The sequence below is a fragment of the Watersipora subatra genome, chromosome 7 (assembly GCF_963576615.1).
Source record: "Watersipora subatra chromosome 7, tzWatSuba1.1, whole genome shotgun sequence".
NCBI classification, from domain to species: Eukaryota; Metazoa; Bryozoa; class Gymnolaemata; order Cheilostomatida; family Watersiporidae; genus Watersipora; species Watersipora subatra.
The window spans coordinates 42,247,504-42,312,793 of NC_088714.1; the positions used below are offsets into that span (position 1 = coordinate 42,247,504).

The window sequence follows — 65,290 nt, forward strand, 5'->3', positions numbered from 1 at the left end:
CAAATCAGAGTAAATGCTTTGGTGAGTAATAATAATAACAATAATAATAATATAAATAATAACAAACTACTAATGACAACTCTATTATCTTCACTACACTAATGACAACTCTATTATCTTCACTACACTAATGACAACTCTATTATCTTCACTACACTAATGACAACTCTATTATCTTCACTACACTAATGACAACTCTATTATCTTCACTACACTAATGACAACTCTATTATCTTCACTACACTAATGACAACTCTATTATCTTCACTACACTAATGACAACTCTATTATCTTCACTACACTAATGACAACTCTATTATCTTCGCTACACTAATGACAACTCTATTATCTTCGCTACACTAATGACAACTCTATTATCTTCGCTACACTAATGACAACTCTATTATCTTCGCTACACTAATGACAACTCTATTATCTTCGCTACACTAATGACAACTCTATTATCTTCACTACACTAATGACAACTCTATTATCTTCACTACACTAATGACAACTCTATTATCTTCACTACACTAATGACAACTCTATTATCTTCACTACACTAATGACAACTCTATTATCTTCGCTACACTAATGACAACTCTATTATCTTCACTACACTAATGACAGCAAAAATAATTTAAAAATAAAGAGGGTAAACAGTATAGTGATCTCTTCATTTTCTGTGACCTTCCAACATCGAAGACTTTTCCAAAGCTACATTTCTATCACGCGTATCACGAAGGGCGGGGACAAAGTTAACATGCATTTGACAATTCTGTAGTTCGCGAGAATTAGCTGTTAGCCTAAATCCCATTTAAACTTAAAGCAGGATTTGTGAAATGAACATTACCTGAGTGGGAGATCAATGTACATCAGTAATAAGTGAGGTATCATTGTAAATTAGCAACAAATTAGACATCGGTGTATATCCGTAGTATGTAAGAGATCACTGTATATCAGTAATAAGTGAGAGATCAGTGTATATCAGTAATAAGTGAGAGGTCACTGTATATCAGTAATAAGTGAGAGACCATGTACATAAACAATAAGTGAGAGATCAAGGTATGTCAGTAATAAGTGCGAGATCACTGTTTATCGGTAATAAGTGAGAGATCAATGTATATCAGTAATAAGTAAGAGATCATTATTACTACAATATATAATAATAGTATTAAAGATTTAGCCATGATACAGTTAAAGAAATAAATAAAAACCCTGCAGTTTGTAAGATTAAACTTGGATAAAATCCAATGCACTTGGAAGACGTGATATTATTTTCACAGTAACTTTTATTGTGAAGCACTTACGTCAAATAGCCTACATTTGGAATATTTTCATCCCTGATAGCCTGTTGTCTTTATAATCAGGAGTAATCACATTTCTATTTGTATATGACATGTACTAATAAAAATGATGCTTGTCATCATAGAAAGGTCTTTACTGCAGGGTTCGTCAGCTTTGACAATTCCGCTAGTGCTCAGGCAGCAATTCAAGCCATGAATGGATTTCAGATCGGGATGAAAAGGTTGAAAGTTCAGTTAAAAAGACCAAAGGATACAGGAAAGCCTTACTGAGTGATTCACCAATACTGCGAAATATACACAGCCTACTCGTTTTTCTAATCTACTAGGTGACCTGACTAGTCAACCTGTGCATCCATGCCAACAACCTGTCTGGCAAAGGCAATGACCTATGCATCTATGCCAACAACCTGTCTATCAACGGCAATGACCTGTGCATTCATGCCAATGACCTGTCGGTCCATGCTAATAATATCTATCTCCTTGTCAACGACCTTAAGTCTAGGCAAACGACCTGCGTATCAAGGTCAACAGCTCGTGCATCTAATACAATAACATTTGAGCCTACTCTGATCGTATATCGTCATAAGTTGGATTTCGAATCTCCTTTCATTCATTTTTTCTAAAAATCCTTCCAATTTAGAATCTCTAACAATATTTGCTACTTTATGCTCGTATTCTGAATTCTGTCACCAGCAGAACTTGATAGGCTTGGCTCCTAATGTAACAAGACACATTATTGCGCTACAGCTTGTAACAAAGTTTTTTCTTCGGGTGATTCATATTCTCTAAGTGAATGTCTACTTTATATTTTTTTCAAGATTCAATATCAGTCCATTGATATCTTTTCTACTCGCACCAGAAGTTTGTGAATTTATGTCATGTTCTTTGCTGTTCTTTGTGTCTATGTCAGTACTTTTTGTAGAGTAGCACAAAGCATATGTAATGAAATAGGACTTGATATAGCGGAGTAGCAAGATCGGTAGGCTGCTTGACCTCCACTGCAGGCTAGCGAGGTTATCACTATTAATATTCCACCAAGAGATGTCTATAAATATTTTTATCAATTAAAGCAGTGAGAGTCAATTTGAAGACTCGGAAAGTTTTTAGATAGCTACCGCGTGTATAATGGGATCACAATGATAAAATTGTAATTTGTCAAGATCTTCAATTCTATTTATAGTATCAATTTATTATTGATTAGATAGATACAATTTATTTTATAATGTTACATTACTTTAATTTGATTCATTCATTACCTTATATAAGTTATTTAATATTTATTGCAGTTTATTCAATACAATTTGAAAACCAATTGAAATCATTCACTTTTGTTAATTGTGCAAAATTTATTTTCAAAGCTTGTTGCCAAAGGTTGATGTTAAAGCTTGATATGAGAGTTTGAAAGAATAATGAGAGCTACTTACATGACTTTGCAGTTTGTAGCAAAAAACAACGAAAACAGTGGACAGGTTATGTTGAAGAGTATACCTGTGTATACATGTAGAACTTGTATGATATGCAGTACTAAAAATGCACCAATTGTAACACAAAGAGCGATGTCCGCAGAAATCACCAAAAAGAATATTAATTATACATGACCAGCATTAACTCTGCACACAATATTTCCCTTAAGAGAAAGTTGAGCCGTGCGATGATCACTCCCCCACCCCGTGATGCTCCTGACCATATCCACAAGCACTCCATTCTGTACTGCTACTGACTATATCTACAATTACTCCACTCTATACTACTACTCCCTGTATCTACAAGCACTCCACTCTGTACTGCTACTGACTATATCTACAAATACTCTACTCTGTACTGCTACTGACTATATCTACAAGTCCTCCACTCTATACTGCTACTGACTATATCTACAAGTACTACACTCTATACTGCTACTGCCTGTACCTACAAGTACTCCACTCTGTACTGCTACCGACTGTATCCACAAGCACTCCACTCTGTACTGCTACTGCCTGTATCTACAAGCAGTCCACTCTGTACTGCTACCGACTGTATCCACAAGCACTCCACTCTGTACCACTACTGACTATATCTACAAGCACTCCACTCTATAGTGCTACTGCCTGTATCCACAAGCACTCCACTCTGTACTGCTACTGACTATATCTACAAGCACTCCACTCTGTACTGCTACCGACTGTATCTACAAGTACTCCACTCTGTACTGCTACTGACTATATCTACAAGTACTCCACTCTGTACTGCTACTGACTATATCTACAAGCACTCCACTCTGTACTGCTACTGACTATATCTACAAGTGCTCCACTCTATACTGCTACTGCCTGTATCTACAAGTACTCCACTCTGTACTGCTACCGACTGTATCCACAAGCACTCCACTCTGTACTGCTACTGCCTGTATCTACAAGCAGTCCACTCTGTACTGCTACCGACTGTATCCACAAGCACTCCACTCTGTACCACTACTGACTATATCTACAAGCACTCCACTCTATAGTGCTACTGCCTGTATCCACAAGCACTCCAATCTGTACTGCTACTGACTATATCTACAAGCACTCCACTCTGTACTGCTACCGACTGTATCTACAAGTACTCCACTCTGTACTGCTACTGACTATATCTACAAGTGCTCCACTCTATACTGCTACTGCCTGTATCTACACGCACTCCACTCTGTACTGCTACTGACTACATCTACAAGTACTCCACTCTATACTGCTACTGACTGTATCTACAATTACTCCACTCTATACTATTACTGACTGTATCTACAAGCATTCAAACTCATAAGAAGCACCCGCATCAAGGTAGAGGTAATAATTTACTTAACAAGTAAAGACACAGGCTGTTAGCTAATCTTATCCCACCTGGACTCAGTTCGTATCAACATCACTGAACACCACAAGAGTGAGATTGAAGTGTATATTGTTTTATTACGAGCTCACAGCATGGAATATAAATAGTTAATGAAAACCATTTGCTAGTTGACTTTTTTCTCTGTATCAGCAGCTGTCTTTGCTTCCTGACAGACGAGATAGACAATTCCTCCAAACAAAAGGAAGGTGACAGAGATGAGCAGGTAGAGTCCGTATTCCGACTCCTAAAACAGTCAGGAAATAACCTGAGAGTACCTGACCCGAACATTCCAAGCAATTACCAAAAATCATTAACATGCAAATAATATATGCAAACGCTGAAGGAGTTCTTAGTACTCGTTTAACATACCAAGTGAGTGCACTGTCGTTATAGTGAACGTATTAAATATGATTGTTACTCCAAAGTTAACATGTTAAATAATTGCCATAGCATATAATACACTTGATGTAACATAATTGTTAATAGAGTTAATAACAGTTGTTAATACAGTTAGTAGAACATAGTAATTACTAAAGTCAGCATAACATAATGTTATGACGGTTAACATAATGTGGTTGTTAACACAGTTAAAATAGCTTAGTTATTACACAGTTAACAGTGCATATCTGTTGATAGTTTGTTTCCATCGAATGGATAAAGTTAAACTAGGACTGAGAGGAACCACTGACAAACATATACAGCGAACCAACCTTCAGCCAGTTCACGATCTCTTCTACCTTCTCATCGCTAAAACAGAGAGCACCAGCCATTCAGTTGAGGCATTACTTTACACAAACAAAACGAGCTGAAACACGATGACATAACAAACTTACAAGGGGGAAACTGGAGGTCGTACGACTTGAGATTTGAAGTTAGAATATGAGATCTCAGCAAAGTTGGTAAAGGCTTGTACATCCATAGCATCTCCGGTGTACGTGTAGTACTTGCCTCGCCTTAACCTAAATCACCGTAACTACACCATCAAATTCTTATCATAAGTCGGTAAAAACACTGGATAAATATCCAGCACATAGTTGAAGGCCACATATAATTGAGGTCACACATAGTTCAAGGTAGTACATTATTTAAATAATTAACTCTACATACTTTCCTTACAGTAATAGCATAGCAGCGACACATTCCCCTATGGCACCGCAAAGAAACATGGACACAGTCGTGTGCTCTCATTATGTCATGATTCAGCATCACTGCTAGAAAGCGAAACACGCGTATGACGCACCATCTTTGTGACATTGGAAATAACCGAAACAACAAACGGCGTCGCACTTGCGCATGCACATATGGCTTGCTTTTCTGTTGCTTAAGGTGCAGACATATGCCTTGATATAAGACGTCACACAACCATCACTTTACTATAGCATTCTATAAGAACACGATCTGCTTGTTGGCCCAGGATCGAGTTTCGGCACAGGAGCACCCAAGTGTTGCTACACTACGCTATCTGTATGGAAATTTGGTATTTACTATATTGCTTAATTTTATTATTGCATATTATTACTACATATTTTTTTGCCCAAGATTTTTATGGAACTTCATTCAAGATCTCCAAACATGCATCAAGAAACCAAATCTTGTCACTAACATAATTATGGTTGCATCGGTCTCAAATTTGAAACTAAGAATAAGTTTGAAGTAAAGCCGAGATCTGACAAAAGGCTAAAAGTACCAGACATGGTACAGCATGGTAACAGCTAAAAGGCTAAAAGTACCAGACATAGTACAGCATGGTAACAGCTAAAAGTACCAGACATGGTACAGCATGGTAACAGCTAAAAGGCTAAAAGTACCAGACATGGTACAGCATGGTAACAGCTAAAAGGCTAGAAGTAACAGACATGGTACAGCACAACAGCGTCGCAATTTTTCATACACATAGGCCTTGCTTTCCTGTTGTTTCATAAGCAGACATATGCCTTGACATAAGCAGTCACACAACCATCACTCTACTATGGCACTCAATGGAAACATGATCTACTTGTCAGCCCAGGATAGAGTTTCAGCATTGATGCACCCAAGTGTCTCTATACTGTCGCAGTATGGAAACCAAGTAAAAGCATGATACAATTAAAGACTACATGTCAAGGTCACTTATAATTACAGATCACATATATTTCAAATTTGCTTATAGTTGATGGATATATGCAGCTCAAGGTCACATATAGTTCAAGGTCATGAGAGTACTCACAATAAGAATGACTGACAAGTTTGTAAATTGAACCGTTCGGCTACTTTTGGATTGAGGGTCGTGTCTAGCTCTCCAACTACTTTAGAATATTTTAGCCTGAAATAGTAAAAATGAGACAGATAGAGACGCATTGAACACGCGCTGAACTGGGGTGACAAATATATTCTGTTGATGAATGCTTTGAAGAAAACATAAAACTAAATTCATATAACATGAAAGCAGGTTCAGTGTGAAGGATTTTGACAACATGGAACTGTTAGAGCTGTCTTAGGCCACTAGTATCTCCAGCAGGTAATTATTAGGCTACTAGTATCTCCAGCAGGTATATATTAGGCCACTAGTATCTCCAGCAGGTATATATTAGGCCCCTAGTATCTCCAGCAGGTATATATTAGGCCACTAGTATCTCCAGCAGGTATATATTAGGCCACTAATATCCCCAGCAGGTAATTATTTGTGGTTGTAGAGACCAAGAGGCAATAAAGATATACTTTCACTAATTGCTATTTTACATGTGTTTATTTATTCTGACACATGACCCGGGTAATAAAAAAGTCTTTGGTCAGAAAATTGATTTGTATTTGACATATAACAACATTTGCCATTCTAACTTTCAAACTACACATCATGAGAAAAGTGTTTTGTGTAGTTGAAATAATTTAATAGAAAATAAAAACAACTGTAAAGGTCTGCAAACTTTGTGAAAGAATTTTTAAACTCATATTTCCTCATAACGTGAGGAAAATGTTTCGTGAAGGTCAAATAAATTAAAAAAAAATAAAACGACTATAAAAAGGTTTAGATGTAAATGTGAAATAATTAGCAAGTAATAGCTAAATTAAGTCGGTTATGCTACGATTTCAATAAAATATGATTCGGTAACGATGCAATTAATACGAACTGAGAAAACAAAATAAAAATCCTGAATATGTAGAATTAATAATAACAAGTCTTGCATAGAAGTGTGTGTTTGTGTGTATAAAAAGGTTACTGTTCTACGAGAGAAGCTATCTCTCAAAACTTTGAATACGGAGGCACTCCTACTCTACGGAGACTCTTCCCACGGAGACTATGTAATTATCCACGCGAGAAGAATTGGCCTTGACCTCGGATATAGTAATTGAACCTTACAAGAAATATTTCTTAACAAGGGCATTGTAACGCGTGGCCGCATAGGTAAAATAATCAGCGTGGGCTATAGCTATATGTATAGCCGGAATGACAGGCAGACTTTGAGAAATATATATATAGATGTATATATATATAGAGTCATATCTCTACATACGAGTGCCCCAACATACAAGAAACTCGACATACGAGTAGAATTTTAAGCAAGTTTTTTTCTTGAGATGCAAGTAATCTTTGAGATTCGATTAGCCGGTTCTCGATAGCCACTATATGGCCAAGTATACGAGAAGCCTTTCCCGAGAACAGCATCGCTCCGTCTTTCTCCTCGAATCCATTTTTAAAATTTTTTTAAAAGGTTGGCTCAGTTGAGGCAAAACGTGATTAACCAGAAACAGATGCTAAAAACAAGACGAAAAATTAAGTTTTTGTAAAAGATTAAAACTTATTTTCAAGTGTGTGTTTAGTAAGCTAAAGTCATTTAAGTTAAATTCAGAGTTTCTATTATGTAGGATTACAAAAGTTTAGTGTACTGAACGCGTTTCTCTCTAGTCTCTTTCAGACAGCTGTTATCCACAACATCTGTCTCGACGGTAAAAACTCCATAAAGTAGTGTACATAGTGACAGTGACATACTGTGGTGGATCGTATCCACCTACAAACCAAGCCACAGCCGAGCCAAGCCGAGTCCAGCCTAATCAAGTGGAACAAGAGACGGGGCCTACCCGCTATATAAGCCTGAAAATTTGTGTTAGAGAGCAGAGCTGTTTTGTTTGGGCCTGTTCATTGCATGTGCTTGATTACCCTTGTACTCTTATGAACGAAGCAGGAATACATGTATAAACTTATGCATCGAGTCTTATACTGGTGGGGTAAGTAAGGGTAGCACAAAACCTTTACAATACTACATTGTTACTTTTTTTATTGCATGTACTAAATTACAACAATTAAAAACACATTTTTTCTCCATAATATTCAGTTTAGGCTTTTTTTTCTTAGTATGCTAACAGATTAATTTGTACTTGGATATTTTATATAGGAAATAGTGCCTTGAGATGAGAGTAAATTGACATAAGAGTTACATATGAAGTTAGCAATGGCTGAAACATAATGGAATCAAGTGCTAATCCACAATGCTTCATGACCCCTGATTACACGTGGTACGGGTATCTCCTCTAGAGACTAATTCCTCGAGTAGCTAGAATCGATGCACAATCCATTCAGAACAGGGCCCTAACAGTTGAAGAAAATGGAAATGGTTAATTTCCAACTCATGATGGTTTGAGTGTTTAGCTGGCATGAAGTGAGCCACTGCTCCAGCCGCTCACATAGAAAACACAGTAGCAACACATGAATAATATACTGTAACTGTCTCCAACAAAATATCTAGGTAACAAAGAAACAGAAAACTATTGATAGCTCTGACTACCTACCTTGATGCCACAGCGTCCCATACTGCTGTCATGTCTGAACAGCTTGTCTCGTGCCTGCAAAACAGAAACTGAAGTGGTATTAAAAAGCCGGAATGCATCTACTTGCCTTGCATCATAAAGTTGCATGCAAAGGTGTCAGTTTATTCAGAGCAGCACACTGCTGAGCTGCAATAGGCGGGTGATCGTTATTTCAATGCAATAGTAGCAATCAGCAACAACACATGTAATCAGCAACAACACATGTAATCAGTAACAACAACACATGTAATCAGTGACAACACATGTAATCAGCAACAACACATGTAATCAGCAACAACACATGTAATCAGCAACAACACATGTAATCAGCAACAACATATGTAATCAGCAACAACACATGTAATCAGCAACAACACATGTAATCAACAACAACACATGTAATCAGCAACAACACATGTAATCAGCAGCAACACATGTAATCAGCAATAACACATGTAATCAGCAACAACACATGTAATCAGCAACAACACATGTAATCAGCAACAACACATGTAATCAGCAACAACACATGTAATCAGCAGCAACACATGTAATCAGCAGCAACACATGTAATCAGTGACAACACATGTAATCAGTGACAACACATGTAATCAGCAACAACACATGTAATCAGCAGCAACACATGTAATCAGCAATAACACATGTAATCAGCAACAACACATGTAATCAGCAACAACACATGTAATCAGCAACAACACATGTAATCAGCAACAACACATGTAATCAGCAGCAACACATGTAATTAGCAGCAACACATGTAATCAGCAACAACACATGTAATCAGTGACAACACATGTAATCAGCAACAACACATGTAATCAGTAACAACACATGTAATCAGTAACAACCATGTAATCAACAACAACACATGTAATCAGTGACAACACATGTAATCAGCAACAACACATGTAATCAGTAACAACACATGTAATCAGCAACAACAACTTGCATGTAAGTAATTATAAAGAGCTGCTTATTCAAAGAAAATTTACCATATTTAATGTTACGGTTTTGGTACTAACATGTTTCAACATGTTAAAAACAATGCTGTTCACACACTTGATTCATAACTGATATATATATATATATATATATATATAATGGTTTCCTCACCCCAGATACCCCGTATGGGTGGTAAATTCTGCTCTAACTCGGGTCTCCTACCAGAGACCTGGGAGTTTGAGCACTCGCCTCAAGATCTTAGCTGTTCCCAATAGCGCACTTATATATATATATATATATATATATATTTGATAGATTTATAACTGATCGCTTCAATTTTCTCACAATTTGCTTAAGGTAACTTATGTTATTGTTTTATTGGAAAAAAAAATCTAAAAAGGTGTGAGATATTCTAAGCGGAGCTCCGTTATTTTATAAATTTATTTCTTTAACAACTAAGACTGCACTTTAGATCAGGATTGTTACACTATTGTAGTATTACGACTTGTCACGTTTGAAATGAATCTGGTTAGTTTCTGAGGACAAAGACTTTACAGCTACAGAAAATAACCGTACATGGCAAAGCTAGAGCAAAGAAATGTTAGCAACTAGCTGAATTTTTATTTAATATAGTTGAAAATGAACTTACACAACATTTTTGTAGATTTTATCAGAAAGTATCAGTATTTTTCTACTATTTTTTATTTATTTTGATGTTTGAAGTGATATGATTGGCAGGATGTTTCAGAATCAATATCAACAAAACTTGATCACAGTTGAAACGCTCAGAAAAAAAGAAATGCAAAATGATGTCACTAGTCGTTATCATTGCGATAGTTGATATCAGCTATTGCATTCAAGTTGCAGCGTTACTCATCTCTATTCTGTCGGTCTCTTCGCAACTATAAACATCACGATCGCTTGATCTGAGGGTTTTAATCGCAATCAAGTTTTGTCGATTTTAGTCTTGAAACACCCTGACAGTCAGATCACCTCAAACATCAAACAATCACAAATAGTAAAAATACTGATACTTTCTGATAAAATCAACTAACTACAATTTCGTGCAAGTTCGTCTTTAATCGCTGAATCGATTCTTTGCATTGAAATAACTTTTCAGCTGCCTTCAACATGGTGAGTGTGTTGAGAGACAGTAAGCCACACAGAGCAAATGAGACTTCAAGCAAAACAAACATTCAACCAACATAATATTATTTGCTAGCAATGTTCCAGCTGGAAGACAGATCAAATATGTTATTACCCTAGTCCCTAGGACACTTATGTATTCGCCTCATCTAACTTTCGCGTTTTCGCGGAGTCATCCTCTCGCGAAAACTTCATGCGCAAAACTAAACTATCATAACGAACGAGCGAAAACGCGAAATTAAATAGCTTTGTTCATTGATATAGTCAGGCCGGTATTCACTGGTTGCAAGTTGAGGCGGCGAATTTTAGACTACTAGTTATGAACACCTAGGGTGTGGAGGCGACGGTGTAAGCCTCCAACAGGTTTCTCTCATGTAGGGCCTCAGCAGGGCCTCTCGTGTGAAGTTTTAAAATTTTTTATCGGAAAGTATCAACATTTTTCTATTTTTTGAGATTTGTTTTAGGTGATATGACTGATGAGACGTTTTTAAATTAAAATAGGCAAAACTTGACCGCAGTTAAAATGCTCAGAAAAAAAAACATCTTTTTCTTTTGAGCGTTTTAACAAAGATCAATTTTGCGGATTTTATTTTAAGTTCATTCGGAGGTTGTTACGCTTTCGATGGGACATGGCCAAGCGGGTGTTTGGTAAAACTTGATCTTTTGCAAGCCTTTATAAAAGTCGTTAACAAGAATATTTTGCCGCTGATGAAGATAATAATGACGCCTAAGAACTACTAAAAGTTGATGTTTATCTCTATGGCTTGGAATGAAGTGATATTCTACAGCGATAAAAACCGTGTCCATGGCCGTCGGGCAAATAACTTTTCGAATAAATGATGTTGAGGTCGAGTTATCTGAAGCAATTTATCATTGCGTTGGAACTGACCAACCAAATCCATTCGAGTTAACCTTGTGTTTGAGATGAAATGTTACATTTTATCCGAGGGCGAGTTATCCGAGTTGGACTGTACTTAGCCGTGAAAAATCCCAAAAATTTGGGGCGGCCCAGCCGCTCCAGGGAATACGGGCCTGTTGATAGTCCAAGAAACAAATGGCAGCAAGCGATCAAATTGCATTATCGACCTTGCCCACACCATTCTACCTGCGGTTCACAATTACAAACTAGTTGCAAATTGAAATTTTTTTATCGGTGAACTGAGCCTGAAGAATCTAATTATGTTTGTTCCACTGCATTTATTTTCACATCACTATATTTTCGCACTCATCAGAGCTGCGAAATTAAGTTGCTGCGAAATTTTACTCTGTATGCTACTCACGAAACTAAATACTAGCGAAATACAGTCAAACATGGATAACTCGAACTTCACGGGACCGAGCGAAAGTGTTCGAATTATCAGAGCGTTCAAGTTATCAGAGCACTGTCACAAGTCCATGTATTTACTTATTTATTAGTAGATACATGTACATATACAAACTATAATATAAATCAAAAGCACAAATGGCTTGTTTCAAATTAAATGCTTCTAATGTAAAATTTAAAACGTTTTTATCAAAAAGTATAGAGATTTTTCTATCACTTGAGATTGGTTTGTTGTTTGAGGTGATGTTATTGCCAGGACGTTTTTTAGATTGACATTGGCAAAACTTGATCGTTGTTGAAATGCTCAAAAGAGAAGAGATTTTTTTTTTGAGCGTTTTACCCACGATCAATTTTGCCGATTTTCTTGAAGTTTATGCAAAGATTACCTCACTTTACCTTGCTTCCGAAGGGCGATCGCTAAGTGGATGTTTGGTATAAATCAAATTTCACCAAACCTTTAGAAAAGTCGTTGACAAAAATATTTTGCCGATGGTGGTAATAACGACGCTTATGAATTATGAAAAGTTGAGGTTTACCTCTATGGCTTGGAATAAAGTGATTCTCTAAAGCGATAACAACCGTTTCGGTAGCCGTTGGGCAAAAAATCGTTGGAGTTAACAGAGTTGAGTTCGAGTTATCTATAGCAATTTATCATTACGTCGGAACGGACCAAAGAAACCGTTCGAGCTAACCATGTGTTCGAGCTATCCGTGGGCGAGTTATCCATGTTTGACTGTATAAGTGTCCTAGGGTAAACATCCACAAGCAAAACAAGGAATGACAAAACATAAAGCAATATCTTACCACATGTTTTAGATTTTCATATATAGAACCATTCAAAATACTGCATATTTCAAAGAAACTGCTATGTCCTGTCATTAACCACATTTTGCTGGAATTCCAATTGTATTTGTCATGCGCTACTTTTCCTTCTACAATAATGCTAACATGAAAAATGAATTGCCATGTGACAATTGACAACTTCATTACTTTCCCCTACTGACACACAATTACTGTGACACACTATATTGTTACGACCAAGCTAGAACTGACACATGATGGCAGGTTGTTACTACCGAGCCAGAACTGACACATGATGGCAGGTTGTTACTACCGAGCCAGAACTGACACACGATGGCAGGTTTTTACCAACAAGCAAGAACTGACACACAATGGCAGGTTGTTACCAACAAGCCAGAACTGACACACGATGGCAGGTTGTTACCAACGAACAAGAACTGACATACGATGGCAGGTTGTTACCAACAAGCCAGAACTGACACACGATGGCAGGTTGTTACCAACGAGCATGAACTGACACACGATGGCAGGTTATTACCAACAAGCAAGCCAAAAAAGCGCCATAAGATCTGACAATGACACGTAACCTACAGCCACAAGAGCCAGTCTCCTGTCGTGGCACCTGTAGAGGCTTGAGTCTGATGCTCAAATGTATCATCAGATAATTGAATTACATTGGACTTCATGTTGCGTGACACCCACTGACCAATCTCCTCTCTGTTGAACCTCATGTTCAGATTCGCTACAAGTTTAATTAGGTACCACGTGACTGGCCAGACATAGATATATAAACATACTAGTACCCTGGCAGCCCAGTGTGCAGTGTCAAACTGATCACCTTGTCCATATGAACAAAAAACTAGTTAGTTATCATAGCCATTCAAATTGTTGCATAGGTTCAAATAGGAGAAACACTCAGTAGAGTGATAACTCGTTACTGAGCGATGGCCGCAACAAACAGCTCTATTAAATTACATCTAACTGGTATATGTCTTCTAAGCATATAAAAGTGTAAAGAAAACATTGCCACAACAAAACATCATGTTCACCTTATGACTGTGAGTACCCTTTTGTATCTAGAATGTTTCAGTTCAAGTATATTTACAAGCACACTGGTGTTTCGCTTAATGAAAGAGGAAGTTGCGTACAGCTAACATGACACAACCTGGAGACCTGTCCTCCCTGCTACTAACATAGGATGGCGCTATATATATATATATATATATATATATATATATATATATATATATATATATATATATATATATATATATGTACTTCCATTCCTTCCCCTCTCTCAGCCAAACGCTAGCATTTTTTTGAATTACAGGAGTTGCCAAGTTCACCAACAAGGTCAAGGTGAATGTCGAATACATAGTCATATACTCACCGCCATCATAGACTATGGGCCTTCCTTGCCGATACAGGACCAAGTTGGGACAACCCTTTAAACTATACTTTTTCTCATAGGCTTTGTCCTTGAGTCCAGCTGTCACAACACCTCCTGCAGGAGTCCAAAAATGCACAAATATATTTCATGTTCCATTATAAACAATAGAGTACAGATATCTCAGACATTCCTGCACAGATATCTCAGACATTCCTGTACAGATATCTCAGACGTTCCTGCACAGATATCTCAGACATTCCTGTACAGAAATCGCAGACATTCCTGTACAGATATCTCAGACATTCCTGCACAGATATCTCAGACATTCCTGTACAGATATCTCAGACATTCCTGGACAGATATCTCAGACATTCCTGTACAGATATCTCAGATAACTTGATGAATGGAGTATATTCCTGTAGACACTATTGCTGCATTAAGTTTACCGGTGACCTAGCTGACAATATCACTCAACCAATAGTTTATGAAAGTTAACCTATTCTATTCTACACCCTGCCTCAGCTAGTACCTGCTAGTACCTGCTATGTCAAACTCATCTTCAGCATATTTCCCAATCTCTGCAAGGACTTTAATCATGGAAAGCTTGTCAATAATCTTCTCACATCTCTCATCACTGTTTCCATCTAAAATACATTTTCAGATGACAGGAGGCATCAAGATCAACACACAAGATGTGTTATTATAAAACTACTCGAAGCCAGTTCCCCATAGCAGTCAGATCACGTCTTCATATGGCTATTAAACGATAAGGATACAGACATTAGCACCCCAAAATAGTCAAATCGCCTCTTCCTAAGGCTATCAAACGCAAAAGCTTACTGGCTTTGTATTATGGCTGTTTGTTCTCTGTTACTTCCAGTTATATTAATCACTGTAATAGTTGATGCCTTTGTTAATGATAAAGCCCTGTGTCTACACTCTACACCATTGTTCTCAACATGCGATGTAACTTTAATAGAGGTATGGCATAGCTGTCAAAAAGAAGAATGTTGCTAGGCTGCAAAATTTTTCAAAACTGATCCTTTGAAATGCATATACATTCAACAAAATTGAAACACTAAAAGAGAATAGACTTAGATTTAAAGAACTCACCGACTGTGATCTAATTAATCAGATTTAATAACCAATTTGCTTAAAAAACTTGCTTAAAATATTGATTAAAATTATTAAGACATTATTAAAATATGCTTATTAAACTTATGTCGATGATTATGATGCAAGTGGCTATAATAATCACCAGAAATTGTCAACTTCCAGATGATTCAAGTGGTAAAGAATGCAACTTCATAGACAAGAAGACCAATTCTTAAGAGACAAAAGGCAATTTGTGATGTTCCTTGTTAATTTAGACATGTATATTTCAAGTATTGTCAGAGTTTTAATAGTACTCTGTCTAGATTACAGCCAAGACACTGGCCTAAGGCTACCTGATGTCCTAACATTAAATAAGAAAATGCAAAAACACAAAAATGCAGTTAAAGTTTTTTATTTCACAGCCCGGTGGCAGACTTGACTGCTAGAAGCAGGTTGTCAATTGCATAGAATTGACTTTTCGCCAGTAACAAGATAACGCCTAGAGAAGCTTGTACACTTATTGTACTCAGTCAGGACAGTCTGCTAAGCTGAAACTCTACACTAAGCAAAGCGAATTAGCAGACTGCAACTAGTTCTGACACCAATGCACAGGTTTGGTCTGCGAGGCAGATTCATACAAGCCTCATAAGCGGGTAATACTTTTGGCTCTGACAATGGAGCACGATGAAGTAATTACAATATACAGAGCTCTTCTGGTACAGCTAGGATCAATATATAAAATGAACTAGTTTAAATGGTATCAGCGTCTACTTTCCTCGCTATCTAGCCAACAACACAAAAAGAACACAAATCGAGCAGTAACGTAAGATTCATAGGCATTTACAATACTCATATATTTAAAAGGACAGTACTGTTGAATGGTTAGTAAAATGTATCGTAATGGTGAACAGTGATCGGTGCTTTTTGCTTTCACTAATCAAGTAGAGCACTTCAAGAGAGGATGCAAAAGATGTGCTTGCGTGCCTCCTCTATGCCAGCCAACCATATAAGCATAACCATGTCTATCAGCTTTACTATGATGTGAATCAGAACTCATGTGATTCAACTTGATGATGCTGATTAGACTCTTTGTTTAACTTGAACCATAACTGTCACGTACAACTTTTATTGTAATTTCTATGTAAATCAGACACGCTGATTCCGATTTTGCACTCAAAATAAAGATTAGTCCACTAACTTTCAGAGTATTGAAGGCTTTATTACAGTGTTTTAATATCGGTCTCGAAAACAACACAATCGGCATAACAAGCTCCGCCCATAAATATGTGACGAAACCTAGCTTTTTCAGGAATAGAAGTTAGGGATGTTTAATCCGATTTAGAATAATAGAGATGGGTGTCTTAAAACCCGTTATTAACTAAATCCAGCCTGTAAAATAATTTCAGTCTTTTATGAAAAGTATATAAACTATTTAAAATTGCTCGTAGCTTGTTACATGATGTTTAAATGGGCTGAATGCCAGGAAAAATGAGCTCAAAAAAGCGCGATTTTATCACAAGCTTGCTTTGTTATCACGCTTTTTTGAGCTCATTTTTAAATATGCAATGTTAAATAGTTTATTTACCTTTCAGAAAAGACTGAGATTATTTTTAAAACTGAATTTAGATAACAATGGATTTTAAAACACCCATCTCTATTATTCTAGATCGGTCTAAACATCCCTAAATTCCGTTTCTAAAAACCTAGGTTACATCACGTATTTATGGGCAGAGCTTGTTATGCCGAATGTGTTGTTTTCGAGACCGATATTAAAACGCTGTAATAAAGCCTTCAATACTCTGAAAGTTAGTGGACCAATCTTTATTTTGAGTACAAAACCGGAATCAGCATGTCTGATTTACCTAGTAAATACAATAAAAGTTGTACGTGACAGTTATGGTTAAACATAAAACTTGCATCACCATGTGTGGTAATTACAGAGTTCTAGTTGATCGTGTTTTTAATATGTCTGACTTTAGCAGACAGCATAGAGAAAAGGGTCTGGCCGGTGGTCGGAAACTTATCTATTATTGGTTGATACAAACTTTGTCAGTTGTTACCGTGTAATCTATAGTAATCCGACATCTAGAATCATTTTGCATGAAAATCTTTCCTTTATACAACGTTTGCCTGCCAATTATTTGATTGACTTTGATGATTTATTTTTGAACCATGTATCACTACATCTCCCCTCGTAGGTGCATTGTATTGTATTGCAGCATTCGTAGGAAGGTCTTGGTATGGCTGTGAAAGATGAATAATAATGTGAACTTAATCAAGCAATGCACAGAGACTTGGAAGCCTATTCCATGAAGTAGTCCTTATACCTCGGTGGTAGGACCTCTAGGATTGGTTTTAGCTAGATACTGGAGTGAGTCTGACACACTTTTGCAGGTGTTAGCAAGTATATAAGAAACACACGGCACTATCAGGTGCTTTAGGAGGTGCTATCAGGAGGATAACCAACAGCAGTCAGTTGGGTCAACATGGAGTTAGTCTTACATGAATCTTAAATGCTATCACTCAATGGTTGACTTCAACAATAGCAGGTTACAATGATATACATTTATGTTACCAGCAGATCACTACATATAGTACTGTCAAACAGTAATTCTGCTGAACTGAAAGTGTCGCCTGTGAATAGAGATCTAAGACGTGACCTGTAGATATTTTCTTCTTTTCAGACTCCTTCAAAAAAGATTTTATGGTCTGAACATACTGTTCTGCCATTCCCCTGAACTTAGGGAAATGAGGAACGGAGGTCACAATTGTAAAGCTTCAATCAGTTGTGAATCTTTATATGATTTGACTATGAAAAGGCATATTGCTAGCAAAAATCGCCATCAGTGCTTCAAATTGCTTTGCAAATACGTGATTGTAAAGCAGTCGCATATCTTAGAGCCAGAATCACATCTACAGCAAGTTTTCTGCCGAGTAATCTCATTTCCGTGTAATGAGTGTCACAGTCCACCACCACTAGATAGTCTCTGTTCTTATATACCAATATGTCAAACGTACTTTATTACAAGGTGGACTGGAGATATGTAGCCTATCATTAATGGTTTTTCTGATGATGCTTGGAGAACTTAGCACAAGTGAAGTAGTCTGTGAGCTCATACTGAATGTCTGTAGATAGTTGAGACAAAAATGGATTTACAGGCACATCGCTGATACCTACGAACATAGAAAATACAGGAGTAAAGTCGGAATGAAACTCTTAACATACCAAAACAGAAACTATCTGGTCATAGTCAACTACCTTTGAGTGTGAAACCTGAGTGAAACATCATCAAAAGAATTCATATGCATATGCAAGACATCTGCCAGATTAGGCATCCCAGACGTAGCCCGGTCTGATACTGGACTTCCATTTACTGCATCTGAGTTCATACTTTTCAGTAACAAATAGAGGATTAACTATACTACCAGTTCTCCAGCACACCCTGAGTGAAATGGTAAAGCGGAAACTATTTGAGTAAAACTAGAACCTATCGGGTCAAGATTCTCAAACAACTCATGAAATGCTCAGACGATCTCTACCTACTCTGTTGTTCACTCATAGAAAAGATTTTCAGGTTTACCAGGTTTACCAGGTGTGAACTTCATACTGGGGAAATTCAGGTCAAACCTTCAAACTTACTGACCTTGCAAGAGATAGGTTGAAGCTTGTAATTGAGAGAAACTATAATCGGTCTGCCAAGGATCTAGAGCCTCGAGCAGTAGCCTACTCACCAAAAGCTTAAATCAGAGTAAGAATAAATGGACGAGAGATAAGGTCATAGAACAACTGTCTGACAGATCTTAAGCAGTGTTGAATGAAGACAGGGGCAACGTTATACGGGGAAACAGTTGATATACTTCTGAGACCTGAAACCCATCGCAGAAACTGTGCAGTCGATGAGTAACAACCCTCCACCAACTGAAGACGCATTAGAGCCCCCACAGCCAATGCTTGAACTGAATGCCTCACCAGACACTAGTCAAAAAAACGCTCACTATTCTAAAGATCTAAAGAGTTTTGTATATATCGAATCTCTCCAACAAGTTTTGTCATGTGAAAGGGGACGTTGATGTTAATACAATAAGAGTTGAGTTCTCGTTATTGATCGTTGCTTTATATTTGGAGTTGTGATTTCATACTCTGGTATTTACAGCTGGATATGTTTTATCCAGTTTGAGTATGTTTTAAGCGCCATACTGCTCCCCTTGGCTCTATGATTCGTTGTGTGTTTACTCTGTCCTGATACACCCTCCGGCTTAATGTATAAGTCTGGAACAAAATTAAAATAACGAACGCTTTAATTCTACAAGCTTGATTAACCGTATTCAAAGTTATAATACCACCTATCTTAACACTTTTTTCCTGACTATTATTGCTTTAAAATTTTGTTAGTTATGTATTTCAAGTGTTGGACTAGTAGAAATAAAGTTGTTTCCTCGACTGGTACATATTGATATTGCTTATAGCTTGCACACTCATCAGTGTCTAAAGTTCACACACCTTAGCAAAAGTCTCGCAAACAAACCATAGTTTAAAATAAAATAAGATGAAAAAGCAAATTCATCACTGACGTTTAAAATAAGGCATAAACCATAGCCAAAACGTGTAACTTCCTAATACACTCATACATACCAACCAAACATACCGTTTATTTTATCTTTCAAATATAAAACTATCTAGCGTAAAAAACTCTTAAAATATGATACTCACATGAGAGAATTGCGGCAGCCCTAAACTCGACGTATTGTAGGTTTTCAAAAAGTTCTTCTTCGGAATTAAAAATAGGCCCGTCTGAGTCCTCTGCTTCAATCCTGCAAACGACGCAGTAAATTTTGGAAAGTATTAACAACGGCGTTAACTTTCCAAAGTTCATAATGGCTAGGTGTTTATGTGCATGCGTATATTTTGTGCGGAAAAACCCCAACTTTACAACGCGGCAACCCGTCTCGTTACACGTGGCGAATCTGTTTCAGTATAAGACTATCGCATGTTGAACAATTGTCTACCGTTTGCATTGCTTTTAGTTGGAAGCAACATCTTGGCTGATGATAAGCGCATGGGAACAATGCAACCTGTTTTGAAATTGTTTTGCGTAGCCCCAATCAAAATGGTGCATGTGAAACTATTATGTTGTTTTAACAAGGTCGAGAGCGAACTACAAGCCGACGATTTGGTTTGTATTTCAGATATTGGATTGACAAAATAATACATGAATATTGCTCAAGTTAATTGTAGTGCATTGCTATCGTGTCTATGATTTGTCGCATTGTGAGTATTGAATGTGATTAGCACCAATTACGGCTAGCACAAATAATGGAATGTTCTGAAACAGTTTAGCTCTTCGTTAGATACGACACTTCGCACCGGAAACAATGCTTTGTCCTTACCTTTTTGTTCGGGCTTGTGTTTGCATGGAATAATTGTAACAACGATGGTCGTTCAAGTATTGGAACACTTATATTTAGGTTCTTTTGATGACGTGATGAAGCACATCGAATTATCTGAAAATCATGTACATGTACAGGCCGTTTTGACTGTCGATTTAAAACCATTAAACTGTGAGGTTTCCGCGCAGTTCTGTTACAAACATATTCCAATACTCGACATGGAAAACGAAAACCTCTTAGTCCACTTAGATGACGCAGTCAGTTTCATGGATAACCACCGACTCGACAACAAAGATGTTATTGTTCATTGGTAGGTGATAGGTGATTTATGTCAAGACAAACAGTTTGTGTACTTTCTTTATCAAACATTTTGAATGCTTCAGATATTTTACAACGATCTCTTGTTGAACGCTGAAGTTAGCGTCGATAATCACGAGAACACAACTCTGACTCAAACTGGCTGCGCTCCCAGCAGAGGCAGGCAGTTCATGCAACACACGCAACATCTTGTCTCAGTGCCCCTTTCACTGTTTTAAAGCCTAAATTACTAACAAATTGAGAAAAAGTTCTTTCAATTTGCTAGTTCTTGCAAATTGGAGATATTATAGAAGCCGCAAATGAGCATCACAAAGACATACATCATATGCTAATCACTAATTCACTAAACTCAAAAATTACTTGATTGTATGAAGCCCTAAAATAATAAATAATTACAATGCTCAAGACTTTACCAGAAGACAATAAAAAGCATTCAAGTTAAGGTAGGATGTACTGATTGTCACTAACATTGAATCTCTGCATTACTCAGTCTCTCAATTGGTTGGTTGTCAATCCAGTTCTATAGCCTTTGGTCACCAGAACCTCGCATGTTTTACGTGTTGGCTTATTGTTCAGATCAATCAATCAATCATGTCGGTTACACCTTTGAAGGATTTTGCCTAGTTGAATTCATATACTGTACTTGGAATTCAGAATTTCAAATTCTTCAACTGGCTTGGGTTCACAAAAATCATTTTTCAAACAATCTTAGGAATGTAACAAAATATGATGAGGCATTTTGTAGTGTTTTCTTTAGGAACCTGCTCTACTATGTTTGCTTCTCTTATCAAATTGTGTGCTGTTCTCATAATACTAGGACAAACTGTCAGCTTGATCTTATTTGAAACAGTTATTTTCATTCCATCAAACTTTTAGGTGATTATATCTTTGCTAATCTGTCACGCTTGTGACATTTTGGATGGGATAAAAATATGTGCAAGATTATGTTTGCTACTAGAATAAATTGAAACTGTAACTTTTAGTCTGGATTGTACACATAAATATACTGTTAGACTACAAAACAACAGAAAATAACCACATCAAGCTATGATGTAATAATAAGCAATATATTCGTTATATATGGTTATGACGGACATAACCATATATAACAAATAAGTCCAATATCTACATTTGGAAGTAAGAAAGTGGGTTAAGATTCCATCAAATTATTGTTAAATTCTAAATGTAACTATAATAGTCCCACGACCAAACACGAGCAAAGCGAGTGTTTGGGAGCTTTATGATAAATGCATAGGCGCACACAACTCCCAAAAAATTATCCGTCAACGGCCGTAACCAAACTCTTGTACCGAAATCTCATCAAAAAATTTAACCATTTTTGTGTAGAGTCGTTTAAGTATAATAATGATACAAAACACATATAAACCTATTTAAATATGTTGCCAAGTCTTTGAAAAGTTGAGACAATATCCTAAAACTTACCCATCTGATCGGGTAACACATAACTAGACAGATTAATTTTGCCTAAAATCGCCATTAAAACCTGACAACCCTTTTTTAATCAAAATTAAGACCGGCAAACAAAACGCCAATGAAGCTGTGCAACAGATAGTAGAACTATTAAGCCGTGCACATTTCACGAGAAAAACGTGCACATTTCACCAGTCTATGGCATTGTCCAATTGCCGAAGGTTTCTGTAATTAACGTAGAAGTACTGAAAGGTAATCGTTTCTTTTTTGAAATCGTTTCGATTTAATTATAAGAATAATCATTCGAATTTACAAGATCGAAGTATATAGTGACCGATGGTGTGCAATATGTTACTGTTATTATTTTTCTAAAGATTTTGTTGATGATATTACGGCTGTGCTTAATATCGAGGTACTGTCACGCCGTTTTTAATATCTGCAAAATTAAGTAATAGGCCTACATTTTCTTATAGATATACAGCTATTTCTATGACAACCAACTAAAATCTGTTTAGATTTTTAAATTTAGCAGCTGGCCATTTTATTTTTAATGTTGTATTTCTCCTACTGCAGGGGAAAGATATAAACATATAATCTTTTCCTTTCATTATTGCTGTTTGTTGTACATACTAACACCCAGTACGTTACAGCTACCATTGCAGTTCTCCTATTGCACTGCAGTGCCATTTGACTGCTAATATTGCATTTCTCAGCCAGCAGTACCCTTACTTTTTTCCAATATCACTTTGATCGTGGGCTGTATGACAGGCGAATTTCTAGTTAGTGTAGAAAAAATGTTTAATACTATCAACCAGTGTCAGTAAAGTTCAGTAATGTCAGTAAACCAACATCAGTAAATTTATAGCATGTAACATTTTTCAAATAACTTATGCGTCTCTTCAACTTCATCAATCCGTTTGGATAAGCGGAAGAAGTTTCCCTAGAGGTACCGTTGTTCCAAGTTAGATCCAGCATCTATTACCAAGTTGTGTACTGTGCTAGTTTCTGATTGTTCTAGTATCTGGATGGGATGTATGAATGGCGACAAACGAATAGATGTTCCGGTCAGTTGATTTGGTTTATTCACTTTATTCGTTTGTGCCGTGAATACAGCAAACCATGCATATAAACATAAAAATAATGTGCAAAATATTAAAAAATAGATATAGGGTGATTAGTAAAAACCAGGCAAATGCATTAACTGAGTTGTACATATGGTATTAGCACTTACAATAGTTAGGAGATATCCTCCAAACACTAGTAAGACTTGTCTCAGTTCAAGTAGTTTAGATATATTAAAGACTAGCTGTTGTGAATCATATGGCCAATAGAGATAGTATTCTGGCATATAACAATCAAGTCCATTTTAGTACTTGTGTGTGCAAAAAGACATTAAAAAAGTGCAAAATTACAGACAGTTAAAGTAGAAAAAAATGAACTTACTATGAATTCGAATGTTCCTTATGATGAGAAGTTGGGAAACCAGCACAATTTCAAATAATCCTTTGAGGTGGCCTCGCAAAGCAACTAGTGACCAGTGCTGGATGTTACAGTGTTTATATAAGCTAAAGTCATCGATAACCTCAATGCTTGTGATGAAAAGCCAAGCTTATTAGTTTGATGATACGCAATGACACTGCTTGTAGTAAATCTGATACAGTGATGTCTACTTAAATTTTTCTGATATCTCGGAGAAGTATGACATTTTACGTTTATTCTCTAGTATCACTTCTTAATAGCTATAATGCCTAATTTCAGCACTGCTGGCCAATCACGGAGTGCAGCTGTTGTGATTGCATACTTGATGTGGAAACTCCAGATGGATTACAAAGATAGCTTCGAGTATTTAAAGAAACTAAAACCTGATATTAGGTTAGTTGTACTGTGAACTGTTCTACTGTTAACTGCTTTACTGTGAACTGTTCTACTGTTAACTGCTTTACTGTGAACTGTTCTACTGTTAACTGCTTTACTGTGAACTGTTCTACTGTTAACTGCTTTACTGTGAACTGTTCTACTGTTAACTGCTTTACTGTGAACTGTTCTACTGTTAACTGCTTTACTGTGAACTGTTCTACTGTTAACTGCTTTACTGTGAACTGTTCTACTGTTAACTGGTCTACTGTGAGTTGCTATACTGAGAACTGATATACTCTGAACTGCTGTACTGTGCGCTGCTATACTCTGAACTGCTCTACTGCGAACTGGTATACTGTGAACTGGTCTACTGTGAGTTGCTATACTGAGAACTGATATACTCTGAACTGCTGTACTGTGTGCTGCTATACTGTGAACTGGTGTACTGTGACCTGGTCTACTGTGAGCTGCTCTACTGTGAACTGCTCTACTGTGAACTGCTCTACTGTGAACTCTTCTACTGTGAACTGATATACTGTCAACTGCTATACTGTGAACTGATATACTGTGAACTGGTATACTGAGAACTGATATACTGTGAGCTGCTATACAGTAAGCTGCTATACTGTTAACTGCTAAACTGTGAGCTGATATACTGTGAACTGCTATACTGTGAACTGCTATACTGTGAATTGTTACACAATGAATTTCTATGCAATAAGCTACTATGCATGTAAATTCTATACTGAAATATGTGTTGACAAAAAGACAGTCAGATTTATCCACGTAACTTTCAATATTTGCCTCAGTGTTAAATTCGTCTATAAGGTTGTTCCAGCCAGGCAAGTAGTTTATTTATGGCATTATAGAAAGTACATTTGTTAATCTGTAGACCAAATAGAGGATTTGAGGAGCAACTGACAATGTATGAACACATGGGTTGGAGGCTGGACAAAACAAACAAAGCCTACAGACAGTTTGAGTTGGAGAGAATCGGAGCAATGGTCACTTCTGGCCGAGGTCGGTACAGCACATCTGTTTTTTTATTAACCTTGTCATTGTCATCAAACTTTGAGATGCTCGACTCTATTTTACACTGTTTCCTGTTTGCCTGCTGTTAGAGATCCTTCCCTATTCGCTGCAATGATACTCGAAATCTAGTCTGCACTTTTGCAATGCTGTGGGACATTCTGAAGGAGTAAAAGTAGAATATCTCTGACTGAGCAATAGACTGCCTTTACCGTTAAAACCATTTCTATTTCTGTCATCTTCGAAGATAATTTAGAATTCAATTTGGAGTGGAGTGTTTGCTTACCGTATATAGAAAATGGTTTATATTTGTTTTTCACGCATACATGTGTGCTTACATAATGCATGCTAAATCAGTATTTGCTCCTGAGAGATAATAAAGTGACCATAACAGGTATTGAGTAGTTTATGCATTTGTAAGATTAACTTGTGAGAGGAAGTAAGGACCTTGAGCTAAGTTAGCTACTCGTCTGTGTAGAAGGAAGTTCTGCAGATCCTTTACTGATGTTAAAGTCAATAGAGTAACTTGTTGAAGCTCTAGTATCGCTCAAAGTATTTGTAATTGGCTAAAATCATTGGAAGTATTCTTAGTATAATAACATCTCAACTTTGAAAATTTTGGCGCTTGTCGTTAGTAAACCATAGTTGCTGCCTATTGATTGGCTGAGCTTTTTGTCATCCTGTAGAAATCACTGAGCTGGGTGAGTTTTTGAATGGTGTGGAAGATGTTAGGAGTCCCTCAAATTCTTTGACATACAAGTGTAAGAAGTGCAGGTAAGGTTTCCTGTATGTAAGGGTCTGTGTAGAAAAGGTTGCCTGTAGGTAAGGATCACTGTAGGTAAGACTCACTGTAGATAAGGATCACTGTAGGTAAGGATCACTGTAGGTAAGGATCACTGTAGGTAAAGATTACTGTAGGTAAGAATCACTGTAGGTAAGGATCACTGTAGGTAAGGATCACTGTAGGTAAGGATCTCTGTAGGTAAGGATCACTGTAGGTAACGATTACTGTAGGTAAGGATCACTGTAGGTAAGAATCATTGTAGATAAGAATCACTGTAGGTATGGATCACTATAGGTAAGAATCACTCTAGGTAAGGATTTCTGTAGGTAAGGATCATTGTAAGTAAGGATCACTGTAGGTAAGGATCACTGTAGGTAAGGATCACTGTAGGTAAGGATCACTGTAGGTAAGGATCACTGTAGGTAAGGATCACTGTAGGTAAGGATCACTGTAGGTAAGGATCACTGTAGGTAAGAATCATTGTAGATAAGAATCACTGTAGGTATGGATCACTATAGGTAAGGATCACTGTAGGTAAGGATCTCTGTAGGTAAGGATCACTGCAGGTAAGGATCACTGTAGGTAAGGATCACTGTAGGTAAGGATCACTGTAGGTAAGGATCACTGTAGGTAAGGATCACTGTAGGTAAGGATCACTGTAGGTAAGAATCATTGTAGATAAGAATCACTGTAGGTATGGATCACTATAGGTAAGGATCACTGTAGGTAAGGATCTCTGTAGGTAAGGATCACTGTAGGTAAGGATCACTATAGGTAAGGATCACTGTAGGTAAGGATCACTGTAGGTAAGGATCACTATAGGTAAGGCTCACTGTAGGTAAGGATCACTGTAGGTAAGGATCACTGTAGGTAAGGATCTCTGTAAATTAGGATTCCTGTAAATAAGAATTTGTATAGATAAAGGTTTTCGTAGGTAAAGATTCCTGTGGGTAATGGTTCCTATAGGTAAGGTTTCCTACAACGGGAAGGATTCGGGTAACATTCTAGTCACGATAAAAATACAGGTAAACTATTTTGTTTACATTCTGTTGCCTTGCATAGTAGTCATTTTCTCTAATGATATTCATTAGTCTATCGAAACCATTCATCGGCATGCATCTATCACTATTGCTCTCCTGAAGATCATTTCATAAATCTGCTTATACAGTAGTTAGTTGTATACAGGGGTAACTATTTCATAATGACTCCATGCTATAACTTTTATATATAATACTTTGTTGGCAATAATTTCATTTCAAAAATAGACATGTCTTTCAATTTAGGCCATACAACAATAATACAGAAACAAATGGCAACGGTTATCCACTAAAATCTAATAGATAGTTTGACAAATATTGTTTAAAATTCTTTTCTCTGCTAAGAGAACGGATATTAGGTGGAAGATTGGTAAAGTAGCCGGCGATGATATTTTCAAAATAATTGTTAGTGATTGTATGCAATTTGTTCATATCATGTAAGTTGAAATGAGTTGAGTTATAAACCTTAGTGAAGTGTGGCAAGGCGGTCGATGGGTGGGACCGAAAGTCTACACACACCGGGGATGGAGTGTTGGTCTATCAAGACAAAAGTCACGAGTTCGAATCTCGCGAAAAGCAATCTTTTTTCCTAATTTTTGAGTGTGGCTTTGGACAGACGATGAACAGTCATGGCTATTATTATAGTAAAGATGATAATAAAGGTTACTACAATTATGGTGGCCGTAAGCAGTAACTATAATATAAATGTAATGTATTCTCAATTTGACCATTACAGACAGACCTTGTTCTCTGAAGCAAATGTCATATATCATATGGCTGGAATTGGTAATGAAGCCTTCAGCAAACCATGGCAGAAGATGACAGCTAATACTGGCTCTGATTGTAAAAGTGGACTGTTTATTGAACCAATGAAATGGATGGCTGGTTTGGGAGAGATTACTGGCAAGGTAGAAGAGTGTACACTGTCTTGTTTGTACGTGTATATCTCATCAAGTATTTTGTCTTTATGTGTATATCTCATCAAGTATTTTGTCTCTATGTGTATGTCTCATCAAGTATTTTGTCTCTATGTGTATATCTCATCAAGTATTTTGTCTCTATGTGTATATTTCATGAAGTATTTTGTCTCTACGTGTATATCTCATCAAGTATCTTGCGGATCATAAATTAGTATGTTCAAATAGTTGTTGGACTGTTTTAGATTGGCTGTATGAAATGCTCTGCTAAGGTTGGCTCATGGAGCTGGTCTGGTAAGTGCTGCCATTGTGTCTTATTGTTCTGCCTTCCTTAAACCATAACTGCCACTTACAACTTTTATCGTTTTTACTAGGTAAACCAGACACACTGATTCCGATTTTTTACTCAAAAATTAAAGATTGGTCCACTAACTTTCAAAGTCATGAAGACTTTTTTAAAGCGTTTCAATATCCATTTTAAAAACAACACGATTGGCACAACAAGCTCTTCCCATAAATATGTGACGTAGCCTAGCTTTATAGGAACGGAAGTTAGGGATGTTTAGTACGATTTAGATTTATAGAGATGGATGTCTTAAAAACCATTATTATCTAAATTCAGCCTTCAAAATAATCTCAGTCTTTTATGAAAGGTAGATATACTATTTAAAATTGCTCGTAGCTTGTTACAGGATGTTTAATAGGCTGAACTCGCTGAACTAGTAATACGTTTAATAGGCTGAACTCGCTGAACTAGTAATACGTTTAATAGGCTCAACTCGCTGAACTAGTAATACGTTTAATAGGCTGAACTCGCTGAACTAGTAATACGTTTAATAGGCTGAACTCGTTGAACTAGTAATACGTTTAATAGGCTGAACTCGCTGAACTAGTAATACGTTTAATAGGCTGAACTCGCTGAACTAATAATACGTTTAATAGGCTCAACTCACTGAACTAGTAATACGTTTAATAGGCTGAACTCGCTGAACTAGTAATACGTTTAATAGGCTGAACTCGCTGAACTAGTAATACGTTTAATAGGCTCAACTCGCTGAACTAGTAATACGTTTAATAGGCTCAACTCGCTGAACTAGTAATACGTTTAATAGGCTGAACTCGCTGAACTAGTAATACGTTTAATAGGCTCAACTCGCTGAACTAGTAATATGTTTAATAGGCTGAACTCGCTGAACTAGTAATACGTTTAATAGGCTGAACTAATAATCGTGCTTTTTTGAGCTCATTTTTTAATATGCAATATTAAATAGCTTATTTAACTTTCAGAAAAGACTGAGATTATCTTGAAGTCTGATTTTAGATAATAATGGGTTTTAAGACACCCATCTTTATCATTCTAAATCGGAATAAGCATCTCCAATTTCTATTCCTGAAAAACTAGCATACGTCACATATTTATGGGCGGAGCTTGTGCCGATCGTGTGGTTTTCGAGACGGATATTAAAACGCTGTAAAAAAGCCTTCATTACTCTGAAAGTTAGTGGACCAATCTTTATTTGGAGTACAAATCGGAATCAGCGTGTCTGATTTACCTAGAAAATACGATGAAAGTTGTACATGACAGTTATGGTTTAAGATTGTGATTCGGTCTCATATATGTTACCTTGGTGGCAAACTTTCAAACTGCGAATCTCAAATCTATATTCCTTAAAGTTTGCTGTCTGTCATCATCCGTTTGAACATCTGTTTGCTCGGCTATCGCTATCAGAATCTTGGAATTAAAATCTCACAACCTGCTGGATTTGAACTCACGATTATTGCAACCGCAGTTAAGCAATCCAATTGTCTATCCACCATTCCACGAAGGCTCATACAATTGTAAGCCCTTACTATATACTGTATACGGTCTTTGTCCTGATTTATCACGCTAAATGACATAATAATAATCGAAACTCTATCAACTTTATGAAACATGATACGATGCTTTTTCATCTTTTTGTGAACTTTTATTTTCGGTTTTTCATAAGGTTCAATTACTAAATCGGTAAAGGCCAATACTTTTCAGTTGGCCGGATAATTGTATTATCTTGAATAGGAATAGCTCTACATTCTCTCTCCGTTCGTTTTCTCTCTGTTCGGTCAGACAGTCCTATATCTCATTTTACATTTATACCAGTATTAAGAAATACCAGTATCGTCGTATTCAAAGTTTTTATAGTATCTTCTGCTGGAACAGTAACATTTTTTATATACACACACACTTCTATGCGGCTGATTACTATTATTAATTCAACTTATTCAGGATTTTTATTTCGCTTTCTCAGTTCGTATTAATTGTATCATTACCAAATCATCTTTTATTGTAATCATAGCAAAACAGACTTAATTTAGCTATTACTTGCTAATTATTTCACATTTATATTTAAATGTGACTTACAACTTTTATAATTGTTTTATTTTATTTCTTAGTATATGTGATCTGCACAAAACATTTTCCTCATGATATGAAGTTTGAAAGTTACAGTTGTTTGACAAAATTTGAAAACCTTTACAGTTGTTTTATTTTATTTTTTTAATTTATTTAAACTGCACCAAACACTTTTCTCAGGATATAAAGTTTGCAAGTTAGAATGGTAACTGCTGTTATATGTTAAATAAAAATAAGTTTTCTGTGCCAAGACTTTTATTACTCGGGCAATGCCGGGCATTCACCTAGTACTCCGCTACATGTTAACATTTAATTGTTGTTGTTCTCGGTACAAGAGAGTTATTGATGTTATTAATAAGCGAGTAAAACAATATAAACGTACCCAAACCAATGGCAGCGGCAATGGAACTGTTCAGTGGATAATAATATCAGTGATTGGCAACCACCATCTTATTTTACTTATGATCTAGGAGTTGTACCCTCGTTTCATAGTTGGATGTTCAGTCTAGGATTTATTCATTGCTATAGTAGCGGATATTTCAGTGTATAAGTCGAAAATTGGATACGAAATTTCAAGCTTAGAAAGTCTATTCTTGACTTATACGGTGTGACATTTTTTATGAAACAAATGCTAGTAAATTCAAATGTACGAAGACCATCGCAAATCAAAATAATATGATATGACATATAGGAATTTATTACAAAATAGTAAAATACTAGTAATCCTACTCAACATGAGATCAAATACAAAGTCCCATTCTTCATCATTTAAATTGTCATAGCACAGGTCATCTTTGTGAGCAGTGTTTTTGTTTTGAATTTAGCGCTATTTTTTGTAGTATCCGCCTACGACCCCACACTTCGATAATCCATTTGACATATTCACTATCGTTCATCCATCTTTTTTCTTCTATATGAATCAGCATTTCTGGCAAAAATCTGTCATGTTATTCCTGTTTTTTCAAAAATGTATTATCATAGGTGACAGTTTCATTCTATTGGCGAGGTGATCCAATGCATTGATGAAGTGTTGTCTTTCGTGCCATGTGATCTTCACCAGAAACGTTTTCTCTCACACTCTTCATGGTTGTAATACTCATGGCACCAAAAACATCGGCAATTTCGCTGTTGATGCAGTTGATTGCCATTTCTTTAGCTACACATCGCCTGCTTCTGAAAGACCGAAATATTCTGATCAAGTGATTGGAGGAGTCATTTAGATTTGCCAGTGGTCGACTTATACGGCAGGCGCGTGTCAAAACCAAACTTACAGACTTCAACTTACACGCCATGTCAACTTGTACACCGGAATTTACTCTATGTATATATTTGTTGCATTATAACTATTTAACTAATATTGCTGCTCAGGACTCACCCATCCCTGTACAAAGATGTTTGTGTGTGATAGGGGAGCGATGCTGCTGTGGCACATGGGTGACACCCGCCTTTCACATCGATAACAAGAAGGTAGACAAGAGCGTCCCGGTGAGACTACCCTCCTAGTCCTCAGCTACCACACTTACATGTATTGTCGGGTCTATGCTTTCTCCACAGTCATTTGCTATGGTGCCCAGGCTACAATCCTGGCAAGACAGAAAGGCACTTGGAAGGATATCGCTACAATTGATCAGCTTTGGAGCTCCAGTGTTAACATTCTCTCACATCTCCCACCTCCTGGCCAGTGGTGGCTCCTCAATGTCTTTTTAACATCAGTTCAATGACATGAATTATTTATGTAGCCCTGATCTAGTTTTGGCAACATTTGTATATACAATAAATAACTAACATTGTGCCTCAAGCTAATCAAAATTGTTAACTTTTTCATTACTTCTTCATTATTGTATTATTATAATGAATAAACATTATTTTCATTGCATTTATCCTCGTTGTGTGGCATAATGTTTTATGAAACAGCAGTCTTCATTTTGTGAAGGGATTTTCTAATAAACTTCAATGTTAGCCTGAATTTTTCATTTCAATGGGAAAGTTCTTATAAGTTATTGTTTCATTGACATTGGTAGATAGCCTTAGACCTTTGATTATAGTCGTTTTATAGTCTAGTCATCATGCTCTCGTGTATGACGAGCCCCTTCCTTAGCTTCTGTACATCTGTCTCCCCTGCAACAGACACAAGAGGTAAGTCTATATCAGCTGCATAAACATTGTAAGCGGGGAGTTATCTGTCTCTGATTAGAGTGCACGCACTGAATTAACCTGAAGTACGGATAGAGTCCTTGAAGTCCTTCAAGTACAAGGAATGATAGAGTAAGTGTTCTTTGCTGGGGTTTTCTTTCTCATTTACATTTAAACCAAATTTACTGCGAAAGTAGTGAATTTAAGCATTAATGAAGAAAAGACAGGTAATTCTACCTATATCCTTTTGTCATGCCATGTGCATTCCAAGAATAGTCATCGTAGTATCTTTGCAATGGAGTTTGTGGTAAGCTATTGCAAAGATATTACACAAATATGCACAGATTCAGTTAGTCTTACATATGTTGGTTCTTTTTAGGCTATCTTATACTCTAGTCTCTAACAATTCTACATTGCAGTAACAAGTTAAGAATTTAGTACAAGCTAGGCTAGTTCGGTCAGTTTTAGGGCAGCATAATTGCTTGATGATCCATTGTTTCTCGCTGTGAAAAGTCTCACTTAAAAATGGATTCACTCAATAACACAGTTTTAAAGAATGCTTATATCAGTGAAGAAGCCAAGGGCCAATTTTATCAGCATATTTTTGCAAAGGATGGATATACAATTATACATGTAAATGGAAATTTTAGAAATTAATTTACCTACATAGAATGAGACAAAGTTAAACCGACAATATTTAACAAAAAAATGTCAAAATCTACATACGGTGCTCGGTATGTAAGCTAAATAATGTGTGAGTTTGCATATAATAAATACCGTTAACCAGTTAAGTTGAGGTATTTATACTGGTGCGAACTGTTGAGTCCACATGTTGCGCTCTACATAAGATCGTCCTAGTTCATAGCAGAACATAAAAGAGTACAAACATCTGAGAGTAGACAGTAGTTGTTCTCTGACCTACACACCTGTCTACTTTGACATACATGCACATGTGTTCCCTGACTAACTCACTGTAGCCTAACATTAGCCTGCCATTAAATGGCTCTAATTTCTGAACCTCTCCACTGTAACCACATACACTAAAGTAGTAAATTTGAAAGGGGCTGTAAAAGCTAAGGCCCCTCATAGCTCATCAGGTTACGCCTACCTGACAGCTGCATGGCAAGCTTGAGTTCCTTCTTCAGAATGCTAAGGATGTCTGTGACGCCTTGTTCACCCTAAACCATATTTAAACATGTTGCTCAGAAATCACTCTATCTTTGGCAAATAAGCAATTTAGTCGTGTTTTATATCAATTGCGGTAATAGCAAACCGGTAACTGATTATGCATTTACATAGACATGGAGTAGTCATGCTTGAGAAGATAACTCCGATAGACAACTCTTCAAATAGAGCAAGACATCACAGTGTAGTGATTTTTTACACAGTCACTACGGATAGCAGGAAGGTAATATAGTTGGCTCAACTTACCCCAACAGCCAGACCATAGAGAGCAGGTCTACCGATGAAAACAGCCCTAGCTCCTAGTGACAAAGCTTTTAGCACATCGGTACCTTTCCTCACCCCACCATCTAAGTAAACTTCTACTCGGCCTCGCACCTGCGCTACCACTTCCGGCAAAGCTATTATCTGAAAAGAAATTCATGGTCATCTTGCTTTTAGGCAACAAGCTGCTGCAACGGAAAATGTGAATAATGTTCTGGTGGCCAGTGATTGGTCAGTTTAGTAGGTTGTGAAGTAGTCAGTGGTCAGTTGTGATAAGTGGACTAACATTCTGTTTAGTGCCAGTTCAGAGTCAGTGCATTAGTTTATTTTCATGGTAAGCATACTGATCAGTCTAGTGTGCAGTGGTCAGTCTAGTGGACAGTGTTTAGTTTAGTGGGCAGTGGTCAGTCTAGTGGTCAGTTTAGTGGACAGTGGTCAGTCTAGTAGGTAGTGGTCAGTCTAGTAGACAGGGGTCAGTCTAGTAGGCAGCGGTTAATTTAATAGATTGTCTCTTGTGATTATATTGAGCTTATGACAATTGGGGTTCTCTCCTACAGATAATGTATGACAACCAATTTGTCTCTCTCAAACATATAGTTCATAAATAACATCAAATATGTCTCCAATAAACATCCAGTACATAATGGTACAGTTTAAATACCATTTTTTTAACTATTTGTTAAAATGATTGTACGCCAAAATCCAAGTTTGGAAAACAGAAAATCTTTAAAGTCTGAACGATTCTTTTGTCCTTCAAGATTGGCTGCAGCTCTATCTTCTAGTTAAAAAGTCTATGCTAGTACTCTTTTTGTGAATTTTGGACAAAGAATTTTTAGTTTTAGCAGAAGAAATTACATAGATGTGAGTACAGTCGAGTAGTGTCTAGCTAGGAAAACTGCTTGATAACATTTGCTCGCTAAAACATATTCAAACACGCTTCCGCTAAGGTCATATTCTGGCTGCAAACATCTTTTTGTAGTAATTCAGTACAGTAAAAGGCACACTTTGTGATACGTTAGGAGTGTCAGATGTTGTTTCTGAGAAGATCGACTGTGGATCTTTTACCATACCTTTAACGTAGTGATAAAAAGACAATTTTACCGTAGAAAAAACTCCATCAAGTTGCCTTGCTCCATGATTTGATACTATGATTGCATCCACTCCTGCCTCGATTGCCCTTTCTGCGTCTTCACCTACGATACACGATGCCAAAGGCTTAGTGATATTACATGGCAGCAAACTTGACTATTTCTAACAATTTATTTTTTCCATTTGATTATTTCTCTACATTCCATTTACACTCACTTCTTCGGTTGCAAAGCTTATTATTTACCGGTCATCTCTGTTCTTGACTTGCAAAATGTCATTAAGAAGAGATTTGAAATTTGAATTAAGGCAAAAAGACACAAAGAGGAAGCAATCCCATTGGTTGTTGGCTGTATGGAGCAAAGAGGAAGCAATCCCATTGGTTGTTGGCTGTATGGAGCAAAGAGGAAGCAATCCCATTGGTTGTTGGCTGTATGGAGCAAAGAGGAAGCAATCCCATTGGTTGTTGGCTGTATGGAGCAAAGAGGAAGCAATCCCATTGGTTGTTGGCTGTATAGAGACGTTGAAGAGAATATTTTTAGGAGAAAAGTGAAGAAGGTCTCAATATAACAGATTCTGTAGAGAGGTGCAAAGGACAACTATGATGGAACTGGAGAGTGTCAATGTAGTGAATGCAGACTAAGAAAGGAAAACTACCAGTAATAGTTGGTCGTAACTTGCTGAGAGCGACCTCATTAAGACTGGTATCATACTAGCATATGCAGCAGGTGTGACAGAGAAATGAGTAAAAACATCAAGAGATGCAAAGCATGAAATACAAAGCCAGGATGAAAATAAACATTGTGCAAGAAAATACAAGGAGTTAAAGATAAACTTACACAAAACCTTAGTAAATTTTATCAAAAAGTATGGATGTATTTTTATCATCTACGATGGTTTTTAATGTTTGTGGTGATCTGACGGCCAGAATGTTTCAAGATTAAAATTGACAAAACCTATTCGTGGTTAAAGCGTTTAGAACAAGCGAAAGCGCGAGTATGACGTCTCATAGCTGCAAAGAGACCGACAGAATAGAGACGCGCAAAGCTGCAACTTAAATGCAATAGCCGGTATCAGCTATAGCAATGATAGCAACTAGTGATGTTTTTTTGGAGCGCATTTTTCTTCTGAGCATTTTAACTGCAATCAAGCTGTCAATTTTAATATTAAAACATCTTCGCAATCAGAACACCTCAAACGTCCAAAACAAATCGCAAATGATAAAAAAAACCAATACTTTTTAATAGAATCTACTAAAGTTTTGTGTAAGTTGATCTTTAAACGAGACGAGAGTAGGTTGAAGAAATGCTGAAACAAAGAACATGGAGGACCCAATGTTAGTTAGGGAGGACCCTAGCAATACCCTAGCATGTTAGTTAGGGTAGAGAGAAAATAAAACATCAGGATAAAAGGCTATGACATAGTTAATGATTTGTAGCAAAACCTTCAAGCAACGACTTAGAAAATTGAAAGACCTTAAAAAAGTGAGAGACACTTTATAGAGAGCTGAATGGTTCATTACAATTGAAAATGGTTTGACAGGAGCCTGCTCAGTACTGCCAGACAGGCAAATGACAGACAGGCAGGTGACAGACAGGCAGGTGATAGACAGGATGAGCTAGTACCAGGAACAGATTTTATCAAAGGAACAAACATGGGTGCATTGAGTACACTTGAGAACATCATGAATAAAATGGATGAGATCAAAGAAAACGAGAAATGAATTTCGTCTAAAATGTGAAGAAAGTTATGAAGACAGTTCTGAATAGGAGGTATAGTCAAAACTATAAACTCATGGGCTATTTCAGTAGTCCAACCATAGAGTTATCTTCCCTGGACATCCTTGCTTGATGTAAGCAAGCTAAAAGTTTGAAAGTTAGAGACGCAAATGTTGTTATATGTTAAATAAAAATAAATTATACTTAATTAGACTAAATTATAATTATATAAAAATAAAATAGACTTCTTTATTACTTTATTTATTAAATAACTTTTTATTGTAATTATAGCTAAACAGATTATATTTAGCCATTACTTGCTGATTATTTCACATTTACATTTAAATACATTTGCAGTTTCATTTTTCTTCCTAATATATTTCAACAAAACACTTCTTTCATGATATGAAATTTAAAAGTTGTAGTTGTTTGAAAAAGCTTGAAAACCTTTACAGTTAGTTTTTTTTTCCTCTTAATTTATTTGAACTGCTTAAAAATATTTTCTCATGATATGAAGTTTAAAAGTTAGAATGGTAAATGTTATATAAAAATAAATTTTCTGTCCAAAGACTTTTTTATTACTCAGGCAACGCCGGGTTGTACAGCTCATAGTTGATGGCAATCGATTAGCTTCTCATCACACTAATGTAATACAACCCAGTATGACTATCTATGTTATCTATGAGTAACTGATTGCATTAACTCACTTACTTAACACTATCTATTCAGTGCCTTTGCAAGTCATGTAGGTATGGAATTGCTTTAAATAATAAGCATATATTAGAGTAATAAACTTTAATCATCATTTCTTTAATATGAGCATTAATTACTATCTTAACTGTGGAAATTCATCATCATTGTTTAACTATTTTCATGGCTGATGTTATTGACCTGGTCAATCACTACGACTGACTAGCACAAAAAAGGGGCGCGGCCTAAACGCTCCTTGTTGGCTTCGGAAACGCTCGTGTAGTTATCACTCTAGGGGGAGATAACTCTATGGGTCCCACACACATCTAGAATGCTCTGGAATGTTCTGGAATGTTCTGGAATGTTCTGGAATGTTTGGATAGACTGCAAGACAAACAGTGCCAATGCATAAGGAGCTCATGTGCTGTATACCATGTACTCTGACTCGTGTACCACAAAAAGATGTTGGTTAAGAAAACGGATAGAAGACGAAAATCATTTCTAGTGAAAACATGTTACCTCGTTCAATAGATTGTAACTCTAAACCCTAAGAGGGCTGCACTGTCAAATATTGCCAAATCAAGCCTTAGGCCGTAATCTTTGAGAAAAAGAGTTGCACCATATGAGATTTGAACCCACAACGTTTGACTCCAACACCCAGCACGCTACCACCAGCACTAATCCTTCATCTTCTATTGTGTCATAATTATTGTGCATATAATTATTTTGAGCACACCTGACGATTTCTCATGGTGCTCAAGATTGCATGGGTACCAGTATGAATAATATTAGCAATAAATATGAAGAGAATACACATTCACCAAATATATAAATTATTGTTGCTGAGGTTTAGTTGTTAATCCAAGGTACAACACGAAAGGTTCAACAGGTAACAATTGACAAAATTTTACTTTGACTTTTTGATTTGACAAAAGATTCACCTGTGAGAATGCCTTTAGCTACAACCGGCAGCGCCGTGATGCTTTTGAGCCAGGCCACATCCTTCCAGGTAACCGATGGATCAAAGAAAGTGTCTGAGAAGAAGTTCAGTCCGGATCCTCCTGAGTTGTTGGCCATTCCTGACTCCATAGATGGAATGCCGTCAAAATTGGCCATGCTTGAGAACAGAGCCATTTTGTTATGAGTCTTATAGACCGCACTATAGATCACACTATATACTACACTATAGACCGCACTATAAATCACACTATATACTACACTATAGACCGCACTATAAATCACACTATAGACTGCGCTATAGACTGCACTATAGACCGCACTATAGACCGCACTATACACTGCACTATAGACTGCACTATAGACTGCACTATAGACCGCACTATAGAAGGCACTATAGACTGCACTATAGACTGCACTATAGACCGCACTATAGAAGGCACTATAGACTGCACTATAGACTGCACTATAGACTGCACTATAGACCGCACTATAGACCGCACTATAGACTGCACTATAAACCGCACTATAGACTGCACTATACATTGCACTATTCCCAAAAAAGAATAAATGTCATTATAGGCAGTGTGTAAATTTACTACTTCTGCACTCCTTAAGAAATTATATTATATCATGTCATATGATGCTACAACATATTATAATTTCTATTGTATTAAATTTACTATATTATCACATTATTATATCATATCACATTATATCATGTTATACTATATTATATCATACTGTACTTATTGCAACTATGATACTGAAAAGCTATTTCTCAAGTAGTTTAGTGAAGTATTAAGTTTTTTGTCCATATCAACATTCAGTCTAAGCATTCAAATGAGTATCATTGTTAGCAACAACAAAAAATACGTTAATTAAAAATTGCAAGTTTTCTTTGTTCATAGCATAACCATGATGTTATGAATGGTTGAAAAACATGCTTCTAGATTTAAATATGCAGATTTGTGATGAGACTTCCAGTTGTCAGCGATACTACTAAGATGAGCTCGTACTCAACTGTAAATAGCCTCTGGCGATGCTAGTATTGACTTACCGGAGGTGTTGTGGCACTTTAAACTTGATTCTGGTGTCGGAATAGCGAGTACCAAATGTGGGTGTGTCTACAGTCAATACTAAAGCCTTGAATCCATAGACTTCAGCCCTTTTTACCATTTTTTGTGTGATTGCTCGATCTCTGTAGACATGCATAGTTTTAGATGCTTCAAATAATAGCCCTTTTTGATAGCCCTCTTTTAATTTATTCGTGCAGTTGCTGATCCAGTTTTACACAATTAAGCTGCCAAATTATGCACAAAAGTCACATAAACGAAACAAAAGAGGCATGAGGCAAATCGCCAAAGTTAAATATTAATTCTTTGCAATTTTTGGTAAATTTGTCTCTTATTTATGAGTTTAGTTAATATGCAATAGGTGTGCAGCGGGTGTGCAGATGGTGTGCAGCGGGTGTGCAGCAAGTGTGCAGCGGGTGTGCAGTGGGTGTGCTTGCGAGTGTGCAGCGGGTGAGCAGCAGGTGTGCAGCGGGTGTGCAGCAAGTGTGCAGCAAGTGTGCAGCGGGTGTGCAGCGGGTGTGCAGCGGTTGTGCGGCAAGTATGCAGCGAGTGTGCAGCGGGTGTGCAGCGGGTGTGCAGCGGGTGTGCAGCGGGTGTGCTTGCAGGTGTGCAGCAAGTGTGCAGCAAGTGTGCAGCAGGTATGCAGCAGGTGTACAGCAGGTGATGAGTGTTAAGTATCGATATGCTTGGTGGTCTGATACTCCAAAATTCACAGAGATGGCGAATAACAAAGTTTGTCATATTAGCTTTGCTGCAGATGTAAGGCTAGTCAACATCAAGTTCTAGACAATAACTATTAGCAGTTTCATTATGACATAAATACACCCAAATGTCGATTTTGTGTGATTTCTGCCTATACAATTTGGTTTCTGCTAAAGTATCTTTATTTACTTAACCTAGTAAACTACTTTAAGGTTCTTCACTGTTGCCTATATACCATATGTAACATGCCAATATAGCATATGTAACATGCCTATATACCATATGTAACATGCCTATATACCATATGTAACATGCCTATATACCATATGTAACATACCTATATACCATATGTAACATGCCTATATACCATATGTAACATGCCTATATACCATATGTAACATACCTATATACCATATGTAACGTGCCTATATACCATATGTAACATGCCTCTGAGGTTAACAGCTGTAACATCAAGTATAAGATACGTGCATGCTTTAACATATGTCAACTGTTAATAGGTATATCTAACCTCGTGATGTACAGTTGGTACCATCTAAGAGAGTTAGGAACATGTTCAGACAACTCTCTCGCGCTGGTTGTTGCTATGGTGCTTAAGACAAAACAGGTATTCATTGCTTCAGCAGCTGCAATACAGAGATGGTAGGAAGAAACGATTCTTTTACATGCTTTAGTCATTACAAGGTTTCCCTTAGATATAATAATTAATTAGACACGCATTATTAGGACAATAACATACTATTGTTCTAATAACTATTAGAACAATAATATATTGATAATTTTGAGTTCTATTAATTATTAGATGACGTAATTAATGACATAATTATGACACGCAAATAGGAATAAGTGAGCTGACGTTTAGTAGGGTATGGTGGCAAAGTGATATAAGGTTAAGTGAATAATAGAATAGGGAGGATAGCGAAAAGAAATATCGGATAGAGATGCAGGTGAATAATCAGGTAGATAGGCAGATGAATAATCAGGTAGATAGGCAGGTGAATAATCAGGTAGATAGGCAGGTGAATAATTAGGTAGATAGGCAGGTGAATAATCAGATAGATAGGCAGGGGAATAATTAGGTAGATAGGCAGATGAATAATTAGGTAGATAGGCAGGTGAATAATCAGGTAGATAGGCAGGTAAATAATCAGGTAGATAGGCAGGTGAATAATTAGGTAGATAGGCAGGTGAATAATCAGGTAGATAGGCAGGTGATTAATCAGGTAGATAGGCAGGTGAATAATCAGATAGATAGGCATGTAAATAATTAGGTAGACAGGCAGATGAATAATTAGGTAAATAGGCAGGTGAATAATCAGGTAAATATGCAGGTGAATAATCAGGTAGATAGGCAGGTGAATAATCAGATAGATAGGCAGGTGAATAATCAGGTAGATAGGCAGGTGAATAATCAGGTAGATAGGCAGGTGATTAATCAGGTAGATAGGCAGGTGAATAATCAGATAGATAGGCATGTGAATAATTAGGTAGACAGGCAGATGAATAATTAGGTAAATAGGCAGGTGAATAATCAGGTAAATATGCAGGTGAATAATCAGGTAGATAGGCAGGTGAATAATCAGATAGATAGGCAGGTGAATAATCAGGTAGATAGGCAGGTGAATAATCAGGTAGATAGGCAGGTGAATAACCAGGTAAATAGGCAGGTGAATAATCAAGTAGATAGGCAGGTGAATAATCAGGTAGATAGGCAGGTGAATAATCAGGTAGATAGGCAGGTGAATAATCAGGTAGATAGGCAGGTGAATAATCAGGTAGATAGGCAGGTGAATAATCAGGTAGATAGGCAGGTGAATAATCAGGTAGATAGGCAGGTGAATAGGTAGGTAGATAGGCAGGTGAATAATCAGGTAGATATGCACGTGAATAATCAGGTAGATAGGCAGGTGAATAATCAGGTAGAGAGGCAGGTGAATAATCAGGTAGATATGCAGGTGAATAATCAGGTAGAAAGGCAGGTGAATAATTAGGTAGGTAGGCAGGTGAATAATCAGGTAAGTATGCAGGTGAACAATCAGGTAGATAGGCAGGTGAATAATCAGATAGATAGGCAGGTGACTAATCAGGTAGATAGGCAGGTGAATAATCAGGTAGAGAGGCAGGTGAATAATCAGGTAGATAGGCAGGTGAATAATCAGGTAAATAGGCAGGTGAATAATCAGGTAGATATGCTGGTGAATAATCAGGTAGATAAGCAGGTGAATAATTAGGTAGATAGGCAGGTGAATACTAAGTAGTTAGGTACAGTAATTGATTAACCAGGTCAATAGGTAAATGAATAGGGTTGCAGATGGGTAGGTGGAAACACTGGTAAGTGGGTAGGGGAGAAACATAAAAAAAGAGTTGGCAGACAGGCAGTTAAAAAGGTAGATGTGCAGGTGGCGTTGATGGTGAGTTAATAGGTTTACAAGTTGATAGGTTGTGAGCATGTGGTTACTTCAAGTACATATACAGGTACTCTCATCGAAATATGACCATTTTAGCAGCCAATTATTGTTTGTCCAATCATTCAATTATACACGTCTTCTAACTGACAGACATGTTGGCCACTATTATTTAAATTTGTTAAAGCTTTTATCTATTCTCTGATTTAATGGTAGTTAATGGCGAAAGAAAGCAATTAATAAAAATTCAATATTTTTTAACTGATGTTAGCAAAAAATTGATATCAGAACAACATCTGTCTGTTGTTTTATTAATTCCTGCGATACCTCTTGCATTGGCTATTTCTCCAAGGGGGTGTGCCATTCTTTGGCTAGCAGTCGGAGCAATGCAAATAGGCATCGATATTCTTTCGCCTAAAATGGTTGTCTCTAATCTTACTTCGGATACATCTGTGAGCATTCTCGGTCGCAGTCTAAACCTGTAACAGCAATGAGACTATGCGGTAATAAAGCTAATTGGTGTAACAAGGTGGCACAACTCTCATTTGAGGTCAAATGCTAATGTACATCCTACGAGCATAATAAGCTCAGGCACAAACAATGATATAACCTGAATATTCTAATGAATGAACCAAGGCAGCATATTAACTACTCGTGAGAAAAAGTCCATTAGCTTACTAATACCAAGTCAAAGATGGAAGGCTAGGGCTGGTCTAAACAATTAAGAGTTATCTTCCCTTAGCACAGTGAAAATACAAACCTCAGCTATCAGTTGAAACGTGCTTCATCTGCGAATGATGTTAATTTTCAAGAAATGTAAGCTGCAGGAGGTAGTAGAGAGATAAAAAAGCAAAGTACGTATTACTAGTAAAAATGGACTATGACCCGAGGCCAGTGACATTGGCTATATATAAGATTGTGAAAGAGAACATTGGGTGAGAGACGTGAGAGTAAATAAGGTGGCCTGCCTTCATATGAAAATAAGGAGTTTATAAACTTTACCTCTTGAAGTCATTAATGTTGTCATGGAGAGTCTGTTCATCATTTGCTCCTGATTGATAATAGGAACTGGAGTTTCTGTCTAGTATGGCTAGTGCCTCTTTTTCATATTCGTTAAGGCATACTAGCTGTTTGCTAGACATGCTTTCATCTGCTTAACAATAAATGTATATGTATACATATATACATATATACATGCATACATGTATACATGTATACATGTATATACATATGTGCACGTGTATACATATACACATGCAGTATATATGTATACACATGTATACATAGCAATATATATGTATACACAGTATATATGTATACATTTGTATATGTATACGTGTATATATACACGTATACATATGTACATGTAAACATATATGCATGTATTATACATGTATATATGTACATACATGTATGTACATATATACATATGTACATATGTATACATATGTATATATATGAACATATGTATACATATGTTCATATGTATACATATGTACCATCATGTATACATATGCACCATCATGTATACATATGCACCATCATGTATACATATGCACCATCATGTAGGTATGTATACCTATGTACATGACGATGTACATGAGGCAACGGCGATGTACATTATGTTACACATCATCATTGCCGGCATTCAACTAGTAATATATATCTATACTACTGAATGCTAGAAGTTGCGCGGGTAACACGAAAAGTTTTTGAGTAACTTAAGAATTTGTATGAATTCATAAATACAAATAAATACATGAATTGTATGAGTTTGAGTAACTTGAGAATTTGTATGAATTCATAAATACAAATAAATACATGAATTGTATGAGTTTGAGTAACTTGAGAATTTGTATGAATTCATAAATACAAATAAATACATGAATTGTATGAGTTTGAGTAACTTGAGAATTTGTATGAATTCATAAATACAAATAAATACATGAATTGTATGAGTTTGAGAAACTTAAGCTAGTAACTTGAACTAGTCTAAATCTTTACTATAAGAAAAGCCGTGTCCATCCTTTCCTCAGAGCATAAAGAAAAAAGATCGCCTCTTACAATAAGCAAACCCATACGTTCACATACAAGAATGTTAAAATAAGTACACTACCACTACATTATGCGGCTACCTTGCCACAGCTTGGAATAATCCTTACATTTCATGATCTCCACGGCGCATCAGACTGCAAGCGTTGTTTTTGGGAAAGTTTGGACAGGTTTTTTTATAGTAGTTCAAGCGTGAGTATTTGAACCAATCGTTACAAACTGGACATACAACAGACAAACAAACACTTGGATTTATATATATAAAATAAATAAAATATATATAATTTTATTATATATGTATTATATATTATATATATATATATATTTATATATTATATATATATATATTTATGTGTTGACTAGTGTTGAGACGCTGACTAGGAGTCAATGGGATCATAAGTAAAGATCAATGGCTGGGTGCATATGTAGGTGTATTTAGTAGTCATAATGAATTATTTTCAGTGTACAGCAGCTGAGAAGAGTGGAGGTGTTCAACAGAGCCATAACATATCATCTATCACTTGGTGCATCATTAAAAAGCTATTTTCATTACTACTAGCACACCCTCCTTATAGTCCAGATCTGGCATCAAGCAATTCTCATCTTTACATACCATTAAAAAACCACCTGAGAGGCCAGCATTTCACTACTGATGCACCCATCATTAAAGCTCTCTGCATAGATGTTTTAGAATCCAGATGCCAGAATGTTATTTTGCAGCAATTGAGAATTATGTAGGAAAGTGGAACAAGTGTATAAAAAAGAGTCCATCTTGAAAGTGAAAAACAATGTGAAGCTTTATCCTATTGTAATAAAATGTTATGACAAAATTTCCACTACTTATTGACTGATCATCCTATATCATAGGATAATGTCATAAAAGCTATCCTTGATTTAGAGACTACAGTAAAAGATGACTGACAAACTGTTTAAGGTTTGTTCCCTAATACAAAGGTCATTGCTTCTTTACACAATTCCCTCTGTATACAGATTACCCTGTAGATTCATTGTAGGAAAACATACAGATACCTGCATAGTAAATTCAGGTCTAGTCAGTACTTACGCACAAATTTTAGCTCGCAGACAAGTATCCAGTCTTCAGGATGACACCGGCTGCCCGTAATAGATAAACTCCAGGGTGAGCATGTCACTATCCCTATAACAGCTCAGTCTAGGCGTGTATATGTCACTAGCACAATCTTATTTACCCTGCATTTTATCAAATGTCTCGGCTGTGTATTGAAGAATGCAAGCATGCTGCTATTGTGCTTTAGAAAGTATACAAAACTTTGTAAACATTTGTAAACTTCTTTCATTCTGAGTCAAGCTGCGCAATTAGTTTAGCTTCTGCTGGGACGCCTTCCATCTTGCTTGTGAATATACGGAATATGACTTCTTTCATGTATTGTCGTGAAAACATGCAATATAGCTTCTTTTGCATATCATCATGAATACATGCAAAATGGCTTCTCTTGTGTATCATCATGAATACATTCAAAATGGCTTCTCTCATGTACCGTCATGAACACATGCAAAAATTTCAAAACTTGTTGCAATACAGCAGACCTATTTGTCTGCTTGGAGTTTAGTCCCTAAATATGCATATAGCAGATAACTCCAACTTCATGAACTAATATACTACATGTATTTATATCTCTGTTCTAGTGTGTTACTAAATGAAGTGCCAATCCTGTAACAAAAGGTTTTCACTTTAGCATATAAAAGGCTTTTGTCAATGTGCCCACCATACATTCTGTGAGGAGAACTGCATCAGAGCTTATTTTTTCCTTACTAACATAGAGCGGATCAGTTTTACCGCTGGAAAACTTATAATGACTACAACATCCACTTTACCTTAGCAAACCTTGCTGTTAGCTGACTTGAAGCAGCGAAGGTTACAGATTAAATACCAAACCAAGGAGTTAATATTTCAATGTCTCTTTAGCTGATAACACTCACGCTGTTTCGTGCCATAGTACCATCAGTGTGTTGGGCAATGTATGTCATCGTCTCAGCATTGTCTTTCAACACTGGAGTACCATCCTGATTTATGAAGTTAAAAAAGAAACTACACGCTGTGATGATGAAACACTTGAGGGACATTATGAAAGTCAAGTGGCAGCACAAGATCATAAATGTAGAAATCTTCAAACGGGTAGGCCTATCATCAATGGCTGACATCCTTATTGAAACAAAGTCTTAGATGGTTGGGCCATGTACACAGAATAAAACAAGACCAGCTTCCACATCAACTATTGTACTCTCAAACTATGTGATGGTAAATGGAATCAAGGAAGACCTAGACTATGCTGTAAAGATGTAGCTAAGAGGAGTTTAAAATGAAGTCAGATCAATGGAAACTCATAGCAGATGACTGTTTGTATTCGAGCTGACTGGAGATCTGCTAGCATATATATGTAAGCCCAACCATAAACAGTCATAATCACCTCAACTGACTGCCAGAGAGAGAAAGAGAGAGAAAGAGAGAGAAAGAGAGAGAAAGAGAGAGAGGGAGGGAGAGAGAGAGAGGGAGAGAGGGAGGGAGAGAGGGAGAGATGGAGAGAGGGAGAGAGGGAGGGAGAGAGGGAGAGAGAGAGGGAGAGAGGGAGGGAGAGAGGGAGAGATGGAGAGAGGGAGAGAGAGAGGGAGAGAGGGAGAGAGAGAGGGAGAGAGAGAGGAAGAAAGAAAGGGAGAAAGAGAGGGTAGAAGAGAGGGAGAGGGAGAGAGATCATCGATATGGTACAGTTTCAATCTGGTTATGAAGCAAGGTAAAGTGGACTCTTTCCAAAAAGAAATTGTTCAAGTTCGGTTCATGTGAAGAATGATTAAAGCCTGAAGAACGGACAAAGCCGTGATCTATTCTATGGAACGGAACGCATTAGCATTTCCTGTCACAAGTATTTTTTGTTGTGGAGAGCACCCTTAATCAGGGGCAATTGTAGGAGATCATTTATTTCCCAAGATTTGCCTTAATTAAAACGCATTTATCGTCAATGTGGGGTTTAGGATAAAGCGTGCGTGAGCCTAGTAATTGTTTCAAAGAAAGGCATTCATTATACTGTTATTACACGTGCAGGTTGTGAGTGCCTCATTGCTCATCACTTCCACTTCCTGCCATAGTCACTGTTCTACATTTCTACCTTGCCTTGAGTCCGGCTCTACCTGAGATCTAAAATGTGTTGAAAAAAAGTTTGCTATTACTACAATGCTTAGTGAATCCTTTAGCGAGTATTGCTTACGTTAGACAAATTGCTTCCTCCATGCCTAGAAAAAGCCTGAATATTATAAACCAACCAAGTTCTTGTGTTGTTGTGAAATTAAAGTTCAACTCAAACAAAGCAGAGAAAAACTTTTGTAAAATGATTTCCCCAATGTATAGCATTTTTTGTAATTTATCAACTAACTCCTGTCTTAAGAGAAAGAGACAAAAGAGAGTGGAAAGCGATGTCTTCATCCAACAAACTTTTGAATTCTGATAGTGTGAATTCTATAAAAAATATTAAAGAGATAAAGCTTAAATTGTGATATATAAAAAGGGGCAAAGGCTCTCTCAATGTCATGGCAATTATGGTATGATGAGGCAGGCTTGTGGTTTCTAGTAGAGCTGTTACATTACCTATATAGAGCACGCAGGGTTGGTTAGTATGCCTGTACTGCGTGCTCATAGCTGACCAATCAAAAAGCTTCTGCCACTAGAAACACCAATCTTTTTTGTCCGCATTAATCCATCTGTCGTATCAATTCTACCTATAATACATACAGAGATATGAATGAAGCTAACACTGGCCTGCTCGCGTGTCAGTATGTAATGTATCTGCTGGTCGATGACATAACTATACATTCCAGCATTCGGTGTAAGACGTTTGAGACGGAACAGTCTGAAAACTCAGCATGGGTAACAATGCTACTATCGAATATAACCCAAGAGAAGGTCTTGATAACCTTCCCCAAGGATTTCGAACATTTTGTATAGTTTTTCAGAGCCTTCTGTCGCTCACTGGAACTTTAGGAAATTTACTAACTCTGGTCGCTGTGTTCTCGTGTAAGAAGCTTCGACGGACACACAACGCTTACATAGCTCACCTCGCCTTCGTCGACCTGCTTATAAGCGGTTTTTTAGTTCCGACTAACATATATGGCTTATCGCAAGAGAAGATGCAGGACGATTCAATATCTTGTAAAGTAGTTGGAATTATCTCTCTCGCAGCTTTAGTCGCATCAATCCTGAGCCTGTTTATGGTGGCACTCAATCGCTATGTGCTGATATGCAAGGGAATGCAAACGTATATTAAGATGTACAATAAGATGACAATACCGATCAGCATTGGCCTTATTTGGGTATGGGCTTTCGCTGTCGTCTTGCCTATGCTCACCTTCAACGGCATCGGATGGAGCATTAAGACCCACTACTGTTTTTTTATAAATTACGACTTTATAACTTTTATATACATCTGCGTTGGCTTAGCGCAGGCTGGAGTCATCATTCCGGCGGCTGGTACTTCCATCTGTTATTTGCTTATTATTAAGAAGCTGAAGGCCACTGCCCTCAAGTTGGCGCCAAAGTCAGGGAGCAGTGCGGCTAAGGAGGTGAGAGAAAATTGTTGCAAATAATTCTTTGTAATAAAAACATTATAACACTATAAATCATATAAGTAAAGCTGTATTACTTAGTCTTTTGCATGCAGCAAAAACCAACCAAGTGTGGTCAGAGATGTCGATTGTTCTAGTAGATAAACTTGTTGTTGACTGCGGTAGTGAAAGTTGTAAAAAATGAAATATAGCATTTTTATTACTGATTGCCAAGGAGATTTTTTTACTAGCAAATTTTTATGCGTCGCTCATAATGTATCACTTACCACAGCCTCTCCTTATATCACAAAAAACTAAACTACAAGTAAAATTTTAACACCTTGTATGATGCCATCTTAAGCGAATGCTTAATAAATTTATTTCAAGGCAGCTCCTACCAGTTGAAGTGCCTTTCGTTGGCGCTTCAACTGATGGGAGCTGAACTCTATTATGAAATTTGAATATCGACACTCCTTTTAGCCACTCTAAAAAGCATTTACACCCCTCTCAGATACTCTAAAACAATTTACACCTTTTCAGCTCCCCTAAAAAGCATTTGTACCCCTCCTACTCGCTCTAGAAAGCGTTCACACCTCTCAGTTCCTCCAAAACGAATTAACACCTTTTTAGCTGCTCTAAAAATTTACTACACCTTTTCAGCTGCTCTAAAAAACATCAAACTTATTTTCAAAAGCATCAGCGAGGTTAATTTAAATAACAACTTTATTTCAAAACTAAACGTCGTAGCGGTAGTTAAAAATAGTACAAAACATGCAGTTGGACTTGCTATTGCTTTACTTGTTATTAGCGCTGTCGGTCTCATATCTACGGTTGAAGCCGTTCTCAAAAAAGCTTATCAAGCCTATTTAGGTACTTACTATAGACCCAATGTTTTTACTTAACCATTTGTAACACCTGGATAGCTGAGCCTTGCTGGACTAGGGATGTTACACTCAACTAATATACCATTGCAACTCAAACTATTCTAATGGTCTAGAAAATATTTGTAAAATGTTTCGTCGCGCTTATTTGAGATAAGAAAGCACACTCGAGCGAACACCGTTCTGAAAAGTGGATCTTTGTGAGCTTCTGAATTTACCTATACTCCTTTCATAACTTGCTTTGATTTTTCTTACCTTTTTGATTTTCTTCATCAATTGCCTTGGTTACTACATAAAATTGAATAAGGGGCTGAGCACCACCACCCCTTATGATAGTCTCATAAGGTTGATGGTTCTGAGCAGGGCTGAAATTTGAGTTGAATAAAAGTGAATGATGAAATAATGACAGGTTCTTGAAACAGCAGGAGGAAGCATGATGTACTCCATATCTTGGTCATGTCAGAAACCAAGAATTCCTCAAACTGATATCTCTCTGAGTTCGGCGCCGTGAGCTCCATAAATAAACTATAGGAAAATTCTCTAGTGAATATTCATGAGCTGGAGAAGCCAAAGTGACAAAGCTCCCGCGGGTTATATTCTTATCGCTTGTTTTAGTGTCCAATTTTGAGGGCCTACCCATTCATAATTGTATCACTTCATCAACACAACTGTGTGTAACGAAGCCGGTCATTGTCTCTACAACTACAAGTGTTGTATTGCTGTGAATAGTGCATGAAAAATGATAAATTATATATAAATTTAACCGCAAACGAATATCTATTTTCTGTCACATGTTACAGCTATCGGCGAGTAGATACCTTCACCATTCATATACTTTACAGCGGGCAGCAGCGGGTCGCAGCAGGCAGCAGCGGGTAGCAGCGGGTAGCAGTGGGTAGCAGAAGCAGCGGTTTGATACTGCTATTCGCTTGTACAAATGACTCTTAGTTGAGACAATTAGCGTTTTTATGAAACTGTCAGAAAAAAGGTATTTAGCATCTGATTGTGTGCAGAAAATTTAAATTTTCTCCAAAATCAAAAAATCAAAAATCAAAAAATCTCCAAAATTGTTTTAATAAATGTCTGAATGTTACAGTGTTTTGCTAAAACTTGGCTTGGCATTCCTATTCAGTAAGGATTATGAGATAAGTATGTAAGATGAACAGTATTTCACACATCTGACAATAATAATATATCTGTAATATGTATGTCTGTAATATGTATGTCTGTATATATGTGTGTAATATCTATGCCTGCACATGTCTGTAATATTACTTACTCCAAGCAGCAGAATAGAACATATAACATAGATAAATATTTTCTTATAGAATTTCTCTGTCTACATTTGCTCATAGTTACAAGAATGGGTTTTGTAATAGAAGAAACAGAAAACACCTACGAGGTTGTATGTACAGTGTGTACAGTATTGTATGTACAGTATGTATCACTTTGTAATGGCATTGGCAATCATCAACAAAATGATGTTTTTTGTTACGTGCCAAAAGCAAAAAAATGAAAAGACAGAAACCATAAATTATTGAGTGAGTTGAACAAAAGTAATTTAAGTTGATAATCTAATGGTATTGTGGAAGTGTTGGGAATGTGAACTGAAGCAATGATATACAGCCCCTGATATACAGGGGGCTGTATATCATTGATTAAAGATTGTAGTGACAGAAAGTTCATAAACTGAAACATACGATGGCGGATGCAGCTGTATACATATTGTAATGGATGCATATTGTGGATGTTGAATGCATATGTTTGTCATGTATAGAAGTATAAATAAAAGTATTTAGGACATAGTTTATGTAGTATCGTAGAACCTTTAATACAAATGTGGAAACAAACAACTTTGGAATAAGGCAATATGTTGAAAGATTTTGTGATATGATTGGTGGAAGTGTGGTAAGCTGAAATACGTGATCGGTAGTAAACAAATCTTAATATAGATTTCTGTAAGAGGAATATCCTTTTTTGCTGTTGATATGGTAAGACAGAGAAATATATATCAACGCCATTGATTCAGAAGAGGTGATATCGGGAAATCGCTTACATATCTTTGTACTTGTTAGTATAACTGAATAACTGATAGACATAATCCTCAGTTGATGTGTAATATCTGTATGCATACACAAGGTGTGTATCGCTCTTACGTCATCATCAGTCTCGCTCATCCAATTCACCTCATTTATTAATTTACTCTATTTTTGTTCTTGCACCAGATGTTTGATTGAAAATCGTAAATAGGCTTTTGTGTTCATTTATCGCTGTCGGTGATACAATAGAGCGCTGTTTGAAAGGCTAGTTTATGTGAAAGCTCGTGGGTGACCAGTACTCTCCTAGCGCATGTTTGCAGTCAATATGCCTGCGTCAAGTGTGTATAAATGCAAGAGTAACTTTCAATGGGTTTCCTTTTTTCAAACATTTAAACATTAAAGTCTTCTTGCTCAAGTCGAATTCGGAGCAACAATTGTATAATCAATAATTGTGAAATTCCCTTTAGAGCGTGCTTTTGAAAATACCATTTCCGTTAGACTTGTTAAGCGTGAGATTAACACTTGCTTGAAAAGAAGTGGACAACAGCGAGCGTGTGCTAATCTCCCCGTTATAGCTTCAGACTTTCGCATTCTGCAGCTACACCAGACTTGATACTCGCTTGCAATATGTTAATTGGGTCACAAAACACGATATAACTTAATTGTCTTACAAGTAAATACTTTTCAAACCGCATTATTACATTATATTTTATTATATAAATGTATTGTATTATAATATATCATATTGTATTATATAATATAACATTATATAATATATATTATATTATTATATGATATAATTATATAATAATATAATGTATTATTAATATTTTATTTATATTATTAATATAAATATAATTTTAATGATAATATTATATTATTATTAACGTTATATAATGATATATTATAGTATATTACAATATATTATAATATATTGATTACATTACAATATATTATAGTTTACCAGGTTATATGATTTTACAATATATTAATAAAATATATTATAATATCATAATATGTTACATTATGTTATGCAATACTATAAACGAGCTGCTGTGGTCTACAGTGCCTGTCTTGGTAAGCAGAGGTTGGGCTCTGATTACCAGAAAGGCCATTTGTGATGACTGGAAGGCATCCAACTTTAAACTGCTCTTTCATATACATATCACTCTTGTGAGATATTATGTTGTATCGTATTATGAAGATCGCTATATGTTTACACGGTAACAAACATTTAGGTCAAGGAAGAAATAGAACAGTTCATAGGAGTGAGGACAGTAAAGTCATTATACGTAGTAGGCGCTAGCTAGTTTTGTTTCAGCATGTTTTCAGACGGTATGAATCTTGTATTTCAATTGACTACACATCGTATATAAATCTTGTATGTCACATAACTACGCACATCATATATGGGTCTTGTATGTCATATGACTACACACATCATATATGACTCTTGTATGTCATATGACTACACACCTCATATATAAATGTAATGAGAATCATGTCACAAACGGTGTAACTGGATATTGATCAAGCAAGTGGCTGGCATTTGTCCTGACCATATCGTTATTTTCACTTGACTCCTTAATAACCTGAGTAACATGGCAACAGCAGCGGCAATCATTTTTCTGGCTCTTACAATAAATGTTTGTTGTCCTTCAAGCCATGTTAACAAAAAACATGACACTTCCTTGACATACGAGTCAGGTGTGAACTACACATAGTTTAATCACAAATAAACACAGATAATGAAGCTAATAATGAGCATCAATTGTACAGGCTATGACACCGAGCAGCAGCAGCAACGGCGGACATGAAATTTCTCAGCTGCCGACAGCAACTGACATGTCAAGTTTTGATGAGGAAGATATCGATGAGCAGGAGCAATTAGAGAGCAAGATTGAACATACAAATAATAAAAGTATGCCCTTACCTTATTCTGTTTTCTATGCCCTTACCTTATTCTGTTTTCTATGCCCTTACCTCATTTTTACTAGCTTTGTCCTTATGTTATCTGTGAGGGTTTTGCTCCTGCCTGATTTAGTTAGCAAATGGTATCAGTTAGCAACTGTTTGTCACAATTATCGCAAGAACATCCTTTACTTTTATAAAGAATTTTCATTGAAGTACATGTAGCTATGAAAAGCAAGCGACATCTGCAATTAAAAAATAAAACATTTAAAAAGTCTTCATATTTCAAGGGAATTAAGGGCATTATCACTTTTCAACTTGAAAGTTACTAAAGCCTTTCTTAAACAGAATTATCATAGTCAACTTGTATTTTTAGTAAGAAGTTCACAACTCGAGGCTCAGGCTTTGCTCGTGCCGAATACGCCAACCCAATTTCATTCTATTTTGATCTAAATCACACACTACCAAAGCACAAAAATCAAGATTGCGGCGAACATATTCCTCAAGCTGTAGATTGGCCTCAGGACTCATTAATACTCTTGACAAAACTAAAGTATACACTTTCTATTGATTTCAGATTTTGCTCATCTAGTTACTTAGCAACCAAACACTTTCTACCAGCATGAGAGTGGGCTGAAGCCGAGATACAAGCATTGGAGTTGTCTACTCATGCATGGTTTTTTCATTGGCTCTATTAAAACAATCCGTTAAGACCCCATTGTTAAGTAGAATCTTATAGTAAAAACAGTGAATTTTAGGTAATTTAAAACCCTAGTTCTCTTGTAACTTGCTAAAATGTCCACTCGTATTTAACTAGGGCTCAAAACACGACTTTTCACATGAACATATTGTTAACTGATTGTTTCACATGAACATGGTGTTAACAGATTGTTTCACATGAACATGGTGTTAACTGATTGTTTCACATGAACATGGTGTTAACAGATTGTTTCACATGAACATGGTGTTAACAGATTGTTTCACATGAACATGGTGTTAACTGATTGCTTCACATGAACATGGTGTTAACAGATTGTTTCACATGAACATGGTGTTAACTGATTGTTTCACATGAACATGGTGTTAACAGATTGTTTCACCTAAATACTGTGTTGACAGATTGTTTCACCTGAACATCGTGTTGACAGATTGTTTCACCTGAACCGTGTTAGCAGATTGTTTCACCTGAACATGGTAATAACAGATTGTATCACCTGAACATGGTGTTAACAGCTTGTTTTAAATTAACATGGTGTTAACAGATTGCTTCACATGAACATGGTGTTAACAGGTTGTTTTACCTAAACATGGTGTTAACAGGTTGTTTTACCTGAACATGGTGTTAACAGCAAAAAACCAAAATCTTAATAAGACGTTGACATTGCCTCAAATAATTCAGCTACCAGGAAGCTCGGCAAAATGACTTTGAGTTATGAAAATTATAAATATAGTAGATTTCATTGCTATTGTGTTTTATTCTTTCTTGCAGATAAGCTTCAAGTCCCTCATTTCAACGCACAGCTAAAGAGACAAAGGGCTAAGCAAAGAGCCCACAATCGACGCGTTCTTGGACTCATCGCTATTTTCACAATATTTATGATCTGCTGGTTGCCGATTGCTGTCACATTTACTATCGATTATAAGCAGCAGCTGCCAGGACTTGTCTATGTGGCTCTTATCTCCGTCGCATGGATTAATTCTTCAATTAATGTCTTTCTTTACGCTTTTACCAATCAGACATATCGTCAAGCCTTCACTTGCCTTCTCAAATGCCGCTTTTCTGAAATTAATTCAAACTTTCTGCCAAAATGATCTCATATATATATTTAATAACATGTCAATGTGTTGTTATTAATGGCGGATACAATGAGTTAACATGAATCAGTATAAATGTTATTCTTTTTATTATTATTATTTGACCTAGTGCAATATTTAATGCAATGGAAATTCAATCTTTTAGTTGAGCCTTTGATTAATTTTATATTATAATTTCATATTATAAAATATGAAGTAATAGTAATGACAGTCATGTAAAGTGAATACAAATGCTGTGAACTCAAATGGTTTTGTAAATGACAACACTTGTAGTATTATCTCAGACAACAAGAGTGTCACACTCTAATATTATGTCGAGGTCCTGTGCTCAACATCCAACATGGTTTAGTTAGGTTACCAAATCATAAAATTTTTGATCTTCTGTTAAGATACCTCTTCAGTTCAGATGTTGTTTTCTGTTTCTCATTATATAACTATCTGTTATTATCAACCAAGTCTTAGCATGATTTGCTTCTGCCTGAATAAATTATTTTCTATGTTTTGTAAATGACAATTGCCAACTCTCCAAAAAATACCCTGTATGTTATAAATTAGGGTTTGAAAATTTTGGATGGACAGTAATTATTTTGTGTCAGTGAAATGCTGCAATGCGTTATCTTATTTTGAGTAGTGGTTAACCTACAGGTGTCTGTAAAAACCTAAAGTTATCAGCTGTCAGCATACGTCAGCGCCCTTGTCAACACTACAATCTCAACCTGATAAGCCCAATGAATGTACATGTACAGTAGCAAAGGGTCATATTTGACTAGCAATTAGTTGGTGATCAGAAAATTTTCCACAACATTTGCTTTGTAGAATATGAAGCACTCCCGACTTGAGAGTGTCACAGTTGGCTGACTACTACAGTAACTACATTTTTAAAAAGTAGAACATTATCATGTTCTCTGTCCGTGCTAATTACCCAAAAGTAGACTAGCGGCTATTCTAATGACAGAATTGGACAGTGCAGTACTGTCAAATTGCAGTGCAGTACTGTCAAAGCTACTAACACCTGGTAACCAGGTGTTAGTAGCTTATCTAATGATATAAATGGACAGTGCAGTACAGGTGTTAGTAGCTTATCTAATGATATAATTTGACAGTGCAGTACAGGTGTTAGTAGTTTATCTAATGATATAATTTGACAGTGTAATACAGGTGTTAGTAGCTTATCTAATGATATAATTGGACAGTGTAGTACAGGTATTAGTAGCTTATCTAATGATATAATTTGACAGTGCAATACAGGTGTTAGTAGCTTATCTAATGATATAATTTGACAGTGCAGTACAGGTGTTAGTAGCTTATCTAATGATATAATTTGAAAGTGCAGCACAGGTGTTAGTAGCTCATCTAATGATATAATTTGACAGTGTAATACAGGTGTTAGTAGCTTATCTAATGATATAATTTGACAGTGCAGTACAGGTGTTAGTAGCTTATCTAATGATATAATTTGAAAGTGCAGCACAGGTGTTAGTAGCTCATCTAATGATATAATTTGACAGTGCAGTACAGGTGTTAGTAGCTTATCTAATGATATAATTTGACAGTGCAGTACAGGTGTTAGTAGCTTATCTAATGATATAATTTGACAGTGCAATACAGGTGTTAGTAGCTTATCTAATGATATAATTTGACAGTGCAGTACAGGTGTTAGTAGCTTATCTAATGATATAATTTGAAAGTGCAGCACAGGTGTTAGTAGCTCATCTAATGATATAATTTGACAGTGCAGTACAGGTGTTAGTAGCTTATCTAATGATATAATTTGACAGTGTAATACAGGTGTTAGTAGCTTATCTAATGATATAATTTGACAGTGTAAATAAACATCAATAAATTTATATCTCACGCACAACTAAAAAGCACTTTTGGGAAATTTCATGGAATAGACTGCTGCCGTAAAGATCGCTATTTGTTAAAAATGTATGGCGTTTAGTTAAATTGTTTTGCATAAACTTTAAAAAAGAAAGAGACATCACTGGTGTAGACAGGTTTTTTGCAGTCCCTTTTCTTTGACCAATGTTTCTACATGTATTTGGGTGTGGATTTTATTTCATCAATTAGTAAAAAATATAACAATAAGCAAAAAATAAATATAGTTACAATACTGATTTGGTGATAAAAATTAAAGCTTTATTTTGACGTGAGTAAGGCTCGATGAGACGCGTATGCACAGTAGCACTGCAGCTAGTTTGCGCTCTGCCCACAGAAGTTGGTATGACGTGATAATGAAAATAACATTTACTATCTCATTACAATTAGAAAACTGGGTGGTCTTGGTTAATTTATGTTTAACAAGTAGCTCATGACATCTCTTTTAAAGTTATTAGGTATTGAAGTATTTAGGTTGAGCTGGCAGCATTGTGTGTGTCTGTTCATGCCCTCCTCTTCTCGCTGTAGGCCAACTCACTAGTGGATAGCGTGCAGTTAAAAAAGGAAACATTTTTATGCTTACCTCTGCATATTGCTCGATGAATAGGTTACAAGCAGGTCATTTTACAAAATCTCGCAAGTTTTAGTATTGATTTTTGTAGCTGGCGAGGGTAACGGACTGCAGGGATTCGCGCCAAATGGTTCTAACAAATACAATATGCATTCACATCTCCCAAATGATTTATGAAAAGTAGTTATGTGATCATCAGGCAAACCATAAAATGCATTATGGGATACAGTCTTATAATAAATTTGTCCTAAGAAACATATCTAACAGACCAGACAGGGGCAGAAATTGTAACCCTTGCCCAATGTGCATCTAATGTCCACTCAGTTAGAAGAATGAAGATATGAAGAATCGTTTAAGAGAAATGGCAAGCATGACTTTAGTGTTAAAATGAGATTTAACTGATACCCAGCAGCAAAAACAAGTGATGCTCTATTCTAGCATTCTCATCAGACCAGGCATCAAATTACCTGTGCACTTTCATACGAGCGCGTATATATTTAGTAAGATTTTACTCTAATTGGTAACTTTTTTATGATGTAATGAATCTTGATTTAATTAAAATGAAACTTGGAAAGGATTTTGAAATTCTAAAAAACTTTTGTTAATAAAACCTTCACTGAAAGGCCAGTAGTTTACATGCAAACTTTCAATATGGTGAGGAACAAACTATCAGACTACTGGATATGGTAAGGAATAAACTATCAAACTACTAGATATGTTAAAGAGTACACTATCAGACTACTAGATTATTAAGAAGTAAACTATCAAACTACTAGATATGTTAAGGAGTAAACTATCAGACTACTAGATTGTTAAGAGGTAAACTATCAAACTACTAGATATGTTAAGGAGTAAACTATCAGACTACTAGATTGTTAAGAGGTAAACTATCAGACTACTAGATATGGTAAGGAGTAAACTATCAGACTACTAGATATGGTAAAGAGTAAACTATCAGATCACCAGAGATGTTGTGTACCAGTTGTGCCAATTATGAGATCTGTTCAAGTGACCATAATTTAAACCATAATTCAGCGTCATTGCAGTGTAACATACGTTACTATGACATTTCGCATGCATTCATTCACGTGGCTTCAACAATGCTAACTGTCAACATATATAAGTTAAGCTTGACTCTAATGACCTGATTAATTTAAACACATTTAACTAGGTGACAAGTTCAACTCATCAGGTTCAACTCAAATACATGTAACCCTATTTAGTTGTTTGAATGACATTTAAACAGCCTTTAAAGTCAGCGCACTCCGCTTCAACAAAGAGTAGCTACTAAAATTCTGAGGTTTTATTTGGCTTCGCATTAGGTACTATGCGCTTCTCCATCTAAAAATATCAAACATTCATTCTGGAAGCAGCCTTCGCTGTACGACTGATGTATCGTGCAGTTATGTATGTTCAGTTGCTCATACTTATGCAAATGATTGAGCGGAGTGAGCTTTAAATCATCAACGGAGTCTCTCGTGACAAGCGAGCAGATGTAGTGACACAATATCATCGCCCTTGCCAGATGATCATCTCTCTAGACAAATGGGAGAATAAATTAATGTTATAGGAATACTGTGATGTTAGCAGTTTTTTCAAGCTGGAGGAAGGGTATACATTAATTAGACTTATTCTAACATTCACCAGTATGCTTTTTGAACTGTTGATGTGGGAGGAGAAAAAAGGAGAGATAGCCAAGCACGTTTTTTTACAATCCTCCTTCGTAATTCTGTACTATAAGGACAGGGGACCACATGTCCAGTCTTAAAACTTTATGTTTGCTAACTGAAACCAAGACTTGTCTATACACTGTATAATGGGAATATGATGAAGCTCCTCCTTTGCATTTTTAATACTGTAATTAGATTTGATGGAACTTAAATTCCTAGAAAAGGGTTGCAGATAGAAGAAGAGACTATATTAACCAACTCTACATAGAAAAGCAAGAACATAGAATTACACAAAAAATATATTTCAGATGAGATTGTCCAAAAAGTTATAGAATGATTTGCCACTAGCAAGTATCTACAGGTTTACAGCTCTACTAGTCACTCACTCGCAGGAGTCTGCTGGTCAACAGTTCTAGTAGTCACTCTCTAGCAGGTGTCTGCTGGTCTACAGCTCTAGTAGTCACTCACTAGCATGTGTGTGCTGGTCTACAGTTCTACTAGTCACTCACTCGCAGGTGTCTGCTAGTCTACAGCTTTAGTAGTCACTCACTAGCAGGTGTCTGCTGGTCAACAGTTCTAGTAGTCACTCTCTAGCAGGTGTCTGCTGGTCTACAGCTCTAGTAGTCACTCGTTAGCATGTGTGTGCTGGTCTACAGTTCTACTAGTCACTCACTCGCAGGTGTCTGCTGGTCTACAGCTCTAGTAGTCACTCACTAGCATGTGTGTGCTGGTCTACAGTTCAACTAGTCACTCACTAGCAGGTGTCTGCTGGTCTATAAGCTCTGCTAGTCAGTAGGACTGTAGGTATGATCTCAGGTTCTATGACAGAGTTTTGCCAAGAGTAAAACAAACAATAGGCTCTGGTTAATTGTCAAACTACAGTGATCCATAATTCAAAAGTCTGACTGCGAGCAGACGGCCTGAAGTCTATCACAAGGTTCTCTGTATAGTTATATCATTGCAGGCAAACAAACTGCATTTATCCCAACTGCATATCAGGGTCCAGCAAAAATTCCATTATCGCATAATTTGTGGTTCATACCATCCTTTGAGGTCAGCACCTGTTTACTTTTATAATTTAGTGCCTTTGCCTATCCTAAACGTAGAGATGTTTGTAAAACAGAATTTCTCATCCACAAAGCAAGCTGCTACGAAATATGCTGGGCACATAAACTTTCAATGCCATAATAGCTTCTACGAAACAAAGCAGCTTAGATTTTGAAGCCAAGATTTCGCAATAGAAAGTTAATATTTTGCAATTATTTGTACATCTAAGATTATAACGTTACAGTTTTTACAAGCAAAAAATTATCTGCTAATATTACAATTACAATGTTTTACATGCTTATTGCGTAATCATAATTTAATGACAAAAACTACACTGTTTTCTTGTCAACACCTGATATGTCTGATCGTAGATTACTTGCATAACCACTTATTTTATTACTTATGAGTAGGTCAAAATGTCAGCAAGCAAAAGGTGAAACAGATTGAACAAAGCCTGTGCTCCATAAACTTATCAGCCAAAAACATGCCGTATTATTTAACCTCACCAAACATTTGTTTCTTATTGCAAAAGCTTGTATGTCATTTTACCATATAAATAGTTTCATTGGATATTAACTTGGCGTGTAAAAAATGCCAAGTTGTGCGTATTATTGTGTAAATCTTCTATATGAGTTTGCTGCACCTAGTTCACAGCTATCACTTTTATTAAACTGTGATTTTAAAAGGACAAATGAGAGCAGTAGCATACATGCGAGGAACCTATATATATCTATATATACTCATGCTACAGACAGTACTGTTTCGGCTATTGAAGCCTCATCAGTGCAGCTCAGAGCTTTGGCAAGGGACACAAATCCCATTACCAATGAGAGTTGACTTCCTGCCATGAAACAACTAGGTTGCCTCACAGACTTTAAGAAAGTCAATGTGCTGGCACTAGAGTGCTCAAATCACAAAAGTGATGAGCTTTGCACAAAGGCTAATAGTGCCGCACCTCTCACAGAGTGCTCAACCAAACCGAAGTGAGGGAGCATATATATATCTATATATATATGGAGGAGGAATATATATGCGAGGAATCTATATATATATATATATATATATATGTCTCAAAGTATGTCCGTATGTGTATTCTAGGTTTGATTGTCCGGCTATAGCAATTATTAGAATAGTTGTAGCTGGACCACAATGCAGACGCAAAGTCATGGCTTACCGCCATTAGGAGCCCATCTTATTAAGCAGCTTACTAGAATTTTCCATTGGCAATGTGCTTGGCTAACAGCTTGAAAGTTAGTTGTTTGACAAAGTTTTAAAACCTTTACAGTTATTTTTATTTTTCTTTTAATTTATTTCAACTACACAAAACACTTTTGTCATGATATGTAGTTTGAATGTTAGAATGGGAAATGTGGTTATATGTTAAATACAAATCAATTTTCGGTCCAAAGACTTTTTTATTACCCGGGCAACGCTGGGTAGCACAGCTAGTAAAAGTATATTTCTTGCAATGAAAGCTATCCACAGTGCTGCCACCTTGCAGTAAAAGCAAAAACGCTTGAGACAGTATTGTGACTCTCCTCATGTGTGAAAATGGGTTTTGTTCGAGGTTGAAGTAAATCCCCTGGCTGGCTTTCCTCACAGCATGGCATCTTGTTCAAACATGCATATAAATTGTTGTAATAAGGAAGCGCATTAGCCCCTAGACCCGACCAAAATATGCATGTAATAAATATTCAGAAATGTTAATGTAAATTTTAGGTAAAACAATCTAGTCTAATCGGATTTGTGTTTAACTTTTAAATGATTATATGGGCAAAACTGGAGCACTTGTCTTATGAATTGCATGAAAGATGAATGACCCCAGATTAAGTTCTTGCTAATCGTGCAAATATTCGCTTTTTTGTTTTTGTTTGGGATAATCGATGAGTGAGCAAGCGCTGTTCTCTGCTTGCTAATCCATGTCCTGTCAAGTTAAACCACATATCTATCTCTATATTCTGGTAAGCCTAGACTCAGCTTTCAAAATAGCTTAATTCTTAGTGGTGCAGTGCTCTGGCCAATTGAAGGACATATGTAGATGGTGCAAGCCTAACCCCACCGTGCAAAACACTCCATGCTGTGAGTGGCCAGACCACAAGTTACTGCAACGACGAGCTCGAGGAAGGCAAAAATAATTAACGTTTCCACACTTCAAATGCTAAAGGATTCCTGCAAGCTCTGCCAATCAACCTCCTCTTTACCAAATAGCAGCATGTTGTCTGTTTTTATACTCATTTGGAATACAACCGCAATTACAAGAAATTCTGTATCAATACCAAAAGGTATGATTCACATTTTGGACCAAGAATTTGAAAATTTGAATAATTTTGCCACAGCTGTGGGGTTTTAGATGATTTATGTGATGCGTAGTATATCTTTGTGCCACACATCGACCGGGCACTTGGATCAGCTAAAAAACAAAGTTAAAAAGTTTTGATTATCCAACCGAAAGGTTTTTCAGCTGGATGATCCAAATGAATAATCAAAATGGCAAACTCAGCCAAAACTACTAAAATAATGCTGTGTGCACATTTAGGTATAAAAAAACCTGTACGAGCTGCAAAAAAAGTAACCTTTGACCTTTTGCTAATCTAGACGCACTAATAGTTACGATGGTGGCAAGTTCTAGCCAAATAGTTGTAGGATGAGCATAGTTTTAAGCCATAACACAAAAGGATTTCACACCCATCAGAATTATCCTCAAAGATTTAATATAAATATTATTGTATAATTTATGTGTGATGTTTATTTATATCTGTTAGTTTTTTACAAACCTTAGGAAGGAAAGAGGAACCAGGGCAGACCCAGACTGAGATACAAAAATGTAGTGAAGCGTAACACGAAGTTGAGAGAGACACAAGCAGTTGGCAAGAGAAGTTGAAAAACAGAGCAGCATGGAAGTCAGTGATGAAACCTCAACCATAAAACAGTCTTTGTCGAAATGACCGACTGCAAGAAAGCTTTACTTTCACCAATTGACGCTAGTTTTTTATACCTTTTGACACATTAAATGCGGCATAACGCCGCTTAAGTTTTTTAGAAACTTTATAATGCTAAGTTATAGTTTATGTTTAATATAATATATTTTTTTGAATTTTTTGAATTGATACGTATGTAAACATACATTAAACTGACAAAATGCATCCGCTGGATGTGGTCACTAACTCTGTAGCTGTAAATTTGTGTATTGGTGGAGCAGAAATATGATTTGGACCATGAATTTTGACAATTGGCTACCATTATTGGGTAGTTTCTTCATCTGCTCCAAACCAAAAAATGTCTGTACTTTGATGTGTTATGTTTATGAGGCCAGTTTAGATTGAGTTGACATGCGCTTTTTTATAACGCCATATAATCGCACAGTAAATAACTTTGACACAGCTATGGGTTTTGAGGTGATTTATGTAACCTACAGTATCTCTTTCTGCCATGTATTGACCACAAACTTGTGTCAGCTAAAAAAACAAAATTTTTTTTTGAAAAGTGGGTAATCACAATGGCAAACTCAACCAAAACTGCCAACATAATGCTGTGTGCACATGTGGGTATAGAAGCACCTGTACGAGTTGCTGAAATTATTGCAAGGAGGCAGCAGTAACATATCGGTTGACCTCTTTGTCTGTGTGACCTACTCGCTGCTTTTTAATCAGCATATCAAGATGAATGCATTATCAACCATACTTATGCAAGAAATCTCAAGAAAACACGGCTCGACTCTAATAATAGATAGCCTCGCGTCACTTGACAACGAGCGTTAAGGTGGCGCTGCCCCGAGAGACCCTGACACGAGTATGACATTTCCGGCTGCTCTTGTCTCC

At 36.5% G+C, this 65,290-nt stretch overlaps 5 protein-coding genes across 6 annotated transcripts in view; 3 read left to right on the plus strand and 2 right to left on the minus strand.

The window, feature by feature from the left end:
- The window catches only part of LOC137399757 (CUGBP Elav-like family member 4), a 24,666-nt gene extending 22,047 nt beyond the window's left edge, over positions 1 to 2,619 (plus strand). For both annotated transcript variants that reach the window (XM_068085974.1, XM_068085975.1), the window contains 2 exons: positions 1 to 21; positions 1,450 to 2,619. The exon at positions 1 to 21 is cut by the window's left edge and continues 204 nt beyond it. In XM_068085974.1, coding sequence (XP_067942075.1) covers positions 1 to 21; positions 1,450 to 1,577 — 149 coding nt within the window. In that variant the 3' untranslated portion in view covers positions 1,578 to 2,619. The remainder of the gene's footprint in view (positions 22 to 1,449) is intronic.
- A 1,462-nt stretch (positions 2,620 to 4,081) lies between these two features.
- LOC137399759 (thioredoxin domain-containing protein-like) lies at positions 4,082 to 20,821 on the minus strand. Its single transcript, XM_068085977.1, has 9 exons — positions 20,370 to 20,821; positions 15,103 to 15,207; positions 14,564 to 14,677; positions 13,765 to 13,915; positions 8,922 to 8,975; positions 6,364 to 6,459; positions 4,991 to 5,116; positions 4,868 to 4,904; positions 4,082 to 4,401 (listed from the first exon to the last, which is right to left on the minus strand). The coding sequence occupies exons 1-9, from the start codon at positions 20,530 to 20,532 to the stop codon at positions 4,282 to 4,284; spliced, it is 966 nt and encodes a 321-aa protein (XP_067942078.1). The 5' UTR covers positions 20,533 to 20,821; the 3' UTR covers positions 4,082 to 4,281.
- A 35-nt stretch (positions 20,822 to 20,856) lies between these two features.
- Positions 20,857 to 32,821, plus strand: LOC137399760 (dual specificity protein phosphatase 12-like). Its single transcript, XM_068085978.1, has 7 exons — positions 20,857 to 21,356; positions 24,554 to 24,667; positions 25,545 to 25,672; positions 26,368 to 26,455; positions 28,239 to 28,410; positions 28,665 to 28,713; positions 32,217 to 32,821. Exons 1-7 carry the CDS (start codon positions 21,091 to 21,093, stop codon positions 32,309 to 32,311), a joined length of 912 nt encoding a protein of 303 aa, XP_067942079.1. The 5' UTR covers positions 20,857 to 21,090; the 3' UTR covers positions 32,312 to 32,821.
- On the minus strand, positions 32,804 to 46,199 carry LOC137399758 (2-Hydroxyacid oxidase 1-like). The gene is made up of 10 exons (XM_068085976.1): positions 46,155 to 46,199; positions 44,042 to 44,189; positions 43,367 to 43,518; positions 41,146 to 41,260; positions 39,899 to 40,039; positions 38,823 to 38,998; positions 35,489 to 35,580; positions 34,373 to 34,531; positions 34,050 to 34,119; positions 32,804 to 32,926 (listed from the first exon to the last, which is right to left on the minus strand). Exons 2-10 carry the CDS (start codon positions 44,179 to 44,181, stop codon positions 32,859 to 32,861), a joined length of 1,113 nt encoding a protein of 370 aa, XP_067942077.1. The 5' UTR covers positions 44,182 to 44,189; positions 46,155 to 46,199; the 3' UTR covers positions 32,804 to 32,858.
- A 2,690-nt stretch (positions 46,200 to 48,889) lies between these two features.
- Positions 48,890 to 56,779, plus strand: LOC137399914 (melatonin receptor type 1B-A-like). Its single transcript, XM_068086176.1, has 3 exons — positions 48,890 to 49,678; positions 54,360 to 54,501; positions 55,981 to 56,779. Exons 1-3 carry the CDS (start codon positions 48,983 to 48,985, stop codon positions 56,301 to 56,303), a joined length of 1,161 nt encoding a protein of 386 aa, XP_067942277.1. The 5' UTR covers positions 48,890 to 48,982; the 3' UTR covers positions 56,304 to 56,779.
- Positions 56,780 to 65,290: the final 8,511 nt, after the last annotated feature.

Excerpts from the sequence above, each read along its gene's own strand:
- LOC137399759 (XM_068085977.1), bottom strand. The coding sequence starts at position 20,532 with ATGAACTTTGGAAAGTTAACGCCGTTGTTAATACTTTCCAAAATTTAC. Across the intron at positions 8,976-13,764 it reads GGAGACTGGCTCTTGTGGCT|GCACGAGACAAGCTGTTCAG; the intron begins GTAGGTTACGTG and ends TCTGTTTTGCAG. Across the intron at positions 6,460-8,921 it reads TGGGACGCTGTGGCATCAAG|GCTAAAATATTCTAAAGTAG; the intron begins GTAGGTAGTCAG and ends TTACTATTTCAG.
- LOC137399760 (XM_068085978.1), top strand. The coding sequence starts at position 21,091 with ATGGTCGTTCAAGTATTGGAACACTTATATTTAGGTTCTTTTGATGAC. Across the intron at positions 25,673-26,367 it reads AATGGTCACTTCTGGCCGAG|AAATCACTGAGCTGGGTGAG; the intron begins GTCGGTACAGCA and ends GTCATCCTGTAG. Across the intron at positions 26,456-28,238 it reads TACAAGTGTAAGAAGTGCAG|ACAGACCTTGTTCTCTGAAG; the intron begins GTAAGGTTTCCT and ends TGACCATTACAG.
- LOC137399758 (XM_068085976.1), bottom strand. The coding sequence starts at position 44,181 with ATGTCTAGCAAACAGCTAGTATGCCTTAACGAATATGAAAAAGAGGCA. Across the intron at positions 41,261-43,366 it reads AGAAATAGCCAATGCAAGAG|CTGCTGAAGCAATGAATACC; the intron begins GTATCGCAGGAA and ends TCTGTATTGCAG. Across the intron at positions 35,581-38,822 it reads AGCTAAAGGCATTCTCACAG|GTGAAGACGCAGAAAGGGCA; the intron begins GTGAATCTTTTG and ends CGTGTATCGTAG.
- LOC137399914 (XM_068086176.1), top strand. The coding sequence starts at position 48,983 with ATGGGTAACAATGCTACTATCGAATATAACCCAAGAGAAGGTCTTGAT. Across the intron at positions 49,679-54,359 it reads GGAGCAGTGCGGCTAAGGAG|GCTATGACACCGAGCAGCAG; the intron begins GTGAGAGAAAAT and ends TCAATTGTACAG. Across the intron at positions 54,502-55,980 it reads TGAACATACAAATAATAAAA|ATAAGCTTCAAGTCCCTCAT; the intron begins GTATGCCCTTAC and ends TCTTTCTTGCAG.